This window comes from Staurois parvus, unplaced genomic scaffold (genome assembly GCF_062004578.1).
Source record: "Staurois parvus isolate SC_StPar_1 unplaced genomic scaffold, SC_StPar_1.0 ptg000262l, whole genome shotgun sequence".
In the NCBI taxonomy this organism is placed as follows: domain Eukaryota; kingdom Metazoa; phylum Chordata; class Amphibia; order Anura; family Ranidae; genus Staurois; species Staurois parvus.
This window is the reverse complement of record NW_028318058.1, coordinates 768,614-840,702: the sequence shown is the minus strand read 5'-3', so window position 1 is coordinate 840,702 and position 72,089 is coordinate 768,614.

Sequence of the window (72,089 nt, the reverse complement as noted above, 5' to 3'; positions counted from 1 at the left end):
AGAGAAAGAAACTCATCATCATGAATAAGTTTACGAATCTGTGGCCCAACAAAGACTCCTTCATTTATTTTTGCAGCACTAAGTGCTGGAAATTTGCTAATCAGGTACTTGAAACCTGCTTTATTCTTGTCCATTGCCTTAACAAAGTTTTTCATTAATCCCAACTTGATGTGTAATGGAGGTAATAAGATATTATTGCTGTCTACAAGTGCTGGATAGTTAACATTTTTTTCTCCAGGCTGCAATGACTGGCGTAATGGCCAGTCTCTTTTGGCATAGTGCATTTCTCTCGCACGACTGTCCCACTCACAGAGGAAGCAGCAGTACTTAGTATATCCACCTTGAAGTCCAAGTAGGATAGCAATCACCTTCAGGTCACCACAAATCGACCATTGATGTTCATCATAGTTGATGCACCTTAAAAGCTCTTTCAAGTTTTCATACGTTTCTTTCATTGAAACTGCGTAAGCAACTGGAACTGACGGCAACTGATTGCCATTATGGAGCAAAACAGCTTTAAGACTCGCCTTTGAAGCATCAATGAACAGCCTCCACTCATCGGGATCATAGCATACGCCGATGGCTGAGATTAAACCATGAACATTGTTACATACAGCAATATCACCTTCCTGGACGAAGAATGGGATCAGATCTTTCTGACGATGACGGTAGAAAGACGTACGAACATCACTTGCTAGGAGATTCCACTGTTGTAGTCTTGACCCCAAAAGCTCTGCCTTGTTCTTCGGAAGATCCAGGTCTCTGATAAGATCGCTCAATTCCACTTGTGTAATGAGGTGTGGTTCAGTGGGTGTGGATGGAAGAAAGTCTGGGTCATGTGAGGTTGACGGTTGATGACTACACGCTTCAGGTTCTTCCTCACTTGACTCAACCACGAAGGATTCTGGTGCTTTAGGAATTGGTAGCCCCTCTCCATGAGGAACTGGACGTATTGCCGATGGAATATTTGGATAGTGCACAGATAACTTTTTCTTCTTATTTAGCCCTTTTGTTGGAGGCACCATACAAAAGTAACAATTACTAACATGATCTGTTGGCTCTCTCCAAATCATTGGCACATTTTCCATTCAACCATTGCTCCAGTGCCGTCCCACAAGAATTGCAGCATATATGTGGTGCCCAGCTCTTGTCCTGGTCTCCTATCTTGCAGCCAAAATACAAGTTGTAGGCTTTCTTAATCATTCCTGTTATCCTCCTTTTTTGTGAGATAAAAGTTATTTCACCGCAGATATAGCAGAAATTATCTGCTTTATTCACACAAGTTCCAGGCATTACTGAGTAGCCTATATAAGCAGAAAACGAAATGTAAAGACGAACTCCAATCAGCTACAGATACTGCAGCTTTTATGCAGTGAAGTGATGCAATTAAAGGCTAATATTGCATCATCTCAGTATACATGCAATTTTCTATTGGTCACCAGTATCAATTGCGCAATATGCAGCTGAAGTTGCATCATAATTTTGAATGGCTTACGTCATTAGATGGGTGAATATATCATGGAAACTAGAGCCAATCAACATTTTTTAGGGTCATTTTCGTTTTCAGCACCCCAAAATTATGTAAGATTAGCTAATTTTATGCCCAAAACTTTTTACCTGTTGAACAGTGTAATCGGTGCCCAGCAGTGCCGCCTGTCAGTGCCCATCATTGCTGCATATCAGTGCGGCATCATCAGTGCCTCCTCATTGATGCCTCCTCATCAGTGCAGCCTCAGTGTCGCCTATCAGTGCATCCTCATCAACGCACATCAGTGAAGGAGAAAACTTACCTGTTTGGAAAAATTTTTTGTAGAAACATAGAAAAAAATGTTTTTTTTTCAAATTTTTTGCTCTTTTTTTTTTTTTATGGTGCAAAAATAAAACACCCAGTGGTGATTAACCACTTGCCTACCGTGCATTTTCACCCCCTTCCTGCCCAGGTCAATTTTCAGCTTTCATCGCTGTTGCACTTTGAATGACAATTGCGCGGTCATGCAACACTGTACTCATATGAAATTTATGTATATTTTTTTTAGACAGAGCTTTCTTTTGGTGGTATTTAATCACCACGGGGGGGGGGGGGGTTTGCTTAACACACTAAAAAAGACTGAAAATCTTGAAAAATATTTTTTTTCTTAGTTCTGTTAGAAAATTTTGTAAATAAGTAATTTTTTCTCCTTCACTGTTGTGCGCTAATGAGGCTGCACTGATAAGCGTCACTGACGGGCACTGATGAGGAGGTACTTGTAGGTATCAGTGATGGGCATTGACAGGCATATATGATGAGCACTGAAAAGCAGCACTGATATATGGCACTGAAAGGCAGCTCAGATGGGCACTGATATGTGGCATTGTTTTGCATTGATAGGCACTGACAAGTGGCATTGATGGGGCTACACTGATCATCAGTGCCCTGATGATCAGTGTACATGTTCCCTCTGAGGAATGCCCCTTACCGGCTCTCCTCACGCGCTGTCAGTGTGAGGAGAGGAATGCCGATAACCGGCGTTTCCTTGTTTACATGTGATCAGTTGTGATTGGACACAGCTGATCACATGACAGAGTTGATGTCATCCGCTGTTTCCCGGGGACACAGCGCACCACTGATCGCTGCACGTCCCTGGGGGCACACATGCGCAGTTAGAGTGGGAGGACATCATATGACGTCCTCCTGTCATTTCCTTCTATATTTCCTTCCTTTTAAATACCACCAAAACAAAGCTCTGTGTGTTTAAAAAAATGATAACAATGTCATATGGGTACAGTGCTGCATGACTGCGCAATTGCCATTCAAAGTGTGAGAGCGTCGAAAGCTGAAAATTGTCCTGGGCACGAAGGGGGTAAAAGTGTCTGGTAGGCAAGTGGTTAAATAAATGTGACAGGTAGAGTTTTATGACAGAAGAGACCCAATCGCTTTCTGCTGTCATAGATGCTTCCCCCGCCTGTCAGCTGTCATGTACACGGAGTCTCCCAGCTCAGAGTACATTTTTCAAGAAAACAAGCTCTACTGCAAGTGTAGCAGTTAGATTGTTGAAACCATTTTCCACTGACAGGTGATTACAATGGTTTGCTTTTATTTTTGAACGTAATACCTTTATTCCCCCCACCAAAAAAAAAACCTTTTTGCTGTAACTGCTTGTGTAGCGGCAGTGTGAGCTGAAGTTTGGCTTCAATTTTTTAGTGTATCAGAATCTGCTAGTACACGTAACACTCCCCTCCCCCCAGACTGACAGTGCTGCTGTCCTTGTGTGTACCTGTGCTCCTTCATCCAGAGTAGGGCACTCTAATACAGGAGGTGTGTTACTGGCAGGATCACCAAATCCAATGCATGCATCACATCCAAGGATCGGTACACGGCAATATATGACATTTTTGTTTTTGGGCTTAGTACGGCTTTAAGTCAGTGTGTTGTGCGGTTTTATTGTGCAGCTGTCTGTGCAGCACTGAACCATTTGTAGGTATTGCTTTAGGCCGCATTACAATGAAACTGGACAGAACATTAGCAGAACCAGAACTACAACATGGTCCCGTCCAGTCTGGAGTGGGAACGCTGTGTTAAGGTGCTCTCATCCTCACACTATGGCAAAGCATTGCCGAGCTTATAGGTAAGTTTTAGAAGCCAAGACATGAAACTTTATTTACATTACAAAATGCTTCTTAGTTTGTACCTTTTAGGATCTCTTGTGAGATAATTGGTATGTGTATGGCCCAATTAGCAAGATCTGTCTCCATTACTGCAAGAGAACCGACCGTCCCAATGGTGCAAGTCCTTTGCAGACTAGTTGCCATTCATTAGTTTTAGCACCGGTGTTTTCCAAAGTTGGCATGTCTCAAACAAAGCAGTTTAGTAGAAATTGCAGCTTGCAACGTTTGTCCCGGGGAAAGGGTCCAATAAAAAAATATCCTGAAATATTTAGCTGTAGTGTTTAACCGCTTTCCCACCGGCCTATAGCAGAAATACTTCTACAGGGTGGCAGGGGTGCGCAAAATCACATGTGTATATTTATATACGTGATTTTGCATTTCTGGGTAGGGGGCGTGCATGGCCTTGGCTGAAAATCACCCGGTCCCGGCCAATGATTTCCCGCCGGCACACGGCGATCACCGTGTATCACGGTCCGGGTAGAGACCTATTTGTAAACAAACAGATCCCTCCTCTGTCAGCTCCTGCACACTGCTTTGTATGGCTCTGCATTGCAAAGCCATACAAAGCAGTGTGCTTACAGTGTAAAGCACACACACAGCGAAACAGCACACAGTTAACCCTTTGATCGCCCCAGAAGTTAACCCCTTCCTGCCCAGTGTCATTAGTACAGTGTCCGTGCTTTATATTAGTACTGATTGCTATTTTGGTGTCACTGGTGATCTCAGTGACAGTTAGTCAGTGTCCCATTCCACATCGCTCAGTGTTAGAATGCCCCCCTGCAGTCCCACTATAAGTTGCTGATTTTAAAATATAGCGCCACGGAACACAGTGTAAAAATAGCGGCAAAACCTAACCTATAAAAATAGGGTGCGTAAATCAAAAAAATAAACAAAATGAATAAACTAATCAAAAAAATATTGCAGTCAAAAATTAAAATGCAATCAAACAAATGATATATAAATCAATAATATTGTGAAGTCCAAAAAAAGTCCCAAGTAATACGTCATGAAATAATAGTTGATCCAAATATCACCAAAAGTGCATCCAGCACCGAATGAACTGAATAAACTCACCAGAGGACGTCATGTGAAGACGTCGATGGCGAAACGCATGGGGCGGAGCCTTTGGATGTGACGTCAGGACGTTCCCGAGTCGTTGATACGGCGCATGCGCAGCCAGGCTGGGTCCGTGTCTGTGATATTCAACGCGCTGTTCATGCTGGCGTCGGCTAAGACACTGCTTTTTGTAAGTGCAATGTGTTTTGAGTAAATTGGAAGTTTTATGAAGTACTGCACCATGAGTCTTTATTCCCTTGTATTTTGAGTGGAGGTCTGATCATCCTAAAGAGTCGGTGACTGAGGGGTGAAGTGGATCTGGATGATATATATTCCCTGCAGAGTATTGCTCCCTGGATACCAGTTACTAAATTCCCAGTGTTGCAGCCCCAAGTTATTGATCATTGCTCCCAGAGCAGAAAGCGTTCTATGCTGATTTATAACATGATCAGCATCTCGCTCTGGTGAGTTTATTCAATTCATTCGGTGGTGGATGCACTTTTGGTGATATTTGGATCAACTATTATTTCATCACGTATTACTTTGGACTTTTTTTGGACTTCACAATATTATTAAAAGAGATGAGATATCGTGCGCTGGGTATAGAATATGTAGTAGCCGCTAGCATTAAAAGGTACCTCGAGAACCCATACACAGTATACAATATAAAATAAAAAATGCAGCGCTAAGTAAATAAATGATACTGGTCATAATAAACTGGAAAGTGTTAAAAACCAGAGATATAAAAACAATGCGTAATAAAATCAATATGTAGGTAATAAAACTCTATCGGATAACAACAATAAAGTGCATTAAAGTGCTGAGATAATGGTGGTGATGCGTGCACATAATCTCAAAATATCAAAGTCTTGTGGCTTCCGTGGTGATAAAGACAAACATTGCACTAACCAGATAGCGCAAAGGATTCCCTCTGATGATGTGTATGGACACGATACGCGTCAGGGAAGTGCCATTTCACTGCTTCTTGTACATGTACTACCAAGCCAGCTGTCTCCTGACGGCTGAGCTACTAATGTAAGTTGGTTTTCTATTTGTTATTTGTTTTACCCCTGAATAAAACATTATCACACTATTGGAGGCCTTCTCTGCGGGCTCTTTATTTCCTTGGGAGCCTGTGTTTTGAAGGTACTTTGCTGTGGCTGGGAGCTGTGTGTAACAAAACCCCCCCTGGTGGCTGTGGCTGACATTCCTGGATCCTGGATGCTTTTCTCTCAGATGGAGGACACCTAGTGGCTACTACATAGATGACACCACTTCCTTCCAGTATCATATACCCTGAGTACCAGGAGCTGGTCTTAATTGCTCCATGCGCATTTCCTTTGCGCTATCTGGTTAGTGCAATGTTTGTCTTTCTCACCACGGAAGCCACAAGACTTTGATATTTTGAGATTATGTGCACGCATCACCACCATTATCTCAGCACTTTATTGTTGTTATCTGATAGAGTTTTATTACCTACATATTGATTTTATTACGCATTGTTTTTATATCTCTGGTTTTTAACACTTTCCAGTTTATTATGACCAGTATCATTTATTTACTTAGCGCTGCATTTTTTATTTTATATTGTTCACAATATTATTGATTTATATATCATTTGTTTGATTGCATTTTAATTTTTGACTGCAGTATTTTTTTGATTAGTTTATTCATTTTGTTTAGCGCAACCTATATATTTTTTTGATTATAAGTTGCTGATTGCTACCATTACTAGTATAAAAAACAAATTCCACTATATATACCGCCATTTGTAGACACTATAACTTTTGCATAAAACAATTCATTTACGTGTATTGGGATTTTTTTTTTATCAAAGACATGTCACAGAATACATTTTGGCCTAAATTTGTGACGAAATTTGATTTTTAAATTTTTTTTACTTAATGTGTTTATTAGGAAAAAGTCAACAATACTGTTTTTTTTCTCAAAATTTTCGGTCTTTTTTTTTTTTTTTTTATAGCGCAAAAAATAAAAACCACACAGGCGATCAAATGCCACCGAAAGAAAGCTCTATTCATGGGAAAAAAGGACGTAAATTTCTTTATTATTTAATATTTTTACTTTGTTATTTATTACTTTTCTTTACCCTCTCGCAAGCAGAGGACCTTTGTGTCCATGCTCCCTCCGCTTGACTGCTTTTCTGTTTGAATATTTGTATTGGCAATTAAATGTACAAATTATAGGAACATCGCATCCAAGACTTAGCAGGTAATTTAAAGAGTAACTTCACTTTTGTTGAGAAAAAAACCTTCCCCTCTGGGTGATGTACTTACATTGCAAGGGTTCCTACCTTTTGTTATTCTGAAAGAATAGCTGTTTGTGTCCCATGTTCAGAGTGAATTTTTATAGGAGTGATTTTATAATGATCAATTAGCTGCTGCACCTGCAAGGCTCTGGGGAAGTTGGCAGGGTCTGCATCCCTTTTTAGATGTGATTTCCCTTTGAGAATATCTCACCAAAAATTATATTTTTGTTGCAGAGGATGCCAAAAATATGACTTGCATCTTAGTGCTGACTTCTGGGAAAATCAGTAAGCCAATCACAAAAGCAGGAAATGACATTTCTAGGGGATGTTCTGTACACCATCTGTGTACAGAACACCTTCAGGTAGCCATATTGTATTACATTTACAAAAATTTACGCTGCAGATTGAAAAGGAAAGGTAATCTTTAATAACACTCAATTACAATATTACATTGATCGGCATTGTACACGCTATATTTTTTGGGGGGGATTTGTTTGCTAATTTTCTTCCCATGAAAGTGGAGTTACCCTTTAAGTGCAAAAGGGATTTCATGTACAGCATCATTTTTTGTACTGAGGTCTGGTTTGATATTTCTCATATCAATAGCTGTGCCATACATTTTTTACGCAGGTTGAGTGCTCACCAAAATGATATACTCTAATGAACATGTTTCTTTAATCAGGTGCATATGACAACCCAGGTAAATGCAGAAGGAAGGCCGAATAGAGAAAGAAAAGGAAGAGAAGAGAGAGAAAGCTAGAAGAAGAATATCAGGACATGTGGGTAATCCGAGTTTTGTTCCGTGTCCATCTCCTCTGCCCTTTGTTGGAACTTCGCTGATTGTCTGTCTGCTGAAATATAACTTATCCAAGGGTCCCATGATCTTTCCAATAAATGTAGTTTATCATTCAATGTGGCTGATGGCTTTTTATGCATCATTTACCATGACAGCGTTCACTACTGAAAAGGGGATGGACAAAAGACATCCAGGACCTGGTGACTGCTATTCTGGCTGCTAGGAATGTAAACCAGACCAATTTTTTGGAATGCTTTGGTTCCTCCTCTATTGGTTGGTTAAGTAGGGCCTGTAATGGGGACTTCTTAAAATTGACGAGGGTCAAAGAAAACCCAAAATTGTATACACAAATCCCAAACCTTTGACCTTTGGGCATGTCCTCCAAAATGTGGTGTTCTGCGTCCCTTTACCCACATTAGAGGAGGTGCCTGTGACATAAGCAGCAAGTCTGGTAGGTACCGCGTACAAAGTACATTTGACAGCTTTTATCTCAAACCTAACATGATTGGGGTGTTGTGCAACCAGGAAATGGAGGAGGGGGTTGTTTTTGTCCCCATTGCACAAATGACCTCTTACTTTGTTGTTACTGGGCTCTATAGGCCGGCTTCAAACCTGTGCACCGTGTTAACGCAGGTTACAGTGAGGACCTACTTAGATCTATGCATGTGTGCAGAGCTCCTTTTTTTTTTTTTTAGTTGCGTTGGGTACATTATCATGGGTCAGCCTGTGTTTCCTGCTGTTCCTTGAAATTTCTGGAACTTGGAGTGGATGGGGATGAAAAAAACCCTTTTTACACAGGATTTCCAGAAAGCTCCAATTATCAGTTTTTAGGTGGACCTGATCAAAAGCTCCATGCAGCTCTATGGTCAGGTGACTGTAACTGGACGTGCCCATTTACATCTGCCTACCTCTGAGTCCATTCAGGTTCTGTATAGGACAGAACAGGCGTTGTCCTTTCCAGTTTTTCAGCATCTAATTGTGACTTATCAGAGGTAGTCTGATGTAAACGGACACAAATCCACTTACTTCCAGCTGCCCATAGGGCCATCACGGGTCCAGAGATGTCTGCTGTCAAAATGCGGGCAGAGACTGAATGGGCACGGATGTCACAAAACAGGAGCTGACAGGGAAAGGATCTGTGTTGTTTATGCACAGGTCTCTCCCCCGTCGGAAATACTCAGCGATCACTGGGTGCCGGCGAGAAATCACCAGCCGGGACCCGGTGATTGACAGCCGAGGCCATGAATGGCGGTGCGGGTATGGCACACGTGTGTCCCCTACCTTGAACTTCTAAATCACATGTGTATATATATGTGATTTTGCGCACCCTTGCCGCCTTGTAGCAGTATATCTGCTTAAGAATATATTGACACCTGCAGCAGCTCACAAAGGCGGTGCGTTTTGAGTGAGAACTCGCCCTTCCCCCACCACATCCTGGTTAAACCAGCCCGGAGCGTCATTTTTCAATTTTAGAAGTGCGCCTGATCCATACTTTATTGCTTCACACACACACGGCTGTCACAGGAGGTAAAAACAGGAGGTTGAGCCGCCACATGCGACCCATTCAAGTAAACAGGTCCATGTCACAACTCAATCACTTGGCTTGTGGTGTGATATTTACATAGAAGATTTCCATTTGACTGGTAAAAAAGGGGGGTTTACTTGGTGGCAGTAAATTCAAGTGAATTGGTCCAAGCTGCAACCGTGTGCAATGTACACGGTTGCAGCGTGGTGGTGCAGACTTTTTAGGGGTTAAAGCAGGCCATGTCCTTATCACCTGTAAAATGTCCTCTGAAAAGCGATCCACCACTCTTCAGAGTACTAAAGTCCTTCAGTGCAACAAGCCCTTAAGTAAAGAACTGTTGTAATTTTCTTTTTATCAGCGCTGTCATTAGGAAGGTTTCCCTTCACTTCTTGTCCTGTAGACTCAGCAGGAAGTGAAATGATAGCTTTCTCTACTGACCTCTGAAAAGCAATTCACTGTGCAAGGCTTTTCAAAGGGGCAACAAGAGCTGCTATTCTCCTTCACCTCATTTATGTGTACAGAATAGATATACAATATATATGTCATTTTTCCCAACAAGCATGCATTTTCCAGGCGTACTCACAATATCATTAGGCAGCACAAAATGTAAGGCCTCATTCACACAGGGTGTGCTCTGCCTGTGCGAGGGCCGTGTTTACCCACACAGGGGATGCACACATGTTCGTTCCGTGCATCTCTGTGCAGACGGTCCCACTGATATCAATTGGGATGCAGCAGCTGCATAGACAGCCTCTGCTTCCATTTTGACATCTGTGTGGGTGCGGGTCCTCGAATGCAGACCGTGTGGAGTTCAGGGACCTGCATGCACCCGCATCCACATGACTGTTCTGTGCATCCATAGGTAAACACGGCCCTTGCATGGACATATGCTGTAGTATGCCCCTTATAAATGAGGGCTCGAGCCAATCCGAGTGGCTCTGTGCCTTGTGATCGTTGTAAACCAATCAAAGCTATTCCAGTAGTAAACACCGGCTGGGTTCATTCATTTATTACAAAAATAATTTTCTTTAATTTCCGCAAAAAAAAATGACTGTTAGAAATGAACCAAAAATAGGTTTTTCGTAAATCAGACCCTGGAGTAATACACAATCGCACACTGCAGCCCACAGTAGTATGACTGGTTTTGTGTTGAGAGAATCCCCTTGTGTAACCCTTCATGGTAAATGATCCAGGCAGAGCCAATATGTCTTAGTGCACTCCAGTTCAGATCTGGCCGACTCCCCATTTATATCTTCCACTTTCTCTGTGGTCACTCTGGCTTTGAATTGATCACTGAAGCCTTATGTAACCACCTCAATACCAGCGTGCAAAACATGGGATCCCCATGAGGTGTCTGATTTCACAAAAGGGGTCATTTTTGTTTGATAACAATATCGTAAAGGGAAGTTTAAAAAATAAATGTTCTTGTTTCCTTTTTTGAGTTGAAAATATAAAAGTAGTTATAAATGCCTCAAAATCTCTATCTGTATAAAAAAAAATGATCTAAAAATAATCTGGGTCCTGTGTTGCATGACCTATAATTGTCAGTCACACTATCACAGCACTTAGTGTTACTAAACCCCGGAGCCTGCATTCACTATACCTGGTCTCCCACAGTACACAGAACATGGAAATGCAATCATTTCAGTAAATAGAAACAGCAAAATACTTTTTTTCATCAGCAGTATATAGCAGTCTTGTGACTTCTGTTAGTGTCCAGCCGAGCACTGGCTAAGCTTATAGGAGGTGTTTCCATTCTTCTCTGACTATCCTATGAGGCTGTATGACCCCTGACCCTCTGGACATTGCCTATTAGCCCTGTACCGATCACATGCACCCTCCCCCCAAAAAACTAGGAATACACACCAAACTGAACATGTGCAGAGTGTCTCCTAGGGGCTCTGTACTTTCAGCAGATGGATTGGGGACAGTAAAAGAAAGGGAGGATCAGAGAAGACAGGATCAAACCGCCTTTTTACATAATGTGGAGGTTTAACCCCTTAGGTTCCACAGTGAGTATAACCAGCATGCTTTACTGCAAACACAGACTGATTTTACAGTTGTGGGTTTAGTAACACTTTTTAAAACTGCAAAATAACTTGGTAATGGAGGGGGTGTTACATGCCAGTATTGACTTGGTTAATTGAGTGCAATATATTGATATATATTTTCATCATGTAGCTTCTGATAAAGGAAGAGGGGATAGAAAGCATAAAAAAGGATGGACTTCAAGAGGTGGGGGCTTGGGCCGGAGAGGGGCAGCTGAACAGCTGAGAGGGACTCCCCACACTTCTCACCTACCACTTCCCTCCATTCCCCTTCATGGCCCAACACCATACCCTATGCGTCTTTCCTACCTCACTCTCCTTCTCTCCCCCACTCTTCTCCCCATCTCCTTTTTTCTTATCTCATGCCCCTCTTCCCCTCTCTTTTCCTCTGCTTCCCTTCCCCTACTTCCATTTGATGGGGCTGCCATAGTTCTGAGGTCAACGGCACTTGGTAGAGCCAGTTGCCTGAAGCCAGTGATCTTTCTAGCTGTCTGGGGGGGTTGCATTCTTCTCATTGACCACCAATGTAAGGGGCAATTTTTCACTGGTAGGGGTTCCCCGAGACCGTAAAGTTATTTCAAGGGTTGCCGCTGGGATAAAAGGGTTGAGAAAGGTTGGTCTAGACCAGTTTTTCTCAACCTTTTCAACACAGAGGAAGCCTTGAAATAACTTTCCGGTCTCAGGGAACCTCTGCTAAAAGTGACTATATCTACAACTCATGATACATTAGTGTGATGGTCGGGGGGAAGAATGCTCCTTACACTTAGGGTCATGGGGAAGAATTACCCTCTTCCAGAAAGCTAAAAGGACCAATGGTGTCAGTGGGAAGTTATCTAAGAGGCAGAAATTGTTTAAGGAACCTCTAGAGCAGTGGTTCTCAACCTTTCTAATGCCGCGACCCCTTAAAACAGTTCCTCATGTTGTGGTGACCCCCAACCATAAAATTATTTTCGTTGCTACTTCATAACTGTAATTTTGCAGTGGGAGGACTAGTGCCACATCATTGGTGTCAGTGGAAGGAGTAGTGCCCCATCACTGATGTCAGTGGGATGAATAGTGCCCCATCGTTGGTGTCAGTGGGAGGAATAGTGCCCCATCGTTGGTGTCAGTGGGAGGAATAGTGCCCCATCGTTGGTGTCAGTGGGAGGAATAGTGCCCCATCGTTGGTGTCAGTGGGGGGAATAGTGCCCCATCGTTGATGTCAGTGGGGGGAATAGTGCCCCATCGTTGGTGTCAGTGGGGGGAATAGTGCCCCATCGTTGGCGACAGTGGGGGGAATAGTGCCCCATCGTTGGCGTCAGTGGGGGGAATAGTGCCCCATCGTTGGTGTCAGTGGGGGGAATAGTGCCCCATCGTTGGTGTCAGTGGGAGGAATAGTGCCCCATCGTTGGTGTCAGTGGGGGGAATAGTGCCCCATCGTTGGTGTCAGTGGGGGGAATAGTGCCCCATCGTTGGTGTCAGTGGGAGGAATAGTGCCCCATCATTGGTGTCAGTGGGAGGAATAGTGCCCCATCATTGGTGTCAGTGGGAGGAATAGTGCCCCATCATTGGTGTCAGTGGGAGGAATAGTGCCCCATCATTGGTGTCAGTGGGAGGAATAGTGCCCCATCATTGGTGTCAGTGGGGGGAATAGTGCCCCATCATTGGTGTCAGTGGGGGGAATAGTGCCCCATCATTGGTGTCAGTGGAGGGAATAGTGCCCCATCATTGGTGTCAGTGGGAGGAATAGTGCCCCATCATTGGTGTCAGTGGGGGGAATAGTGCCCCATCATTGGTGTCAGTGGGGGGAATAGTGCCCCATCATTGGTGTCAGTGGGAGGAATAGTGCCCCATCATTGGTGTCAGTGGGAGGAATAGTGCCCCATCATTGGTGTCAGTGGGAGGAATAGTGCCCCATCATTGATTTCAGTGTGGTGGAGGGGGAAATAGTGCCCCATCTTTGGGGTCGGGGGGGAATAGTGCCCCATTCTTGGTGTCAGTGGGGGGAATAGTGCCCCATCATTGGTGTCAGTGGGGGGAATAGTGCCCCATCATTGGTGTCAGTGGGGGGAATAGTGCCCCATCATTGGTGTCAGTGGGGGGAATAGTGCCCCATCATTGGTGTCAGTGGGAGGAATAGTGCCCCATCATTGGTGTCAGTGGGAGGAATAGTGCCCCATCATTGGTGTCAGTGGGAGGAATAGTGCCCCATCATTGATTTCAGTGTGGTGGAGGGGGAAATAGTGCCCCATCTTTGGGGTCAGGGGGGGGAATAGTGCCCCATTCTTGGTGTCAGTGGGGGGAATAGTGCCCCATCATTGGTGTCAGTGGGGGGAATAGTGCCCCATCATTGGTGTCAGTGGGGGGAATAGTGCCCCATCATTGGTGTCAGTGGGAGGAATAGTGCCCCATCATTGATTTTAGTGTGGTGGAGGGGGAAATAGTGCCCCATCTTTGGGGTCAGGGGGGGGAATAGTGCCCCATCATTGGTGTCAGTGGGGGGAATAGTGCCCCATCATTGGTGTCAGTGGGGGGAATAGTGCCCCATCATTGGTGTCAGTGGGGGGAATAGTGCCCCATCATTGGTGTCAGTGGGAGGAATAGTGCCCCATCATTGGTGTCAGTGGGAGGAATAGTGCCCCATCATTGGTGTCAGTGGGAGGAATAGTGCCCCATCATTGATTTCAGTGTGGTGGAGGGGGAAATAGTGCCCCATCTTTGGGGTCAGGGGGGGGGAATAGGGCCCCATCGTTGGTGTCGGTGGGGGGAGGAATAGTGCCCCATTCTTGGTGTCAGTGGGGGGAGGAATAGTGCCCCATCGTTGGTGTCTGTGGGGGGGAGGAATAGTGCCCCATCGTTGGTGTCAGTGGGGGGGAGGAATAGTGCCCCATCGTTGGTGTCAGTGGGAGGGAGGAATAGTGCCCCATCATTGGTGTCAGTGCGGGGGGGGGAGGAAATAGTGCCCCATCATTGGTGTCAGTGGGAGAAATGGTGCCCCATTGTTGGTATTAGTCACACAAATGATGGGGCACTATTCCTCCCACTGACACCAATGATACTTACCTTGCTGACCCCTGCTCCAGCCTGGGCTCGCTCTCTCACTTACCTGTCAGCTGTCTTCCTTCTCTGGCCGCTCTCCTCTTCACTTACTCCGGCAGTTCCCTCGATCTTCTTAGATCTACGCGCGCTGCCGCTCGGCTCCTCCTCTCCAAGCTCCACCTCCTCGCCGGTGATTGGCCGCCTGTGTGCCTCTCCTGAGCTACAGTTCCGGTGGCCAATCAGCGGCGAGGAGGCGGAGTTGTTGAGGGATCCCGGAGGTGTGGCCAGGTGACAGGGCAGCGTGTCATCCCGCCCACACATCGACTGAGTCAGAGGAGCGGTGTCTCGGTTCCTAAGACCATCGGAAATATGTGTTTTCCGATGGTCTTAGGCGACCCCTGGGAAATGGTCGTTCGACCCCCAAAGGGGTCCCGACCCCCAGGTTGAGATCCGCTGCTCTAGAGGAACCCTGGTAGAGAAATCCAGGTCTAGACCCTTCTATCATTAGTCCCCCACTGCATGGGGACTGCGGCTCATTGCACTATACCCTGTATCCTGTAATCGTCCCCTACACACCAGGGCCTTGGTTATGTACTCATAGCTCATTACTGGTATATAGCCTGTCACCTCATGTACGCAACTCCTACGCATTGTTCTGATTAATGACCAGATGTTTGGTTTGGTATTTTTGGATAAATTCTCTTTCCCCGCTCTCTCCTTCACATCTATTGCTGTAATGTTGGCTTTGGCCCCCCCAGGGCCCTTTCTTTCTTTTTTTTAACTGTTATTTCAATAAAATATGGAACTAAAAAAGAATGGACGTTTCTTTAATTTTGATTTTAATTAAAAAGTTAAATAGATACTCCTTGTCTTGTTTATAGCAAAACGGCAATCTCCAACATCCTTGTACAAAGGTGGACACGACAACCACGTTGAAATTCTCTTCACCATAAACAGGTACACTATGAATATTAAGACCTTTCCAAATCTAATCAGACAAACTTGCATTTTACAATGCTGGTAGATTTGCACATAACCTGCTCTGAAACTCCCCCTGACTCTCCACATATTTATCCAAAAACTGGTGAACCCAACATAACACAGGTAAAGTAATGACCTCGTGCATAAATGAACATAGTAAGGAGTCCTTATTCTATTCTTTTGATATGAAAAAATGCAGTTTGTCTGGTCCGCTATCAGTGCCAACGTCACACACAAGAATGTGTATATAGTGCATTTCCTCATATTTTATATATATCATTCTATCTATGATACACACATTTTATATGCCTACACTAATGTGACTCATTCAAGTGAATAGGGCCAGGCCACAACTGCATGCAGTGTACATGATTGCAGCAGGGTGGTGCAGTCTTTTTAGGGTTTAAATAAGGCCATGAGGAGACAACCTAATGTCTCCTCATTGCCTGGCAAATGTCCTCTGAAAAGCAACCCATCACATCTCTTTTCAGAGTGCTAAAAGGGTAGAATGAGCCCTTAAGTAAGGAACTGCTGTAACTTTTGTTATTGCCTGTGTCTCATGAGGGAGATTTCCCTTCACTTCCTGTCCTGTAGACTCAGCAGGATGTGAGAGGATATCTTTCCAATGTGAGGGAAATCCCCTTTTAGACAGTTGTCACCGGAACAAGTGTCTCCATTGGAACATTTTCTCTGAATTCCTGTTCTGGTGACAACGTGAAATGTCATGGCACATGTGGTGCTGTTCCCAGCTTTGTGTGTTATGCCGATATGCGGGGAAAATGCATTTCCCTAGAAGTGATAGCAATGCTCCGGTGTGAATGGCTCCTTCTAGTTGGATCTTCAGAGCTGAATAGCTGGACTGAATGCTGGGGAATTGGTAGAGCTTTGACCTGCTGTGATCTCCTTCCCGGTACATTTCCCTGATGTTCCATAGAAGTACGGAGCCCACACTTCATGCTGCCCCAGCCTGCCTATGGTCAGATAGCGATTCCTCTAAGGCCTTGTTTACACATGTTGTCTTCTGAAAAGCAATCCACAGGAGATCTCTTTATAAAAGCATTTGAGAGGTGGCTCGTAGGAGTTATGTCACCTCCACACCATATGTGTTAACTATTAAAAACCTGGAGCACCATGCCTCAACCCCCTGCAGAAGGACTTGTTCACACTAGTGGTTGAGGGGCAGTAAAACCTCCCGAATGAGCTGCATTTTTCTTGGCCCCCAACCCCTCCCCCTGTAGCTGCAGAGGCAGTGTCCAAGGGTGTAGTCATGGCGTGGCGGCAATGTTTGGCTTAGTGGCTGCAGCAGGAATCTCCCACCTGTTGCTTTGGATGGGCCTAGTGCCTGCTGAATGTGACCCATTCAAGTCCACCACCAGCATTCGGCCACCTTGTCCAGGTACAAGGCAGTGTGCTCCATGTCCGAAGGCTTCACTTCCCACCAATGTCCTGCGTTGGGGGGGGGGGGGGGGGGCGCACACAGAGAATGCCCCATGACATTGGAGACGTCCTCCCCCATATCCCTGTACTCCTCTCCTCCCCTCCTCCTCTCATATAGGACTCGTCACACGTTTGTGCAGAAACTCTCACATACATTCACCAACGTTTATCTGCGTTTTATTCCTCTCCTATTGCATTTTGGTGCGTTTTTTCCTGTGGTTATTCCTTGTGTCATCATTTCCTTTGTGGGGGATGGAGAGGAGAGATAGAGGAGCGTTCTATTTCATGGTGGTATTTTGGGATGTTTTCAGCCATGGCCCTTATTAGTGTCCGAGCTCTAGTTAGATATATACAGTGAAGGAAATAAGTATTTGATCCCCTGCTGACTTTGAATGAATGTCTAACAAATGATGCACTGATTTGCATGTTCACGAGGGAAATACGTATTTGATCCCCTATCATTCAGCAGGATTTCTGGCTACCAGGTGTCTTTCATACAGGTAACAAGCTGAGATTAGAAGCAGTCTCTTAAAGGGAGTGCTGCTAATCTCATTTTGTTACCTGTATAAAAGACACCTGTCCATGGGAGCAATTAAACAATCAGATTCCAAACTCTCCACCATGGAGAAGACCAAAGAGCTTTCCAAGGATGTCAGGGACGAGATTGTAGACCTACACAAGGCTGGACTGAGCTACAAAACTATCGCCAAGCAGCTTGGTGAGAAGGCGACAACAGTTGGTGCAATCGTTCGCAAATATAAGAAACGCAAAACAACTGTCAGTCTCCCTAGATCTGGTGCACCGTGCAAGATCTCACCTCGTGGAGTGTCAATGATGATGAGAACAGTGAGGAATTATCCCAGAACTACACGTGAGGATCTTGTCAATGATCTCCAGGCAGCTGGGACCACAGTCACCAAGAAAACAATTGGTAGCACACTACGCAACAAGGATTGAAATCCTGCAGTGCCCGCAAGGTCCCTCTGTTCAAGAAAGCACATGTCCAGGACCGTCTGAAGTTTACCACTGATCACCTGAATAATGCAGAGGAGGACTGGTTGAAAGTGCTGTGGTCAGATGAGACCAAAATCAAGCTCTTTGGCATCAATTCAACTCGCCGTGTTTGTAGGAGGATGAATGCTGCCTATGACCCCAAGAACACCATCCCAACTGTCAAACATGGTGGTGAAAACGTGATTGCCAACAAGGGATTGGCCACCAAGTACTGTTTTGTGAAGGAGATCAAATACTTATTTCCCTCATGAACATGCAAATCAGTGCATCATTTTTTAGACATGCATTTCTTTTGAAATTGTTGTTGCTATTCTGTCTCTGTGTTACAATACACCTACCATTTGATTTTTAGACTGATCATTTCTTTGTGAGTGGGCAAACATTCAAAACCAGCATGGGATCAAATACTTATTTCCTTCACTGTAGGTCCCCCAAAAGTCATACAAGGCCCTTAAGGTCTGATGTGACTGGAACCCCTCAAAATGGTGTGGGGTCCCTCCCTGCCAAAAGTCATACCAGGCCCTTCAGGTCTGGTCTTGCTGCAACCCTCCCCCCGCTTCATCAAAACAACCCAAACCAGACATTTTAGGTCTGAAGTGAGTGGCCCCCCAAAGTTATGCATGTGTACCCCTCCCACCAAAAGCCATACTGGACTCTTTGGGCCTGGCCTGACTGGAACCCCCAAAAATGAATGGGGTCAAAAGCCATACCACGCCCTTTAGGTCTTCTCTGGCTGAAATTCCAAAAATATGCATGCGGTCCCCCAAAAGCCATGCCAGGCCCTTTAGGTCTGCTCTGACTAGAATTCCCAAAATGTGTGCGGTCCCCACTAAAAGCCACACCAGGCCCTATAAATGTGACAAATGTGTGTATAGTCCCCCCAAAAAAGCCATAGCAGGCTCTTTAAGACTAGTCTGACTGGAATTTCAAAAACATCCATGGGGTCCCCCATATCAGACCCCATAAAACAAAATGCGGAGGTGCCCCCATATGTCATACCAGGCCCTTCAGATTTGGTAAGGCTTTTAAGGGGAACACCAGTGAAAAATTTAGCGTAGGGTTCCCCCCAGAAGCCCTACCAGACCCTTCATCCGAGCACAATGCCTGGCAGGCCAGGAAAGGGGGGGTGGGCATGCAGCCCCCCCCTCCTGAATCTTACCGGGCCACATGCCCTCAACATGGGGGGTCCCTGGCAGGGGTGACCCCAGGCACAGTAGCCGGCCCCCATGTTGATGAGGACAAGGGCCTCTTCATCACAACTCTGGCCCGGTGGTTGTGAGGTTCGGTGGGTGACTTATCAGAATGTGGAAGTCCCCTGAAAAGTAAGAGGGCCCCAGATCCCGCCCCCTCCGTGGAACAGTATGGGGTACATAGTACACCTTGTTGCTCCTTCACAACCATCCAATCCAGCAATAGAGACGAGAGACACCACACTTAGAAAAAGTCCTTTATTAGGAGGAAAACCCAGACACAGGAAGAATCCAGTCATTTCATGGGGGACCGATCCCGGCTCGGTGTTTCCGACCACGCTGCCACATCACAACCCACCGACCGATCGCTGTGTGTCCATTTGATTGGAGGAGATCGAACGTCCGTGCAACTAGGCGGGGCTGCAGTGTGGCCACTCCCCTTTGTAGGCGTTTCCAGTGGGGCAGGGAATGCGCGACCCTACAGTCAGTGGGGGCTTCCTACCCTGCGATATGATTCCATCGACTACTAGCACCTCCCTTCTCCCCGCCCTGAGCGCCATTAGCGAATCAGGAAGAGGCATGACGGAATCTCCGCCCATAATCTATCCTTGAGTGCGACGCTCCACTTCTAGAGCTTGTGGGCGGAGCTTGTCAACTACCGAGAAAGCGGGAGAGGCGAGAGGAGGCGCTAGAGGTACCAACATGACTGGACAAACACGGCTCATGCCCGGCGCAATGTTCTCGCCTAACCTCTGCCCGCCTTGCGCCCTGCTAGCGCCCGCCCGGCTCCTATTAGCATCCGAACTGTGCCTCCGGCACCCCGGTCAGCTCCATCTGTAGCTGACAAATCGCGCCCACCACCTAAAGAAGTGGAGCACCGCCTCAAGATGGGTGGGGATTCTGCCTTCCTGATTCTTGATTCGGTTTAGGTTGGGCATTAATAGGGCGCACTTCCTTCTGGGAGTTGTAGTCCTCCGTGCCTGGATCTTCCACTATCTAAAGGCAGACCGCACAGCTCTGAATTACACTTCCAAGAATGAATCGGAAAATAGTTCTTCAAACACAAAAACTTTCCGGAAGTCTGTGGTTGGGTTGTATAGTAGAGGGGCGGAGTGTCAAAGGTGAGTCATTTGTCAGGGCGGAGCCATTACATGCCGTAGAGTGTCGGGGGGGGGTGGTACAGAGCGGTGTACGTGGGCGGGGCATAGAAAGACCCGGAAGAACGAGGAGGACAGAGGACTGCTGACTGCATGGAATGTGCTGGAAGCATGGAGGGGTGTATGGGGGAAGGGGGGGGGCGCATGGAGTGTGTTGTGGGGAATGCATGGAGTGTGCAGAGAATATGGAGGGGTGCGTTGGAGACGCATGGAGTGTGTTTTGGAGATTGTATGGAGGATGGATGGAGTTTGTTATGGAGAGTGTATGGGGAACGTATGGGGTATAGGATAGTTGAGAATGCATGGAGTGTGCAGGGAATATGGAGGGGTGTGTTGGGGACGCATGGAGTGTGTTTTGGAGATTGTATGGAGGATGCATGCAGTTTGTTATTGAGAGTGTATGGGGAACGTATGGAGTGCACTATGGGGTATAAGAGAGTGTGGAGTGTGTTAGGTATAGGAGATTGTATGGAGGACACATGGAGTATGTTATGCAGAGTGTATGGTGGATGCATGGAGTGTGTTATGGAGATTGTATGGAGGATGGATGGAGTTTGTTATGGAGAGTGTATGGGGAACGTATGGGGTATAGGATAGTTGAGAATGCATGGAGTGTGCAGGGAATATGGAGGGGTGTGTTGGGGACGCATGGAGTGTGTTTTGGAGATTGTATGGAGGATGCATGCAGTTTGTTATTGAGAGTGTATGGGGAACGTATGGAGTGCACTATGGGGTATAAGAGAGTGTGTTAGGTATAGGAGATTGTATGGAGGACACATGGAGTATGTTATGCAGAGTGTATGGTGGACGCATGGAGTGTGTTATGGAGAGTGTATGCGGGATGCATGGAGTAAGTTATGGAGAGTGTATGGGGACGCATGGAATGTGTGGAGTATAAGAGAGTGAATGAGGGATGCATGGCGTGTATTAAGGGAGAGAGTAGAATGTATAGGAGAGTGTATGGGGGAACTCATGGAGTGAGTTATGTAGAGTGTATGCGGGACGCATGGAGTGTGCTATGTAGCGTGTATGGGGACACATGGAATGTGTGGAGTATAAGAAAGTGTGTGTGTAGTGCATGGAGTGTATTAAGGGAGAGAGGAGAATGTATAGGGGATGCATGGAGTGTTATGGGGTATAGGAGAGTGTATGGGGGAACTCATGGAGTGAGTTATGTAGAGTGTATGCGGGACGCATGGAGTGTGCTATGTAGAGTGTATGGGGACACATGGAATGTGTGGAGTATAAGAAAGTGTGTGTGTAGTGCATGGAGTGTATTAAGGGAGAGAGGAGAATGTATAGGGGATGCATGGAGTGTTATGGGGTATAGGAGAGTGTATGGGGGACGCATGGAGTGCATTACAGGGTATAGGAATGTGTATGGGGGACACATGGAGTGTGTTATGGGGTAAAGGAGAATGTATGGAGGACCCATGGAGTGTGTTATGGGATATATGAGAGTGTATAGGGTATGCATGGAGTGTTTTATGGAGAGTGTATGGGGGATGCATGGAGTGTGTTATGGGGTTATAGGTGAGTGTATGGAGGACGCATGGGAGTGCATTATGGGGTATAGGACAGTGTATGGGGGATGCATGGAGTGTGTTATGGGGTATATGATGGTGTATGATAGATGCGTGGAGTGTGTTATGGATGGTGAACAGGGGACGCATGGAGTGTGTTATGGGGTATACGAGAGTGAATGGGGGACACATTGAGTGGGTTACGGGATATAGGAGAGTGTATGGGGGACGCATGGAGTGCATTACGGGGTATAGGAGAGTGTATGGGGGACGCATGAAGTGTGTATGGGGTATGCATGGAGTGTGTTATGGGGTATAGGACAGTGTATGGTAGATGCGTGAAGTGTGTTATGGATGGTGAATAAGGGAAGCATGGAGTGTGTATGAAGAACGCATGGGAGTGCGTTATGGGGTATAGGACAGTGTCTGGGGGGTGCTTGGAGTGTGTTATGGGGTATAGGCGAGTATATGGGAGATGTATGGGGTATAGGACAGTGTATGGGGGGTGCTTGGAGTGTGTTATGGGGTATAGGAGAGTATATGGGAGATGTATGGAGTGTGTTATGGGGTATAGGACAGTGTATGGGGGGTGCTTGGAGTGTGTTATGGGGTATAGGCGAGTATATGGGAGATGTATGGAGTGTGTTATGGGGTATAGGACAGTGTATGGGGGGTGCTTGGAGTGTGTTATGGGGTATAGGCGAGTATATGGGAGATGTATGGAGTGTGTTATGGGGTATAGGACAGTGTATGGGGGGTGCTTGGAGTGTGTTATGGGGTATAGGCGAGTATATGGGAGATGTATGGAGTGTGTTATGGGGTATAGGACAGTGTATGGGGGGTGCTTGGAGTGTGTTATGGGGTATAGGCGAGTATATGGGAGATGTATGGAGTGTGTTATGGGGTATAGGATAGTGTATGGTAGATGCGTGGAATGGGTTATGGATGGTGAATAGGGGATGCATGGAGTGTGTTATTGGGTATACGAGAGTGTATGAGGGAGACATGGAATGCATTACGGGGTATAGGAGAATGTATGGGGACGCATGGAGTGTGTTATGGAGAAGGCATGGAGTGCGCTTTGGGGTATAGGAGAGTGTATGGGGGACGCATGGAGTGCTTTCCGAGTTTAGGAGAGTTTATGGGCAACACAGAGTGTGTTATGGAGAGTGTATGTGGGATGCATGGAGTATGTTGTGGGGTGTAGGACAGTGTATAAAGGACACAAGGAGTGTGTTAGGGGGTATAGGAGAGTATGGGGACACATGGAGGGTGTTATGGGGTATCGGACAAAGTGTGGTGGACGCATGTTGTTATGGGGTATAGGAGAGCGTATGGAGGAGGCATGAAGTGTGTTACGGGGTATAGGAAAGTGTATGGGGACGCATGGAGTGTGTATGGGGGATACATGGGAGTGCGTTATGGGGTATAGACAAGTATATGGGAGATGTATGGAGTGTGTTATGGGGGACACATGGAGTGCATTACGGGGTATAGGAGAATGTGTGTGGACGCATGGAGTGTATCATGGAGACTGTATGGTGGACGTATGGACTGGGTTATGGAGAAGGCGTTGAGTGCGCTTTGGGGTATAGGAGAGTGTATGGGGGACATATGGAGTGTGTATGGGGGATGCATGGGAGTGCGTTATGGGGTATAGGACAGTGTATGGGGGATGCATGGAGTGTGTTATGGGGTTTAGGATAGTGTATGGTAGATGTGTGCGATGTGTTATAGTGGTGAATAGGGGACGCATGGAGTGTGTTATGGGGTATAGGAGAGTGTATGGGGGACACCTGGAGTGCGCTGTGATGTAGAAGAGTGTGTAGGAAACATATGGGGTGTGCCATAGTGTAGATGTGGATGGGGGGGGGTCATTGTGGTGAGTGGTGTGATGGGGGAGGGGAGGGGTGCACAGCACTCCCCATAGGATGGATGAATAGATCCCGGGATTGGTATGGAGTACGATGTATATGGTGAGAGGTAAGGTGTGTATAGATGGGGGGGTACTGGCTCCTCCTCCCCCTAGTCCCCTGTGGGGGGTGTAGACTTGTCTTTGTAGCGGGACGCTCTGAGTGATGACAGTGACCCCCATACATTGCCATGTCTTCTCTCCTCCAATCATAGAGATCCAGCTGTTTGGATTGGAAGGAAATATGGAATCTGGTGACACACCTCATTCTTTTACAGTGGAACTGATCTCAGGAAGGAAAGGTTTTCCATCTTCTACAGCCGTGGTCTCCAAACTGCGGCCCTTTGTCCAGCCCTTGGGGCACTATTCCATCCACTGATAGCAACAAAGGGACATAATTCCCCCTACTGCCACCAATGAAGGGGCGCATTTCCTCCCAATGACACCAGTAATTATGCCCAATGACACCAACGATGGGTCACAATTCCTCCCAATGACACCAACGAAGCATCACAGTCCCTCTTAATGACACCAACAATGGGTCACAATTCCTTCCAATGACACCAACGAAGCTTCACAGTCCCTCCCAATGACGCCAACGATGGGTCACAATTCCTCCCAATGACGCCAACGATGGGTCACAATTCCTCCCAATGACGCCAACGATGGGTCACAATTCCTCCCAATGACGCCAACGATGGGTCGCAATTCCTCCCAGTGACACCAACGATGGGTCACAATTCCTCCCAATGACACCAACGAAGCGTCACAGTTCCTCTCATTGTCACCAACGATGGGTCACAATTCCTCCCAATGACGCCAACGATGGGTCGCAATTCCTGCCAATGACAACAGTAATGGGGCCCATTGACACCAACGATGGGTCATAATTCCTCCCAATGACACCAAAACCGGTCATAATTCCTTCCAATGACAGCAGTAATAGGGCCCAATGACACTCATGATGGGTCACAATTCCTCCCAATGACACTCATGATGGGTCACAATTCCTCCCAATGACACTCATGATGGGTCATAATTCCTCCCAATGACACCAAAAATGGTCATAATTCCTTCCAATGACAGCAGTAATAGGGCCCAATGACACTAATGATGGGTCACAATTCCTACCAATGACACTCATGATGGGTCACAATTCCTCCCAATGACACTCATGGTGGGTCACAATTCCTCCCAATGACACTCATGGTGGGTCACAATTCCTCCCAATGACACTCATGGTGGGTCACAATTCCTCCCACTGTCACCAATGATGGGGTGCTATTTCTTTCTCTGACAACACCCTGGTGCATTGTCTATTCCCACGCACATCAGGACCTTTTCTACTCCCAATAGCCAAAGTCCGTGCCCCCAATTCCTCCTAAAACAAACAAACGGGGCACTTTCGGTGGTACCTCCAGCCTCTTAGCTGTATATTAGGGCTGATCTATATGTCGAACATTGGTTGTTCATGTGATCGCTAAACACACGATTATCTGGGCCGTTTGCCCGCGCGCCCCACAATGTAATACGCTCTGGCGGCACATTGTAATTGGCCAAAGCATTGCATCTGACAACAGGTCAGGTGCAATACTTTGACCAATCACAGCTGAGTTAACAGTAAGAGCCATGATCTGCCAAAGTCTCAGCTAGCGGTGATTTCATCAATAGCTTCGCCCAATAGTGGATGACAGTTCTGACAGTTTCCAGTCAGACGTACACCATTGGCCGGAGCTAGCGGTGAAGCCTTTACAAGCTACCATTTTAGATTTACAGAGGAGGTCTAGAGCTATAATTACTGCCCTTGATCTGACGTTCATGGCGATACCTCACATGCATGGTGCAATCGCTGTTTCCATACTGGCACAGGGTCAACGCTTACAACCGCAGGGGTGCGCGGATGGGCGAGGGTACTTTTTTTTTTTTTTTCTTTTTCTGATTTATTTAATTATTTTTACACTGTCCCTTTAATTTTTTTTTTTTTATCACTTTTAATGCTATCTCAGGGAGGAGGAGGGGGGCGGCATTTTCCCCCGCTGCTTGTAAAAGCAATCCTGCAGCTAATTAGCCACTAGAAATGCTTTTACATGAAAGCCCATTGCCGGCTGAAAAAAGATACCAGGATGATGCCTGCAGCTGCAGGCATCACCCTGGTATAACCATTCAAAGTCCAGTGATGTACCAGTACGTCGCTGGTCCTTGTTGGGTGTATATGCTATGTTTTGTTTTTCTTTATGCAGCCTGTTGGCTGAATGAAAAAAAAGAGAAGAAATCTCTGCCAGAAAAAGTGCGTGGTATGCCCACCATTAGAAAACCTCCCTGCATCCACCCACTTCTAATGGTGGGCACACATGAAGTGTGCCAACAAATATAAAATATATATGCCGAAACATAGGGGCCATCCACCCACTGGCCACCCCAGGCCCCCATGCTTTGGCATATATTCTCTTTTTTTTAACTGTGGATGAAAAATCTCATCCAACAGCACTGCACACACCTACTTATGTCTATTCTGAAAGCAAGACCCTGTTGCTGTCAGAATAAACAGGTCAGTGCTGCAGTTTGACATTCCTGCACAGAAATCAACAATGGTTAACAATAAAACAAACTCAATAAAACAACTTTATAAGGAAAAGTGTGTGGTGGTATGCCCACCATTAGAAAACCTCCCTGCATCCACCCACTTCTAATGGTGGGCACACATGAAATGTGCCAACAAATATAAAATATATATGCCGAAGCATAGGGGCCATCCACCCACTGGCCACCCCAGGCCCCCATGCTTTGGCATATATTCTTTTTTTTTAACTGTGGATGAAAAATCTCATCCGACAGCACTGCACACACCTACTTATGTCTATTCTGAAAGCAAGACCCTATTGCTGTCAGAATAAACAGGTCAGTGCTGCAGTTTGACATTCCTGCACGGAAATCAACAATGGTTAACAATAAAACAAACTCAATAAAACAACTTTATAAGGAAAAGTGTTTGGTGGTATGCCCACCATTAGAAAACCTCCCTGCATCCACCCACTTCTAATGGTGGGCACACATGAAGTGTGCCAACAAATATAAAATATATATGCCGAAGCATAGGGGCCATCCACCCACTGGCCACCCCAGGCCCCCATGCTTTGGCATATATTCTCTTTTTTTTAACTGTGGATGATAAATCTCATCCAACAGCCCTGCCCACATTGATTTATGTCTATTCTGAGAGCAAGTTCCTGTTGCTGTCAGAATAAACAGGTCAGTGTTGCAGCTGAAAGCATTCCTACAAACAGAAATGATTAACAATAAAACAGTAACAATAAAACAGTAAAAGTAGAACAATCACAAAAAATGACAACAAAAAAAACTATAACTATTTTTGGTTTTTAAATTTTTTTATTTTTTTGGGGGGATTTGTATTTTTAATTTTTAGTGAGTCTTCACCTTCGCTCTCACCTGACATGCTCCGAATCCTGTAGGCCTCTTCACTAGAGTACCTTTGGTTGGACATTTTGGCCACTAAATTTATAGGTACCTAGTGCGACTCACGGGAAAAAGAGCGCCTGGCTGTCAGGGACTGCTTGAACCGCTACAGGAAATTTACCGACACGTGCTAACGGAGATCAGGTCCGATTCTGTGAACACTGCGGTTTTGTGTGTAAAGTATCAAGTGACAGTTATCTACTGACACTGCACTTGCTGGGGAAGAAGGGGGGGTCGTAGGGGCTAAACGCAGGTGTCGGGGCTGATCCCGCTAACGCTGCATTTTTGGGGACACTATACTAATGTGAACGCTGGTATATCGCTGATCTGATCAAAGATATTGATCCAATCAGACACTATACTAGCAATGGAGGTTTAGTGTGCAAGTGAGCGTGTTCCTGGCAATCAAGGGGTTAAATATGATTACTGGTGTACTAGCGGGCAATCTGATGCTTTCTGGGATGGGCGCTAACTGATGCTAACACTATCAGAAGTCGCCAGTGACACTAATACAGTAATCAGTAAAAATCTATGCACTGTAAACAATGACACTGGTAACAGGGCAGTGAAGGGGTTAACCGGGGGGGGGGGGCGATCAATGGGTTAAATGTGACCTAGGTGTGTTCTAACTGTTAGTGTAGTGCTTTGTACTCACATTTTCTGTGTCTTCTTCTCTCTCTGGGATGGAATGTGCCCAGGCAGAGAAGATTTACATCATATCCTGTCCTGTGTAACTGTCAACACAGGATAGGATAGGACAAAGACCAATCATTCAACTTCAGCCGGACATCACTGGCTGAAATTGAATGATTGATCCCTCAGGGATCGAATCGTGACACCCGCGGGTCGGCGGAGGCGCGTGCGCGCCCCCCCCTGCCCGCGAAAACATCGGGAGTGTGAATGATGTTTATAAATGTGATTTTGTGCAGCGGTGCCGCCCTGCCGCAGTATATGTACTGTGGCTGTTCAGCAACCGGTTTATAATAATAATAATAATACAAACAATACCAGTGTCATTTTTTGTAAAGAATCAACTACTATAACTACTTCAATAATAAAAAAGCTAAAAATATATAATAATAATAAAAATAATAATATAAACAATACCAGTATAATTGTATAATTTTTTTTTCCAAAGAATCAGCTACTACAGTATAACTACTACAATCCTAAAAAAGCTAAAAATATATAATCATATTAATAACAGTATAAACAATACTAGTGTAATCATTTTTTTTTTCAACAGGGCCGGATCTAGCCTGTCTGATGTGGTGGTGCAGTAAAAAACATCATGGGGGCAGAGGATGCGAGGTCAGCAGGGCAGTGTATAGAAGTCATTAGGGCAGTGTACAGGGGGGCCAGCAGGGCAGAGAGATAGGGACAGCAGTTTGTAGGGCAGAGTACAGAGGCCATTACTTTGTTGGGAAGTTTACAGCGGGTTATCAAGGCAGTGTACAAGGGTTAGCGGGGCAGTGTACAGGGGGTCAGCAGGACAGAGGATGAGAGGTCAGCAGGGGAGTGTACAAGACTCAGGAGGGCAGTGTACAGGCGGTCAGCAGGGCAGAGGATGGGAGCAGTGGCGTCCCGAGGCAAGTGCGGCCCGCACCGGGTGACCCCGAAAGCATGGGGTGACACCGGACCCGCTCCACAAAAAGGTAAGTTGCAAAGCAAGCCGACAATCCCCGCGGGATGGATCCGATCCATCCTGCGGGGATCGCCAGCATGCAACCTATACGGGGTGACACCGGACCCGCTCCAAGAAAAGGTAAGTTGTAAAGAAAGCCGACGGGCAGTGTACACGGGTCAGCAGGATGGAGGACAGAGGTCAGCATGGCAGGGTACAGAGGGTCAGCAGGGTAGAGGACAGGGGTCAGCAGGGTAGAGGACAGGGGTCAGAAGAGGAGAGGACAGGGGTCAGAAGAGGAGAGGACAGGGTCAGAACTGCAACATAGCAGCCAGCTATACATGCAGATCGAGGCTGTGTCTGTAAGGGAATCCGATTTCAGCAATGTGATGAGTGGGGAGGAGGAGATCTATTGACTGCCCTGTGTGTAGTGCCAGGACAAGGTCGACTAGCTCCCAGGGTGAAGATGACAAACTAAGCCCCCCCTCATGTGTGAGCATCATGTCTCAGCATAAATCCCCCCCCCCAAAAAGAAAAGAGAATGAATCAGCATGCTCCCCCCAAGCATAACTTGTGTCTGCAAACCAAAATTCTCCCCACACAACAATGCAAAAATTCCCCCTCCTCCCAGTATAGACCCCTTTCCCAGCACAAATCTTTGCCCCCCAATTCCGCTTCCAGTGCCCCCAATTCCCTCATCCTAGCACAAATCTCCCTCGCCCAAAAAATAATCCCTCCATGCACACATCCACCTTCGTTTCAAATTTCCCATCCAAGCACAAATCTCCAAATCCCCCCCCCCCCAGTCCCCCCTCTTAACCCAAATTCCATCACCTCTTACTAGCACAAATCCCCCCAATCTTACCTCCTAGCACAATTCCCTCCAATCCCCTCTCCTAGCGCAATCAACCTCATCCGCCCTTCTAGCACAAATCTCCCCGCTAATCCTCTCTGCTAGCACATATCCCTCCAATCCCCTCTCCTAGCACAATCGCCCCTATCCCCCCTTATAGCACAAATCTCCCCGCTAATCCCCCCTCCTAGCACATATCCCCCATCCTCCTTCTAGAACAAATCCCCCCTCCCCCAAATCCCCATCTTCCAATACCCTCCCTATGTCAAATTCCTCTAAATTCCTACTCCTAGTACAACCCCTTCCAAAGTACCCTTCCCAGCACAGATCCTCTCCTTTTCCAAATCCTCTGCCCCCACTTAGCCCAAATCCCCCGCCTCCTCTTAGCACAAATAGGCACAAACATTTCCCCCATGCCCCCTCCTGGCTTAAATCCCCCCAAATCCTTCTAACAGAATCCCCCCCGCAACTGCCATTACCCTTTCCAGCACAGATAGCCCCTTCTCATCCCAAGCAGAAATGACTGTTTCCCCCACACCTCTCCCCTCATTATGTACAATTTGCCTGTAAGCCCCCCCTCCCCCCAAATTACAGTCTAGAGGAGCGGTGCTGTGCTCTGCCCCCTCCTCCTGTCAGAACAGAACTGCTCTATATAGCTGATGACACAGGATCGCTCTGACCATGGGGCTGTACACAGTCTCATTACCCGCCCCGATCTACATTTACTGCTGTGGGAGATAAGCGGTCCTTGGAAGAGATAGGGGCAGGTATTGAAACTGTGTACAGTCCGATGGACGGAGCGATCCTGTGTCATCAGCTATATGGAGCAGCACTGTTCTGACAGGAGGAGGGGGCAGAGCACAGAACCGCTACTCCTTGCTCTCTTGTCACTTTCAGGACTTAACTCCAGGCTTCCTTTCCTTTGTCCCGGCTCTGAGTGTGGGGATGGGGGGGAAGGAGCTCAGTAGTCTGGGGGGGCACCACTGAAATCTATGGGGGTGCAGTCCACCCCAGCACCCCCCTAGATCCGGCCATGTTTTTCAAAGCATTAAATATTATAACATCTACAATCATAAAACGGCTAATAATAATACATTTTTTATTTTTTTATTTTTTTTTTTTCAAAGTATTAAATACTATAACTCCTACAATCATAAAACGGATAATAATAATAATACTAATTTTTTTTTTACTTTTTTTGTTTTTTTTTCAAAGCATTAAATACTATATTACAATCATAAAATGGCTAAGAGTAAATAATAAGAAGAAGAAATTTTTTTTTGTTTTTTTGTTGTTTTTTTTTTTATTTTTTTGTTGTTTTTTTTTCAAAGCATTAACCTATAACTACTACAAGTATGGTTTAAACAGGTAAACATGTATAATAATAATACTAATAGTATAATATATATTGAAAAAAAAAAATATTACATACACAACACCAGTTGTCATATACATTTCCAACACAGCTGATGTCATCCAGGCTTTTAAAGCAAGATGGTCAAATTACCGACTGCAATAAACTGAACGTAAATAGCACCATCATCACCAATTACATACCCAATCCACATGTCTCCATTGACGACTTCGTGTACGTAGTTCCGAAGGAGAAATAGCTGGTTGGAAAAATCAGCCCGGCAGAGTGGACAGGTGGGGTTCTCTCCAAACCATCGGCAGATGCAGCTGGTGTGGAACTCGTGATCGCAGGCCAGGATGGTCGTGTTCTCTCCATCTTCACAACCTGCCAAACAAATGGGACACACACTTACCTCCTCCTCGGCGCGCTGCTCCATGGCCGGTGGTGGGTGGTTCTCAGGGGCCCTGTCGTGCTGCTCCATGGCCAGTGGAGGATGGTTCTCAGGGGCCCTGGCATGCTGCTGCATGGCCGGAGGTGGGTAGTGCTCAGGGGCCCCGGCTCGTTCTCTTGGTGAACGGCTTCGGTGGGTGGAGGCCTCCTCCCGTCTCCGATGACGCTGGACTCTGGACCTAGTCCGATGGGCGATCGGAGACTCTCCGTCCTCCTGATGTGAAGGCCTCCCACGAGATGGGCGTCGTGAAGGCCGAGGCATCCTGGTGGTGCTGGATGACCTGTAAATGGCTAAAAATATGAAATATTACCACTAATAATATAAAGAATTATATAGTAGTGATAATAGGAATCGAAATCCGTATAAATGGCGATAATCTCTGTCAGTCGCAGGAGACAAGCTCTGATGCTGCTTATGGCTCGGATACCAGGGCAGCATTGAGGTGAGCTGCAGCCTGGGGGCGGAGCTAAGCGGACTTCCTGCCAATCAGCCAATCACACTCTGCCACCTCACACCAGCTGTCATTTTTCAGGCCTACCTATTTTGATTGACGCTTGTACCCAAATAAATTTGATATCATTTTATTGATTTGACAGAAATTTGACAGTCTTTTGGTGAGTTTAAGGGTTATTCATAAAAGCGGCCACAAGAGGTCACTAGGTGTGATTGTGCCGTAGCGGTAATACCGCCTCCCGCCATAGATGTCTCCCTTCCCAGTCAGCTCCAATACACATCATAGAGTTCGGCTTTCTTCCCCAACGGAGGCCATTTTATTCTATCTAATGTACGGGGGAGAGGAGAGAAGAAGCTGAGAGTGAGGGAGGGCTAGAGAAACCGTCTCTGAGGTGATGGCGACCGGGAGAGACCAGCTGAGGAGGTGAGGGGGGGCCGCATGGAGGTGGTATGAGGGAAGGTGGAGGGGGTTGGGGGGTATATTCTGTATGGAGAGGCTGATAGGTGATGGGGGGTGAGGGACAGACAGCTGCAGCTCCACCATCAATTGCCCCCCCCCCCCCACCTGTCCATAGTAACACGGCACTGTGCAGAAAGACCCCCAATCACCCCCCCCAGCAGCTGTGCCAGGGTTCTAACCCCCCCAAAGATGTGGCCTATACTTCTACATGAAAGCAGAATTGCGCTCACAAATGTTTGCCCCCCCCCCCCACTGCATGGATCAGCTGCTTGTTTTTTCTCGGGGGGGGAGCACAAAGCTCATACTCAGCTGACCCGCACAGCCCCACTGAACAGGGAAAAGTCATTTGTACCCAGAATTCTGCTTTACAATGATGTCCAAATTGTGTCCAAGTGCTGCACAAGCATCCAGTGAGCCCCGGTTCACACTGGTGCGGCACTGAAATCACACTACTTCAGCGCCATTCCAGAGCCGCATATCAGTGCGATTTGCACCGCCGATTTCATTGCGGCTTGCAGCCTCATATAACAGAAGTCTATGCAAGTCGCAATGAAATCAGCAAAAATCGTTCAGGAACCTTTTTCATAATCGCTGCAATATGAGTCTCTGCAATATGAACGGCTCCATTGCTGGCAATGGGGTGCAATTTGTCATGCAATTTGGAGCTTTTAAATCACATGACAAGCCGCACCAATGTCAGAGTGCCTCAACTTGTATCAGAGTGCTGCAATGTTCACACTTGTTCCTGGAGTGTTTCTATCCATAAACAAAAAGCTCCACAACACTCTTCCCTTGTCCTGTACCTCACACTGTCACAGCGTGAGGAAAGGACTGCCGATAATCAGCAAATGACACAGAACAGATCGGCACTGATAATCGGTGCCCAGCAGTGCCGCCTATCAGTGCCCATCATTGCTGCATATCAGTGCGGCATCATCAGTGCCTCCTCATTGATGCCTCCTCATCAGTGCAGCCTCAGTGTCGCCTATCAGTGCATCCTCATCAACGCACATCAGTGAAGGAGAAAAATTACCTGTTTGGAAAATTTTTTTGTAGAAACATAGAAAAAAATGTTTTTTTTTCAAATTTTTTGCTCTTTTTTTTTTTTATGGTGCAAAAATAAAACACCCAGTGGTGATTAACCACTTGCCTACCGTGCATTTTCACCCCCTTCCTGCCCAGGTCAATTTTCAGCTTTCATCGCTGTTGCACTTTGAATGACAATTGCGCGGTCATGCAACACTGTACTCATATGAAATTTATGTATATTTTTTTTAGACAGCTTTCTTTTGGTGGTATTTAATCACCACGGGGTTTTTTTGCTTAACACACTAAAAAAGACTGAAAATCTTGAAAAATATTTTTTTTCTTAGTTCTGTTAGAAAATTTTGTAAATAAGTAATTTTTTCTCCTTCACTGATGTGCGCTAATGAGGCTGCACTGATAAGCGTCACTGACGGGCACTGATGAGGAGGTACTTGTAGGTATCAGTGATGGGCATTGACAGGCATATATGATGAGCACTGAAAAGCAGCACTGATATATGGCACTGAAAGGCAGCTCAGATGGGCACTGATATGTGGCATATGTGGCATTGTTTTGCATTGGTAGGCACTGACAAGTGGCATTGATGGGCACTGATGGGGCTACACTGATCATCAGTGCCCTGATGATCAGTGTACATGTCCCCTCTGAGGAATGCCCCTTACCGGCTCTCCTCACGCGCTGTCAGTGTGAGGAGAGGAATGCCGATAACCGGCGTTTCCTTGTTTACATGTGATCAGTTGTGATTGGACACAGCTGATCACATGACAGAGTTGATGTCATCCGCTGTTTCCCGGGGACACAGCGCACCACTGATCGCTGCACGTCCCTGGGGGCACACATGCGCAGTTAGAGTGGGAGGACATCATATGACGTCCTCCTGTCATTTCCTTCTATATTTCCTTCCTTTTAAATACCACCAAAACAAAGCTCTGTGTGTTTAAAAAAATGATAACAATGTCATATGGGTACAGTGCTGCATGACTGCGCAATTGCCATTCAAAGTGTGAGAGCGTCGAAAGCTGAAAATTGTCCTGGGCACGAAGGGGGTAAAAGTGTCCGGTAGGCAAGTGGTTAAATAAATGTGACAGGTAGAGTTTTATGACAGAAGAGACCCAATCGCTTTCTGCTGTCATAGATGCTTCCCCCGCCTGTCAGCTGTCATGTACACGGAGTCTCCCAGCTCAGAGTACATTTTTCAAGAAAACAAGCTCTACTGCAAGTGTAGCAGTTAGATTGTTGAAACCATTTTCCACTGACAGGTGATTACAATGGTTTGCTTTTATTTTTGAACGTAATACCTTTATTCCCCCCACCAAAAAAAAAACCTTTTTGCTGTAACTGCTTGTGTAGCGGCAGTGTGAGCTGAAGTTTGGCTTCAATTTTTTAGTGTATCAGAATCTGCTAGTACACGTAACACTCCCCTCCCCCCAGACTGACAGTGCTGCTGTCCTTGTGTGTACCTGTGCTCCTTCATCCAGAGTAGGGCACTCTAATACAGGAGGTGTGTTACTGGCAGGATCACCAAATCCAATGCATGCATCACATCCAAGGATCGGTACACGGCAATATATGACATTTTTGTTTTTGGGCTTAGTACGGCTTTAAGTCAGTGTGTTGTGCGGTTTTATTGTGCAGCTGTCTGTGCAGCACTGAACCATTTGTAGGTATTGCTTTAGGCCGCATTACAATGAAACTGGACAGAACATTAGCAGAACCAGAACTACAACATGGTCCCGTCCAGTCTGGAGTGGGAACGCTGTGTTAAGGTGCTCTCATCCTCACACTATGGCAAAGCCTTGTTTGGTTTGTGGAATGGGGAAATAATATTGGAGGGGATCCATTTCACTTTCCAGGTAAATATCCTTCTCCAGAGTTTTCACATCAGGCAGGTGGGGGATGGGGGGGTCCTCTCCCCTGTGTAAGCTCTGAGCAGAGTCATTGTAGCTGATGACTGAACACACACAGTGGGCAATAAAGATTGCCTGCTACTTGGGAAGGCACACCCATTGCTTTCCTCTTCATAGGGAAAAGTGCGGCTTTACTTGTAGCTTTGAGCAAGAGTATGCCGGTCAGCTGTGGTTGTTGTGACGCTTTTATGTTTCTGTGGCAGGGCAGATGAATGGGTTTCAGCTGCAGTGGACTTAGTTCCTCCCAGAGCAGATTGTGATGGATGTGAGCTGGAATCCACCTGGATACCCTGACAAGGACGGATCATAGAACCTACTGCTGTTTGAGACCATCAGCAAGTCCTACAGCCAGAACCGGGCTCCTTTGGTTACCGATCCATTCTTTGATATGCATACAGGCATTGCCGAGCTTATAGGTAAGTTTTAGAAGCCAAGACATGAAACTTTATTTACATTACAAAATGCTTCTTAGTTTGTACCTTTTAGGATCTCTTGTGAGATAATTGGTATGTGTATGGCCCAATTAGCAAGATCTGTCTCCATTACTGCAAGAGAACCGACCGTCCCAATGGTGCAAGTCCTTTGCAGACTAGTTGCCATTCATTAGTTTTAGCACCGGTGTTTTCCAAAGTTGGCATGTCTCAAACAAAGCAGTTTAGTAGAAATTGCAGCTTGCAACGTTTGTCCCGGGGAAAGGGTCCAATAAAAAAATATCCTGAAATATTTAGCTGTAGTGTTTAACCGCTTTCCCACCGGCCTATAGCAGAAATACTTCTACAGGGTGGCAGGGGTGCGCAAAATCACATGTGTATATTTATATACGTGATTTTGCATTTCTGGGTAGGGGGCGTGCACGGCCTTGGCTGAAAATCACCCGGTCCCGGCCAATGATTTCCCGCCGGCACACGGCGATCACCGTGTATCACGGTCCGGGTAGAGACCTATTTGTAAACAAACAGATCCCTCCTCTGTCAGCTCCTGCACACTGCTTTGTATGGCTCTGCATTGCAAAGCCATACAAAGCAGTGTGCTTACAGTGTAAAGCACACACACAGCGAAACAGCACACAGTTAACCCTTTGATCGCCCCAGAAGTTAACCCCTTCCTGCCCAGTGTCATTAGTACAGTGTCCGTGCTTTATATTAGTACTGATTGCTATTTTGGTGTCACTGGTGATCTCAGTGACAGTTAGTCAGTGTCCCATTCCACATCGCTCAGTGTTAGAATGCCCCCCTGCAGTCCCACTATAAGTTGCTGATTTTAAAATATAGCGCCACGGAACACAGTGTAAAAATAGCGGCAAAACCTAACCTATAAAAATAGGGTGCGTAAATCAAAAAAATAAACAAAATGAATAAACTAATCAAAAAAATATTGCAGTCAAAAATTAAAATGCAATCAAACAAATGATATATAAATCAATAATATTGTGAAGTCCAAAAAAAGTCCCAAGTAATACGTCATGAAATAATAGTTGATCCAAATATCACCAAAAGTGCATCCAGCACCGAATGAACTGAACAAACTCACCAGAGGACGTCATGTGAAGACGTCGATGGCGAAACGCATGGGGCGGAGCCTTTGGATGTGACGTCAGGACGTTCCCGAGTCGTTGATACGGCGCATGCGCAGCCAGGCTGGGTCCGTGTCTGTGATATTCAACGCGCTGTTCATGCTGGCGTCGGCTAAGACACTGCTTTTTGTAAGTGCAATGTGTTTTGAGTAAATTGGAAGTTTTATGAAGTACTGCACCATGAGTCTTTATTCCCTTGTATTTTGAGTGGAGGTCTGATCATCCTAAAGAGTCGGTGACTGAGGGGTGAAGTGGATCTGGATGATATATATTCCCTGCAGAGTATTGCTCCCTGGATACCAGTTACTAAATTCCCAGTGTTGCAGCCCCAAGTTATTGATCATTGCTCCCAGAGCAGAAAGCGTTCTATGCTGATTTATAACATGATCAGCATCTCGCTCTGGTGAGTTTATTCAATTCATTCGGTGGTGGATGCACTTTTGGTGATATTTGGATCAACTATTATTTCATCACGTATTACTTTGGACTTTTTTTGGACTTCACAATATTATTAAAAGAGATGAGATATCGTGCGCTGGGTATAGAATATGTAGTAGCCGCTAGCATTAAAAGGTACCTCGAGAACCCATACACAGTATACAATATAAAATAAAAAATGCAGCGCTAAGTAAATAAATGATACTGGTCATAATAAACTGGAAAGTGTTAAAAACCAGAGATATAAAAACAATGCGTAATAAAATCAATATGTAGGTAATAAAACTCTATCGGATAACAACAATAAAGTGCATTAAAGTGCTGAGATAATGGTGGTGATGCGTGCACATAATCTCAAAATATCAAAGTCTTGTGGCTTCCGTGGTGATAAAGACAAACATTGCACTAACCAGATAGCGCAAAGGATTCCCTCTGATGATGTGTATGGACACGATACGCGTCAGGGAAGTGCCATTTCACTGCTTCTTGTACATGTACTACCAAGCCAGCTGTCTCCTGACGGCTGAGCTACTAATGTAAGTTGGTTTTCTATTTGTTATTTGTTTTACCCCTGAATAAAACATTATCACACTATTGGAGGCCTTCTCTGCGGGCTCTTTATTTCCTTGGGAGCCTGTGTTTTGAAGGTACTTTGCTGTGGCTGGGAGCTGTGTGTAACAAAACCCCCCCTGGTGGCTGTGGCTGACATTCCTGGATCCTGGATGCTTTTCTCTCAGATGGAGGACACCTAGTGGCTACTACATAGATGACACCACTTCCTTCCAGTATCATATACCCTGAGTACCAGGAGCTGGTCTTAATTGCTCCATGCGCATTTCCTTTGCGCTATCTGGTTAGTGCAATGTTTGTCTTTCTCACCACGGAAGCCACAAGACTTTGATATTTTGAGATTATGTGCACGCATCACCACCATTATCTCAGCACTTTATTGTTGTTATCTGATAGAGTTTTATTACCTACATATTGATTTTATTACGCATTGTTTTTATATCTCTGGTTTTTAACACTTTCCAGTTTATTATGACCAGTATCATTTATTTACTTAGCGCTGCATTTTTTATTTTATATTGTTCACAATATTATTGATTTATATATCATTTGTTTGATTGCATTTTAATTTTTGACTGCAGTATTTTTTTGATTAGTTTATTCATTTTGTTTAGCGCAACCTATATATTTTTTTGATTATAAGTTGCTGATTGCTACCATTACTAGTATAAAAAACAAATTCCACTATATATACCGCCATTTGTAGACACTATAACTTTTGCATAAAACAATTCATTTACGTGTATTGGGATTTTTTTTTTATCAAAGACATGTCACAGAATACATTTTGGCCTAAATTTGTGACGAAATTTGATTTTTAAATTTTTTTTACTTAATGTGTTTATTAGGAAAAAGTCAACAATACTGTTTTTTTTCTCAAAATTTTCGGTCTTTTTTTTTTTTTTTTTATAGCGCAAAAAATAAAAACCACACAGGCGATCAAATGCCACCGAAAGAAAGCTCTAATCATGGGAAAAAAGGACGTAAATTTCTTTATTATTTAATATTTTTACTTTGTTATTTATTACTTTTCTTTACCCTCTCGCAAGCAGAGGACCTTTGTGTCCATGCTCCCTCCGCTTGACTGCTTTTCTGTTTGAATATTTGTATTGGCAATTAAATGTACAAATTATAGGAACATCGCATCCAAGACTTAGCAGGTAATTTAAAGAGTAACTTCACTTTTGTTGAGAAAAAAACCTTCCCCTCTGGGTGATGTACTTACATTGCAAGGGTTCCTACCTTTTGTTATTCTGAAAGAATAGCTGTTTGTGTCCCATGTTCAGAGTGAATTTTTATAGGAGTGGTTTTATAATGATCAATTAGCTGCTGCACCTGCAAGGCTCTGGGGAAGTTGGCAGGGTCTGCATCCCTTTTTAGATGTGATTTCCCTTTGAGAATATCTCACCAAAAATTATATTTTTGTTGCAGAGGATGCCAAAAATATGACTTGCATCTTAGTGCTGACTTCTGGGAAAATCAGTAAGCCAATCACAAAAGCAGGAAATGACATTTCTAGGGGATGTTCTGTACACCATCTGTGTACAGAACACCTTCAGGTAGCCATATTGTATTACATTTACAAAAATTTACGCTGCAGATTGAAAAGGAAAGGTAATCTTTAATAACACTCAATTACAATATTACATTGATCGGCATTGTACACGCTATATTTTTTGGGGGGGATTTGTTTGCTAATTTTCTTCCCATGAAAGTGGAGTTACCCTTTAAGTGCAAAAGGGATTTCATGTACAGCATCATTTTTTGTACTGAGGTCTGGTTTGATATTTCTCATATCAATAGCTGTGCCATACATTTTTTACGCAGGTTGAGTGCTCACCAAAATGATATACTCTAATGAACATGTTTCTTTAATCAGGTGCATATGACAACCCAGGTAAATGCAGAAGGAAGGCCGAATAGAGAAAGAAAAGGAAGAGAAGAGAGAGAAAGCTAGAAGAAGAATATCAGGACATGTGGGTAATCCGAGTTTTGTTCCGTGTCCATCTCCTCTGCCCTTTGTTGGAACTTCGCTGATTGTCTGTCTGCTGAAATATAACTTATCCAAGGGTCCCATGATCTTTCCAATAAATGTAGTTTATCATTCAATGTGGCTGATGGCTTTTTATGCATCATTTACCATGACAGCGTTCACTACTGAAAAGGGGATGGACAAAAGACATCCAGGACCTGGTGACTGCTATTCTGGCTGCTAGGAATGTAAACCAGACCAATTTTTTGGAATGCTTTGGTTCCTCCTCTATTGGTTGGTTAAGTAGGGCCTGTAATGGGGACTTCTTAAAATTGACGAGGGTCAAAGAAAACCCAAAATTGTATACACAAATCCCAAACCTTTGACCTTTGGGCATGTCCTCCAAAATGTGGTGTTCTGCGTCCCTTTACCCACATTAGAGGAGGTGCCTGTGACATAAGCAGCAAGTCTGGTAGGTACCGCGTACAAAGTACATTTGACAGCTTTTATCTCAAACCTAACATGATTGGGGTGTTGTGCAACCAGGAAATGGAGGAGGGGGTTGTTTTTGTCCCCATTGCACAAATGACCTCTTACTTTGTTGTTACTGGGCTCTATAGGCCGGCTTCAAACCTGTGCACCGTGTTAACGCAGGTTACAGTGAGGACCTACTTAGATCTATGCATGTGTGCAGAGCTCCTTTTTTTTTTTTTTAGTTGCGTTGGGTACATTATCATGGGTCAGCCTGTGTTTCCTGCTGTTCCTTGAAATTTCTGGAACTTGGAGTGGATGGGGATGAAAAAAACCCTTTTTACACAGGATTTCCAGAAAGCTCCAATTATCAGTTTTTAGGTGGACCTGATCAAAAGCTCCATGCAGCTCTATGGTCAGGTGACTGTAACTGGACGTGCCCATTTACATCTGCCTACCTCTGAGTCCATTCAGGTTCTGTATAGGACAGAACAGGCGTTGTCCTTTCCAGTTTTTCAGCATCTAATTGTGACTTATCAGAGGTAGTCTGATGTAAACGGACACAAATCCACTTACTTCCAGCTGCCCATAGGGCCATCACGGGTCCAGAGATGTCTGCTGTCAAAATACGGGCAGAGACTGAATGGGCACGGATGTCACAAAACAGGAGCTGACAGGGAAAGGATCTGTGTTGTTTATGCACAGGTCTCTCCCCCGTCGGAAATACTCAGCGATCACTGGGTGCCGGCGAGAAATCACCAGCCGGGACCCGGTGATTGACAGCCGAGGCCATGAATGGCGGTGCGGGTATGGCACACGTGTGTCCCCTACCTTGAACTTCTAAATCACATGTGTATATATATGTGATTTTGCGCACCCTTGCCGCCTTGTAGCAGTATATCTGCTTAAGAATATATTGACACCTGCAGCAGCTCACAAAGGCGGTGCGTTTTGAGTGAGAACTCGCCCTTCCCCCACCACATCCTGGTTAAACCAGCCCGGAGCGTCATTTTTCAATTTTAGAAGTGCGCCTGATCCATACTTTATTGCTTCACACACACACGGCTGTCACAGGAGGTAAAAACAGGAGGTTGAGCCGTCACATGCGACCCATTCAAGTAAACGGGTCCATGTCACAACTCAATCACTTGGCTTGTGGTGTGATATTTACATACAAGATTTCCATTTGACTGGTAAAAAAGGGGGGTTTACTTGGTGGCAGTAAATTCAAGTGAATTGGTCCGTGTGCAATGTACACGGTTGCAGCGTGGTGGTGCAGACTTTTTAGGGGTTAAAGCAGGCCATGTCCTTATCACCTGTAAAATGTCCTCTGAAAAGCGATCCACCACTCTTCAGAGTACTAAAGTCCTTCAGTGCAACAAGCCCTTAAGTAAAGAACTGTTGTAATTTTCTTTTTATCAGCGCTGTCATTAGGAAGGTTTCCCTTCACTTCTTGTCCTGTAGACTCAGCAGGAAGTGAAATGATAGCTTTCTCTACTGACCCCTGAAAAGCAATTCACTGTGCAAGGCTTTTCAAAGGGGCAACAAGAGCTGCTATTCTCCTTCACCTCATTTATGTGTACAGAATAGATATACAATATATATGTCATTTTTCCCAACAAGCATGCATTTTCCAGGCGTACTCACAATATCATTAGGCAGCACAAAATGTAAGGCCTCATTCACACAGGGTGTGCTCTGCCTGTGCGAGGGCCGTGTTTACCCACACAGGGGATGCACACATGTTCGTTCCGTGCATCTCTGTGCAGACGGTCCCACTGATATCAATTGGGATGCAGCAGCTGCATAGACAGCCTCTGCTTCCATTTTGACATCTGTGTGGGTGCGGGTCCTCGAATGCAGACCGTGTGGAGTTCAGGGACCTGCATGCACCCGCATCCACATGACTGTTCTGTGCATCCATAGGAAAACACGGCCCTTGCATGGACATATGCTGTAGTATGCCCCTTATAAATGAGGGCTCGAGCCAATCCGAGTGGCTCTGTGCCTTGTGATCGTTGTAAACCAATCAAAGCTATTCCAGTAGTAAACACCGGCTGGGTTCATTCATTTATTACAAAAATAATTTTCTTTAATTTCCGCAAAAAAAAATGACTGTTAGAAATGAACCAAAAATAGGTTTTTCGTAAATCAGACCCTGGAGTAATACACAATCGCACACTGCAGCCCACAGTAGTATGACTGGTTTTGTGTTGAGAGAATCCCCTTGTGTAACCCTTCATGGTAAATGATCCAGGCAGAGCCAATATGTCTTAGTGCACTCCAGTTCAGATCTGGCCGACTCCCCATTTATATCTTCCACTTTCTCTGTGGTCACTCTGGCTTTGAATTGATCACTGAAGCCTTATGTAACCACCTCAATACCAGCGTGCAAAACATGGGATCCCCATGAGGTGTCTGATTTCACAAAAGGGGTCATTTTTGTTTGATAACAATATCGTAAAGGGAAGTTTAAAAAATAAATGTTCTTGTTTCCTTTTTTGAGTTGAAAATATAAAAGTAGTTATAAATGCCTCAAAATCTCTATCTGTATAAAAAAAAATGATCTAAAAATAATCTGGGTCCTGTGTTGCATGACCTATAATTGTCAGTCACACTATCACAGCACTTAGTGTTACTAAACCCCGGAGCCTGCATTCACTATACCTGGTCTCCCACAGTACACAGAACATGGAAATGCAATCATTTCAGTAAATAGAAACAGCAAAATACTTTTTTTCATCAGCAGTATATAGCAGTCTTGTGACTTCTGTTAGTGTCCAGCCGAGCACTGGCTAAGCTTATAGGAGGTGTTTCCATTCTTCTCTGACTATCCTATGAGGCTGTATGACCCCTGACCCTCTGGACATTGCCTATTAGCCCTGTACCGATCACATGCACCCTCCCCCCAAAAAACTAGGAATACACACCAAACTGAACATGTGCAGAGTGTCTCCTAGGGGCTCTGTACTTTCAGCAGATGGATTGGGGACAGTAAAAGAAAGGGAGGATCAGAGAAGACAGGATCAAACCGCCTTTTTACATAATGTGGAGGTTTAACCCCTTAGGTTCCACAGTGAGTATAACCAGCATGCTTTACTGCAAACACAGACTGATTTTACAGTTGTGGGTTTAGTAACACTTTTTAAAACTGCAAAATAACTTGGTAATGGAGGGGGTGTTACATGCCAGTATTGACTTGGTTAATTGAGTGCAATATATTGATATATATTTTCATCATGTAGCTTCTGATAAAGGAAGAGGGGATAGAAAGCATAAAAAAGGATGGACTTCAAGAGGTGGGGGCTTGGGCCGGAGAGGGGCAGCTGAACAGCTGAGAGGGACTCCCCACACTTCTCACCTACCACTTCCCTCCATTCCCCTTCATGGCCCAACACCATACCCTATGCGTCTTTCCTACCTCGCTCTCCTTCTCTCCCCCACTCTTCTCCCCATCTCCTTCTTTTTTCTTATCTCATGCCCCTCTTCCCCTCTCTTTACCTCTGCTTCCCTTCCCCTACTTCCATTTGATGGGGCTGCCATAGTTCTGAGGTCAACGGCACTTGGTAGAGCCAGTTGCCTGAAGCCAGTGATCTTTCTAGCTGTCTGGGGGGGTTGCATTCTTCTCATTGACCACCAATGTAAGGGGCAATTTTTCACTGGTAGGGGTTCCCCGAGACCGTAAAGTTATTTCAAGGGTTGCCGCTGGGATAAAAGGGTTGAGAAAGGTTGGTCTAGACCAGTTTTTCTCAACCTTTTCAACACAGAGGAAGCCTTGAAATAACTTTCCGGTCTCAGGGAACCTCTGCTAAAAGTGACTATATCTACAACTCATGATACATTAGTGTGATGGTCGGGGGGAAGAATGCTCCTTACACTTAGGGTCATGGGGAAGAATTACCCTCTTCCAGAAAGCTAAAAGGACCAATGGTGTCAGTGGGAAGTTATCTAAGAGGCAGAAATTGTTTAAGGAACCTCTAGAGCAGTGGTTCTCAACCTTTCTAATGCCGCGACCCCTTAATACAGTTCCTCATGTTGTGGTGACCCCCAACCATAAAATTATTTTCGTTGCTACTTCATAACTGTAATTTTGCAGTGGGAGGAGTAGTGCCATGTCACTGGTGTCAGTGGGAGGAATAGTGCCACGTCATTGGTGTCAGTGGGAGGAATAGTGCCTCATCATTGGTGTCAGTGGGAGGAATAGTGCCCCATCACTGATGTCAATGGGAGGAATAGTGCCCCATCATTGGTATCAGTGGTAGGAATAGTGCCCCATCATTGGTGTCAGTGGTAGGAATAGTGCCCCATCATTGGTGTCAGTGGTAGGAATAGTGCCCCATCATTGGTGTCAGTGGTAGGAATAGTGCCCCATCATTGGTGTCAGTGGGGGGAATAGTGCCCCGTCATAGGTGTCAGTGGGGGGAATAGTGCCCCGTCATTGGTGTCAGTGGGAGGAATAGTGCCACGTCATTGGTGTCAGTGGGAGGAATAGTACCACGTCATTGGTGTCAGTGGGAGGAATAGTGTCCCATCACTGATGTCAATGGGAGGAATAGTGCCCCATCATTGGTATCAGTGGTAGGAATAGTGCCCCCATCATTGGTGTCAGTGGTGGGAATAGTGCCCCATCATTGGTGTCAGTGGGGGGAATAATGCCCCATCATAGGTGTCAGTGGGGGGAATAGTGCCCCATCATAGGTGTCAGTGGGGGGAATAGTGCCCCATCATAGGTGTCAGTGGGGGGAATAGTGCCCCATCATTGGTGTCAGTGGGGGGAATAGTGCCCCATCATTGGTGTCAGTGGGAGGAATAGTGCCCCATCATTGGTGTCAGTGGGAGGAATAGTGCCCCATCATTGGTGTCAGTGGGAGGAATAGTGCCCCATCATTGGTGTCAGTGGGAGGAATAGTGCCCCATCATTGGTGTCAGTGGGAGGAATAGTGCCCCATCATTGGTGTCAGTGGGAGGAATAGTGCCCCATCATTGGTGTCAGTGGGAGGAATAGTGCCCCATCATTGGTGTCAGTGGGAGGAATAGTGCCCCATCATTGGTGTCAGTGGGGGGAGGAATAGTGCCCCATCATAGGTGTCAGTGGGGGGAGGAATAGTGCCCCATCGTTGGTGTCAGTGGGGGGAGGAATAGTGCCCCATCGTTGGTGTCAGTGGGGGGAGGAATAGTGCCCCATCGTTGGTGTCAGTGGGGGGAGGAATAGTGCCCCATCGTTGGTGTCAGTGGGGGGAGGAATAGTGCTCCATCGTTGGTATCAGTGGGAGGAATAGTGCCCCATCGTTGGTGTCAGTGGGGGGAGGAATAGTGCCCCATCATTGGTAATAGTGACACCAATGATTGGGCACTATTCCTCCCACTGACACCAATGATACTTACCTTGCTGACCCCTGCTCCAGCCTGGGCTCGCTCGCTCCCTCCCTCTCCCATGGTACAAACACTTACCGGTCAGATGGCTTCCTTCTCCGGCCGCTCTCCTCCTCTTCACTCGCTCGAGCTTAGCGGTGCCGCTCGGCTCCTCCTTTCCAAGCTCCACCTCCTCGCCGGTGATTGGCCGCCTGTGTGCCTCTCTTGAGCTACAGTTCCGGCGGCCAATCACCGACGAGGAAGGATTGATCCCGGGGGTGTGTCCAGATGACAGGGACGGCATGTCATCCCGCCCACACCTGGAGACGGATCAAGGAGCGGTGTCTCGGTTCCTAAGGCCATCGGAAATATGTGTTTTCCGATGGTCTTAGGCGACCCCTGGGAAAGTGTCGTTCGACCCCCAAAGGGGTCGCGACCCCCAGGTTGAGAACCGCTGCTCTAGAGGAACCCTGGTAGAGAAATCCAGGTCTAGACCCTTCTATCATTAGTCCCCCACTGCATGGGGACTGTGGCTCATTGCACTATACCCTGTATCCTGTAATCGTCCCCTACACACCAGGGCCTTGGTTATGTACTCATAGCTCATTACTGGTATATAGCCTGTCACCTCATGTACGCAACTCCTACGCATTGTTCTGATTAATGACCAGATGTTTGGTTTGGTATTTTTGGATAAATTCTCTTTCCCCGCTCTCTCCTTCACATCTATTGCTGTAATGTTGGCATTGGCCCCCCCAGGGCCCTTTCTTTCTTTTTTTTAACTGTTATTTCAATAAAATCTGGAACTAAAAAAGAATGGACGTTTCTTTAATTTTGATTTTAATTAAAAAGTTAAATAGATACTCCTTGTCTTGTTTATAGCAAAACGGCAATCTCCAACATCCTTGTACAAAGGTGGACACGACAACCACGTTGAAATTCTCTTCACCATAAACAGGTACACTATGAATATTAAGACCTTTCCAAATCTAATCAGACAAACTTGCATTTTACAATGCTGGTAGATTTGCACATAACCTGCTCTGAAACTCCCCCTGACTCTCCACATATTTATCCAAAAACTGGTGAACCCAACATAACAAAGGTAAAGTAATGACCTCGTGCATAAATGAACATAGTAAGGAGTCCTTATTCTATTCTTTTGATATGAAAAAATGCAGTTTGTCTGGTCCGCTATCTGTGCCAACGTCACACACAAGAATGTGTATGTAGTGCATTTCCTCATATTTTATATATATCATTCTATCTATGATACACACATTTTATATGCCTACACTAATGTGACTCATTCAAGTGAATAGGGCCAGGCCACAACTGCATGCAGTGTACATGATTGCAGCAGGGTGGTGCAGTCTTTTTAGGGTTTAAATAAGGCCATGAGGAGACAACCTAATGTCTCCTCATTGCCTGGCAAATGTCCTCTGAAAAGCAACCCATCACATCTCTTTTCAGAGTGCTAAAAGGGTAGAATGAGCCCTGAACTGCTGTAACTTTTGTTATTGCCTGTGTCTCATGAGGGAGATTTCCCTTCACTTCCTGTCCTGTAGACTCAGCAGGATGTGAGAGGATATCTTTCCAATGTGAGGGAAATCCCCTTTTAGACAGTTGTCACCGGAACAAGTGTCTCCATTGGAACATTTTCTCTGAATTCCTGTTCTGGTGACAACGTGAAATGTCATGGCACATGTGGTGCTGTTCCCAGCTTTGTGTGTTATGCCGATATGCGGGGAAAATGCATTTCCCTAGAAGTGATAGCAATGCTCCGGTGTGAATGGCTCCTTCTAGTTGGATCTTCAGAGCTGAATAGCTGGACTGAATGCTGGGGAATTGGTAGAGCTTTGACCTGCTGTGATCTCCTTCCCGGTACATTTCCCTGATGTTCCATAGAAGTACGGAGCCCACACTTCATGCTGCCCCAGCCTACCTATGGTCAGATAGCGATTCCTCTAAGGCCTTGTTTACACATGTTGTCTTCTGAAAAGCAATCCATAGGAGATCTCTTTATAAAAGCATTTGAGAGGTGGCTCGTAGGAGTTATGTCACCTCCACACCATATGTGTTAACTATTAAAAACCTGGAGCACCATGCCTCAACCCCCTGCAGAAGGACTTGTTCACACTAGTGGTTGAGGGGCAGTAAAACCTCCCGAATGAGCTGCATTTTTCTTGGCCCCCAACCCCTCCCCCTGTAGCTGCAGAGGCAGTGTCCAAGGGTGTAGTCATGGCGTGGCGGCAATGTTTGGCTTAGTGGCTGCAGCAGGAATCTCCCACCTGTTGCTTTGGATGGGCCTAGTGCCTGCTGAATGTGACCCATTCAAGTCCACCACCAGCATTCGGCCACCTTGTCCAGGTACAAGGCAGTGTGCTCCATGTCCGAAGGCTTCACTTCCCACCAATGTCCTGCGTGGGGGGGGGGGGGGCGCACACAGAGAATGCCCCATGACATTGGAGACGTCCTCCCCCATATCCCTGTACTCCTCTCCTCCCCTCCTCCTCTCATATAGGACTCGTCACACGTGTGTGCAGAAACTCTCACATACATTCACCAACGTTTATCTGCGTTTTATTCCTCTCCTATTGCATTTTGGTGCGTTTTTTCCTGTGGTTATTCCTTGTGTCATCATTTCCTTTGTGGGGGATGGAGAGGAGAGATAGAGGAGCGTTCTATTTCATGGTGGTATTTTGGGATGTTTTCAGCCATGGCCCTTATTAGTGTCCGAGCTCTAGTTAGATATATACAGTGAAGGAAATAAGTATTTGATCCCCTGCTGACTTTGAATGAATGTCTAACAAATGATGCACTGATTTGCATGTTCACGAGGGAAATACGTATTTGATCCCCTATCATTCAGCAGGATTTCTGGCTACCAGGTGTCTTTCATACAGGTAACAAGCTGAGATTAGAAGCAGTCTCTTAAAGGGAGTGCTGCTAATCTCATTTTGTTACCTGTATAAAAGACACCTGTCCATGGGAGCAATTAAACAATCAGATTCCAAACTCTCCACCATGGAGAAGACCAAAGAGCTTTCCAAGGATGTCAGGGACGAGATTGTAGACCTACACAAGGCTGGACTGAGCTACAAAACTATCGCCAAGCAGCTTGGTGAGAAGGCGACAACAGTTGGTGCAATCGTTCGCAAATATAAGAAACGCAAAACAACTGTCAGTCTCCCTAGATCTGGTGCACCGTGCAAGATCTCACCTCGTGGAGTGTCAATGATGATGAGAACAGTGAGGAATTATCCCAGAACTACACGTGAGGATCTTGTCAATGATCTCCAGGCAGCTGGGACCACAGTCACCAAGAAAACAATTGGTAGCACACTACGCAACAAGGATTGAAATCCTGCAGTGCCCGCAAGGTCCCTCTGTTCAAGAAAGCACATGTCCAGGACCGTCTGAAGTTTACCACTGATCACCTGAATAATGCAGAGGAGGACTGGTTGAAAGTGCTGTGGTCAGATGAGACCAAAATCAAGCTCTTTGGCATCAATTCAACTCGCCGTGTTTGTAGGAGGATGAATGCTGCCTATGACCCCAAGAACACCATCCCAACTGTCAAACATGGTGGTGAAAACGTGATTGCCAACAAGGGATTGGCCACCAAGTACTGTTTTGTGAAGGAGATCAAATACTTATTTCCCTCATGAACATGCAAATCAGTGCATCATTTTTTAGACATGCATTTCTTTTGAAATTGTTGTTGCTATTCTGTCTCTGTGTTACAATACACCTACCATTTGATTTTTAGACTGATCATTTCTTTGTGAGTGGGCAAACATTCAAAACCAGCATGGGATCAAATACTTATTTCCTTCACTGTAGGTCCCCCAAAAGTCATACAAGGCCCTTAAGGTCTGATGTGACTGGAACCCCTCAAAATGGTGTGGGGTCCCTCCCTGCCAAAAGTCATACCAGGCCCTTCAGGTCTGGTCTTGCTGCAACCCTCCCCCCGCTTCATCAAAACAACCCAAACCAGACATTTTAGGTCTGAAGTGAGTGGCCCCCCAAAGTTATGCATGTGTACCCCTCCCACCAAAAGCCATACTGGACTCTTTAGGCCTGGCCTGACTGGAACCCCCAAAAATGAATGGGGTCAAAAGCCATACCACGCCCTTTAGGTCTTCTCTGGCTGAAAATCCAAAAATATGCATGCGGTCCCCCAAAAGCCATGCCAGGCCCTTTAGGTCTGCTCTGACTAGAATTCCCAAAATGTGTGCGGTCCCCACTAAAAGCCACACCAGGCCCTATAAATGTGACAAATGTGTGTATAGTCCCCCCAAAAAAGCCATAGCAGGCTCTTTAAGACTAGTCTGACTGGAATTTCAAAAACATCCATGGGGTCCCCCATATCAGACCCCATAAAACAAAATGCGGAGGTGCCCCCATATGTCATACCAGGCCCTTCAGATTTGGTAAGGCTTTTAAGGGGAACACCAGTGAAAAATTTAGCGTAGGGTTCCCCCCATAAGCCCTACCAGACCCTTCATCCGAGCACAATGCCTGGCAGGCCAGGAAAGGGGGGGTGGGCATGCAGCCCCCCCCTCCTGAATCTTACCGGGCCACATGCCCTCAACATGGGGGGTCCCTGGCAGGGGTGACCCCAGGCACAGTAGCCGGCCCCCATGTTGATGAGGACAAGGGCCTCTTCCTCACAACTCTGGCCCGGTGGTTGTGAGGTTCGGTGGGTGACTTATCAGAATGTGGAAGTCCCCTGAAAAGTAAGAGGGCCCCAGATCCCGCCCCCTCCGTGGAACAGTATGGGGTACATAGTACACCTTGTTGCTCCTTCACAACCATCCAATCCAGCAATAGAGACGAGAGACACCACACTTAGAAAAAGTCCTCTATTAGGAGGAAAACCCAGACACAGGAAGAATCCAGTCATTTCATGGGGGACCGATCCCGGCTCGGTGTTTCCGACCACGCTGCCACATCACAACCCACCGACCGATCGCTGTGTGTCCATTTGATTGGAGGAGATCGAACGTCCGTGCAACTAGGCGGGGCTGCAGTGTGGCCACTCCCCTTTGTAGGCGCTTCCAGTGGGGCAGGGAATGCGCGACCCTACAGTCAGTGGGGGCTTCCTACCCTGCGATATGATTCCATCGACTACTAGCACCTCCCTTCTCCCCGCCCTGAGCGCCATTAGCGAATCAGGAAGAGGCATGACGGAATCTCCGCCCATAATCTATCCTTGAGTGCGACGCTCCACTTCTAGAGCTTGTGGGCGGAGCTTGTCAACTACCGAGAAAGCGGGAGAGGCGAGAGGAGGCGCTAGAGGTACCAACATGACTGGACAAACACGGCTCATGCCCGGCGCAATGTTATCGCCTAACCTCTGCCCGCCTTGCGCCCTGCTAGCGCCCGCCCGGCTCCTATTAGCATCCGAACTGTGCCTCCGGCACCCCGGTCAGCTCCATCTGTAGCTGACAAATCGCGCCCACCACCTAAAGAAGTGGAGCACCGCCCCAAGATGGGTGGGGATTCTGCCTTCCTGATTCTTGATTCGGTTTAGGTTGGGCATTAATAGGGCGCACTTCCTTCTGGGAGTTGTAGTCCTCCGTGCCTGGATCTTCCACTATCTAAAGGCAGACGGCACAGCTCTGAATTACACTTCCAAGAATGAATCGGAAAATAGTTCTTCAAACACAAAAACTTTCCGGAAGTCTGTGGTTGGGTTGTATAGTAGAGGGGCGGAGTGTCAAAGGTGAGTCATTTGTCAGGGCGGAGCCATTACATGCCGTAGAGTGCCGGGGGGGGCGGTACAGAGCGGTGTACGTGGGCGGGGCATAGAAAGACCCGGAAGAACGAGGAGGACAGAGGACTGCTGACTGCATGGAATGTGCTGGAAGCATGGAGGGGTGTATGGGGGAAGGGGGGGGGGGGCGCATGGAGTGTGTTGTGGGGAATGCATGGAGTGTGCAGGGAATATGGAGGGGTGCGTTGGAGACGCATGGAGTGTGTTTTGGAGATTGTATGGAGGATGGATGGAGTTTGTTATGGAGAGTGTATGGGGAACGTATGGGGTATAGGATAGTTGAGAATGCATGGAGTGTGCAGGGAATATGGAGGGGTGTGTTGGGGACGCATGGAGTGTGTTTTGGAGATTGTATGGAGGATGCATGCAGTTTGTTATTGAGAGTGTATGGGGAACGTATGGAGTGCACTATGGGGTATAAGAGAGTGTGGAGTGTGTTAGGTATAGGAGATTGTATGGAGGACACATGGAGTATGTTATGCAGAGTGTATGGTGGATGCATGGAGTGTGTTATGGAGAGTGTATGCGGGATGCATGGAGTAAGTTATGGAGAGTGTATGGGGACGCATGGAATGTGTGGAGTATAAGAGAGTGAATGAGGGATGCATGGCGTGTATTAAGGGCGAGAGGAGAATGTATAGGGGATGCATGGCGTGTTATGGGGTATAGGAGAGTGTATGGGGGAACTCATGGAGTGAGTTATGTAGAGTGTATGCGGGACGCATGGAGTGTGCTATGTAGAGTGTATGGGGACACATGGAATGTGTGGCGTATAAGAAAGTGTGTGTGTAGTGCATGGAGTGTATTAAGGGAGAGAGGAGAATGTATAGGGGATGCATGGAGTGTTATGGGGTATAGGAGAGTGTATGGGGGAACTCATGGAGTGAGGTATGTAGAGTGTATGCGGGACGCATGGAGTGTGCTATGTAGAGTGTATGGGGACACATGGAATGTGTGGAGTATAAGAAAGTGTGTGTGTAGTGCATGGAGTGTATTAAGGGAGAGAGGAGAATGTATAGGGGATGCATGGAGTGTTATGGGGTATAGGAGAGTGTTTGGGGGACGCATGGAGTGCATTACAGGGTATAGGAATGTGTATGGGGGACACATGGAGTGTGTTATGGGGTAAAGGAGAATGTATGGAGGACCCATGGAGTGTGTTATGGGATATATGAGAGTGTATAGGGTATGCATGGAGTGTTTTATGGAGAGTGTATGGGGGATGCATGGAGTGTGTTATGGGGTTATAGGTGAGTGTATGGAGGACGCATGGGAGTGCATTATGGGGTATAGGACAGTGTATGGGGGATGCATAGAGTGTGTTATGGGTATATGATGGTGTATGATAGATGCGTGGAGTGTGTTATGCATGGTGAACAGGGGACGCATGGAGTGTGTTATGGGGTATAAGAGAGTGAATGGGGGACACATTGAGTGGGTTACGGGATATAGGAGAGTGTATGGGGGACGCATGGAGTGCATTACGGGGTATAGGAGAGTGTATGGGGGACGCATGAAGTGTGTATGGGGTATGCATGGAGTGTGTTATGGGGTATAGGACAGTGTATGGTAGATGCGTGAAGTGTGTTATGGATGGTGAATAAGGGAAGCATGGAGTGTGTATGAAGAACGCATGGGAGTGCGTTATGGGGTATAGGACAGTGTCTGGGGGGTGCTTGGAGTGTGTTATGGGGTATAGGCGAGTATATGGGAGATGTATGGAGTGTGTTATGGGGTATAGGACAGTGTATGGGGGGTGCTTGGAGTGTGTTATGGGGTATAGGCGAGTATATGGGAGATGTATGGAGTGTGTTATGGGGTATAGGATAGTGTATGGGGGACGCATGAAATGTGTATGGGGTATGCATGGAGTGTGTTATGGGGTATAGGACAGTGTATGGTAGATGCGTGAAGTGTGTTATGGATGGTGAATAAGGGAAGCATGGAGTGTGTATGAAGAACGCATGGGAGTGCATTATGGGGTATAGGACAGTGTATGGGGGGTGCTTGGAGTGTGTTATGGGGTATAGGCGAGTATATGGGAGATGTATGGAGTGTGTTATGGGGTATAGGACAGTGTATGGGGGGTGCTTGGAGTGTGTTATGGGGTATAGGCGAGTATATGGGAGATGTATGGAGTGTGTTATGGGGTATAGGACAGTGTATGGGGGGTGCTTGGAGTGTGTTATGGGGTATAGGCGAGTATATGGGAGATGTATGGAGTGTGTTATGGGGTATAGGATAGTGTATGGTAGATGCGTGGAATGGGTTATGGATGGTGAATAGGGGATGCATGGAGTGTGTTATTGGGTATACGAGAGTGTATGAGGGAGACATGGAATGCATTACGGGGTATAGGAGAATGTATGGGGACGCATGGAGTGTGTTATGGAGAAGGCATGGAGTGCGCTTTGGGGTATAGGAGAGTGTATGGGGGACGCATGGAGTGCTTTCCGAGTTTAGGAGAGTTTATGGGCAACACAGAGTGTGTTATGGAGAGTGTATGTGGGATGCATGGAGTATGTTGTGGGGTGTAGGACAGTGTATAAAGGACACAAGGAGTGTGTTAGGGGGTATAGGAGAGTATGGGGACACATGGAGGGTGTTATGGGGTATCGGACAAAGTGTGGTGGACGCATGTTGTTATGGGGTATAGGAGAGCGTATGGAGGAGGCATGAAGTGTGTTACGGGGTATAGGAAAGTGTATGGGGACGCATGGAGTGTGTATGGGGGATACATGGGAGTGCGTTATGGGGTATAGACAAGTATATGGGAGATGTATGGAGTGTGTTATGGGGGACACATGGAGTGCATTACGGGGTATAGGAGAATGTGTGTGGACGCATGGAGTGTATCATGGAGACTGTATGGTGGACGTATGGACTGGGTTATGGAGAAGGCGTTGAGTGCGCTTTGGGGTATAGGAGAGTGTATGGGGGACATATGGAGTGTGTATGGGGGATGCATGGGAGTGCGTTATGGGGTATAGGACAGTGTATGGGGGATGCATGGAGTGTGTTATGGGGTTTAGGATAGTGTATGGTAGATGTGTGCGATGTGTTATAGTGGTGAATAGGGGACGCATGGAGTGTGTTATGGGGTATAGGAGAGTGTATGGGGGACACCTGGAGTGCGCTGTGATGTAGAAGAGTGTGTAGGAAACATATGGGGTGTGCCATAGTGTAGATGTGGATGGGGGGGGGTCATTGTGGTGAGTGGTGTGATGGGGGAGGGGAGGGGTGCACAGCACTCCCCATAGGATGGATGAATAGATCCCGGGATTGGTATGGAGTACGATGTATATGGTGAGAGGTAAGGTGTGTATAGATGGGGGGGTACTGGCTCCTCCTCCCCCTAGTCCCCTGTGGGGGGTGTAGACTTGTCTTTGTAGCGGGACGCTCTGAGTGATGACAGTGACCCCCATACATTGCCATGTCTTCTCTCCTCCAATCATAGAGATCCAGCTGTTTGGATTGGAAGGAAATATGGAATCTGGTGACACACCTCATTCTTTTACAGTGGAACTGATCTCAGGAAGGAAAGGTTTTCCATCTTCTACAGCCGTGGTCTCCAAACTGCGGCCCTTTGTCCAGCCCTTGGGGCACTATTCCATCCACTGATAGCAACAAAGGGACATAATTCCCCCTACTGCCACCAATGAAGGGGCGCATTTCCTCCCAATGACACCAGTAATTATGCCCAATGACACCAACGATGGGTCACAATTCCTCCCAATGACACCAACGAAGCATCACAGTCCCTCTTAATGACACCAACAATGGGTCACAATTCCTTCCAATGACACCAACGAAGCTTCACAGTCCCTCTCAATGACACCAACGATGGGTCACAATTCCTCCCAATGACGCCAACGATGGGTCACAATTCCTCCCAATGACGCCAACGATGGGTCACAATTCCTCCCAATGACGCCAACGATGGGTCGCAATTCCTCCCAGTGACACCAACGATGGGTCACAATTCCTCCCAATGACACCAACGAAGCGTCACAGTTCCTCTCATTGTCACCAACGATGGGTCACAATTCCTCCCAATGACGCCAACGATGGGTCGCAATTCCTGCCAATGACAACAGTAATGGGGCCCATTGACACCAACGATGGGTCATAATTCCTCCCAATGACACCAAAACCGGTCATAATTCCTTCCAATGACAGCAGTAATAGGGCCCAATGACACTCATGATGGGTCACAATTCCTCCCAATGACACTCATGATGGGTCACAATTCCTCCCAATGACACTCATGATGGGTCATAATTCCTCCCAATGACACCAAAAATGGTCATAATTCCTTCCAATGACAGCAGTAATAGGGCCCAATGACACTAATGATGGGTCACAATTCCTACCAATGACACTCATGATGGGTCACAATTCCTCCCAATGACACTCATGGTGGGTCACAATTCCTCCCAATGACACTCATGGTGGGTCACAATTCCTCCCAATGACACTCATGGTGGGTCACAATTCCTCCCACTGTCACCAATGATGGGGTGCTATTTCTTTCTCTGACAACACCCTGGTGCATTGTCTATTCCCACGCACATCAGGACCTTTTCTACTCCCAATAGCCAAAGTCCGTGCCCCCAATTCCTCCTAAAACAAACAAACGGGGCACTTTCGGTGGTACCTCCAGCCTCTTAGCTGTATATTAGGGCTGATCTATATGTCGAACATTGGTTGTTCATGTGATCGCTAAACACACGATTATCTGGGCCGTTTGCCCGCGCGCCCCACAATGTAATACGCTCTGGCGGCACATTGTAATTGGCCAAAGCATTGCATCTGACAACAGGTCAGGTGCAATACTTTGACCAATCACAGCTGAGTTAACAGTAAGAGCCATGATCTGCCAAAGTCTCAGCTAGCGGTGATTTCATCAATAGCTTCGCCCAATAGTGGATGACAGTTCTGACAGTTTCCAGTCAGACGTACACCATTGGCCGGAGCTAGCGGTGAAGCCTTTACAAGCTACCATTTTAGATTTACAGAGGAGGTCTAGAGCTATAATTACTGCCCTTGATCTGACGTTCATGGCGATACCTCACATGCATGGTGCAATCGCTGTTTCCATACTGGCACAGGGTCAACGCTTACAACCGCAGGGGTGCGCGGATGGGCGAGGGTACTTTTTTTTTTTTTTTCTTTTTCTGATTTATTTAATTATTTTTACACTGTCCCTTTAATTTTTTTTTTTTTATCACTTTTAATGCTATCTCAGGGAGGAGGAGGGGGGCGGCATTTTCCCCCGCTGCTTGTAAAAGCAATCCTGCAGCTAATTAGCCACTAGAAATGCTTTTACATGAAAGCCCATTGCCGGCTGAAAAAAGATACCAGGATGATGCCTGCAGCTGCAGGCATCACCCTGGTATAACCATTCAAAGTCCAGTGATGTACCAGTACGTCGCTGGTCCTTGTTGGGTGTATATGCTATGTTTTGTTTTTCTTTATGCAGCCTGTTGGCTGAATGAAAAAAAAGAGAAGAAATCTCTGCCAGAAAAAGTGCGTGGTATGCCCACCATTAGAAAACCTCCCTGCATCCACCCACTTCTAATGGTGGGCACACATGAAGTGTGCCAACAAATATAAAATATATATGCCGAAACATAGGGGCCATCCACCCACTGGCCACCCCAGGCCCCCATGCTTTGGCATATATTCTCTTTTTTTTAACTGTGGATGAAAAATCTCATCCAACAGCACTGCACACACCTACTTATGTCTATTCTGAAAGCAAGACCCTGTTGCTGTCAGAATAAACAGGTCAGTGCTGCAGTTTGACATTCCTGCACAGAAATCAACAATGGTTAACAATAAAACAAACTCAATAAAACAACTTTATAAAGGAAAAGTGTGTGGTGGTATGCCCACCATTAGAAAACCTCCCTGCATCCACCCACTTCTAATGGTGGGCACACATGAAATGTGCCAACAAATATAAAATATATATGCCGAAGCATAGGGGCCATCCACCCACTGGCCACCCCAGGCCCCCATGCTTTGGCATATATTCTTTTTTTTTAACTGTGGATGAAAAATCTCATCCGACAGCACTGCACACACCTACTTATGTCTATTCTGAAAGCAAGACCCTATTGCTGTCAGAATAAACAGGTCAGTGCTGCAGTTTGACATTCCTGCACGGAAATCAACAATGGTTAACAATAAAACAAACTCAATAAAACAACTTTATAAGGAAAAGTGTTTGGTGGTATGCCCACCATTAGAAAACCTCCCTGCATCCACCCACTTCTAATGGTGGGCACACATGAAGTGTGCCAACAAATATAAAATATATATGCCGAAGCATAGGGGCCATCCACCCACTGGCCACCCCAGGCCCCCATGCTTTGGCATATATTCTCTTTTTTTTAACTGTGGATGATAAATCTCATCCAACAGCCCTGCCCACATTGATTTATGTCTATTCTGAGAGCAAGTTCCTGTTGCTGTCAGAATAAACAGGTCAGTGTTGCAGCTGAAAGCATTCCTACAAACAGAAATGATTAACAATAAAACAGTAACAATAAAACAGTAAAAGTAGAACAATCACAAAAAATGACAACAAAAAAAACTATAACTATTTTTGGTTTTTAAATTTTTTTATTTTTTTGGGGGGATTTGTATTTTTAATTTTTAGTGAGTCTTCACCTTCGCTCTCACCTGACATGCTCCGAATCCTGTAGGCCTCTTCACTAGAGTACCTTTGGTTGGACATTTTGGCCACTAAATTTATAGGTACCTAGTGCGACTCACGGGAAAAAGAGCGCCTGGCTGTCAGGGACTGCTTGAACCGCTACAGGAAATTTACCGACACGTGCTAACAGAGATCAGGTCCGATTCTGTGAACACTGCGGTTTTGTGTGTAAAGTATCAAGTGACAGTTATCTACTGACACTGCACTTGCTGGGGAAGAAGGGGGGGTCGTAGGGGCTAAACGCAGGTGTCGGGGCTGATCCCGCTAACGCTGCATTTTTGGGGACACTATACTAATGTGAACGCTGGTATATCGCTGATCTGATCAAAGATATTGATCCAATCAGACACTATACTAGCAATGGAGGTTTAGTGTGCAAGTGAGCGTGTTCCTGGCAATCAAGGGGTTAAATATGATTACTGGTGTACTAGCGGGCAATCTGATGCTTTCTGGGATGGGCGCTAACTGATGCTAACACTATCAGAAGTCGCCAGTGACACTAATACAGTAATCAGTAAAAATCTATGCACTGTAAACAATGACACTGGTAACAGGGCAGTGAAGGGGTTAACCGGGGGGGGGGGGGGGGCGATCAATGGGTTAAATGTGACCTAGGTGTGTTCTAACTGTTAGTGTAGTGCTTTGTACTCACATTTTCTGTGTCTTCTTCTCTCTCTGGGATGGAATGTGCCCAGGCAGAGAAGATTTACATCATATCCTGTCCTGTGTAACTGTCAACACAGGATAGGATAGGACAAAGACCAATCATTCAACTTCAGCCGGACATCACTGGCTGAAATTGAATGATTGATCCCTCAGGGATCGAATCGTGACACCCGCGGGTCGGCGGAGGCGCGTGCGCGCCCCCCCCTGCCCGCGAAAACATCGGGAGTGTGAATGATGTTTATAAATGTGATTTTGTGCAGCGGTGCCGCCCTGCCGCAGTATATGTACTGTGGCTGTTCAGCAACCGGTTTATAATAATAATAATAATACAAACAATACCAGTGTCATTTTTTGTAAAGAATCAACTACTATAACTACTTCAATAATAAAAAAGCTAAAAATATATAATAATAATAAAAATAATAATATAAACAATACCAGTATAATTGTATAATTTTTTTTTCCAAAGAATCAGCTACTACAGTATAACTACTACAATCCTAAAAAAGCTAAAAATATATAATCATATTAATAACAGTATAAACAATACTAGTGTAATCATTTTTTTTTTCAACAGGGCCGGATCTAGCCTGTCTGATGTGGTGGTGCAGTAAAAAACATCATGGGGGCAGAGGATGCGAGGTCAGCAGGGCAGTGTATAGAAGTCATTAGGGCAGTGTACAGGGGGGCCAGCAGGGCAGAGAGATAGGGACAGCAGTTTGTAGGGCAGAGTACAGAGGCCATTACTTTGTTGGGAAGTTTACAGCGGGTTATCAAGGCAGTGTACAAGGGTTAGCGGGGCAGTGTACAGGGGGTCAGCAGGACAGAGGATGAGAGGTCAGCAGGGGAGTGTACAAGACTCAGGAGGGCAGTGTACAGGCGGTCAGCAGGGCAGAGGATGGGAGCAGTGGCGTCCCGAGGCAAGTGCGGCCCGCACCGGGTGACCCCGAAAGCATGGGGTGACACCGGACCCGCTCCACAAAAAGGTAAGTTGCAAAGCAAGCCGACAATCCCCGCGGGATGGATCCGATCCATCCTGCGGGGATCGCCAGCATGCAACCTATACGGGGTGACACCGGACCCGCTCCAAGAAAAGGTAAGTTGTAAAGAAAGCCGACGGGCAGTGTACACGGGTCAGCAGGATGGAGGACAGAGGTCAGCATGGCAGGGTACAGAGGGTCAGCAGGGTAGAGGACAGGGGTCAGCAGGGTAGAGGACAGGGGTCAGAAGAGGAGAGGACAGGGGTCAGAAGAGGAGAGGACAGGGTCAGAACTGCAACATAGCAGCCAGCTATACATGCAGATCGAGGCTGTGTCTGTAAGGGAATCCGATTTCAGCAATGTGATGAGTGGGGAGGAGGAGATCTATTGACTGCCCTGTGTGTAGTGCCAGGACAAGGTCGACTAGCTCCCAGGGTGAAGATGACAAACTAAGCCCCCCCTCATGTGTGAGCATCATGTCTCAGCATAAATCCCCCCCCCCAAAAAGAAAAGAGAATGAATCAGCATGCTCCCCCCAAGCATAACTTGTGTCTGCAAACCAAAATTCTCCCCACACAACAATGCAAAAATTCCCCCTCCTCCCAGTATAGACCCCTTTCCCAGCACAAATCTTTGCCCCCCAATTCCGCTTCCAGTGCCCCCAATTCCCTCATCCTAGCACAAATCTCCCTCGCCCAAAAAATAATCCCTCCATGCACACATCCACCTTCGTTTCAAATTTCCCATCCAAGCACAAATCTCCAAATCCCCCCCCCCCCCAGTCCCCCCTCTTAACCCAAATTCCATCACCTCTTACTAGCACAAATCCCCCCAATCTTACCTCCTAGCACAATTCCCTCCAATCCCCTCTCCTAGCGCAATCAACCTCATCCGCCCTTCTAGCACAAATCTCCCCGCTAATCCTCTCTGCTAGCACATATCCCTCCAATCCCCTCTCCTAGCACAATCGCCCCTATCCCCCCTTATAGCACAAATCTCCCCGCTAATCCCCCCTCCTAGCACATATCCCCCATCCTCCTTCTAGAACAAATCCCCCCTCCCCCAAATCCCCATCTTCCAATACCCTCCCTATGTCAAATTCCTCTAAATTCCTACTCCTAGTACAACCCCTTCCAAAGTACCCTTCCCAGCACAGATCCTCTCCTTTTCCAAATCCTCTGCCCCCACTTAGCCCAAATCCCCCGCCTCCTCTTAGCACAAATAGGCACAAACATTTCCCCCATGCCCCCTCCTGGCTTAAATCCCCCCAAATCCTTCTAACAGAATCCCCCCCGCAACTGCCATTACCCTTTCCAGCACAGATAGCCCCTTCTCATCCCAAGCAGAAATGACTGTTTCCCCCACACCTCTCCCCTCATTATGTACAATTTGCCTGTAAGCCCCCCCTCCCCCCAAATTACAGTCTAGAGGAGCGGTGCTGTGCTCTGCCCCCTCCTCCTGTCAGAACAGAACTGCTCTATATAGCTGATGACACAGGATCGCTCTGACCATGGGGCTGTACACAGTCTCATTACCCGCCCCGATCTACATTTACTGCTGTGGGAGATAAGCGGTCCTTGGAAGAGATAGGGGCAGGTATTGAAACTGTGTACAGTCCGATGGACGGAGCGATCCTGTGTCATCAGCTATATGGAGCAGCACTGTTCTGACAGGAGGAGGGGGCAGAGCACAGAACCGCTACTCCTTGCTCTCTTGTCACTTTCAGGACTTAACTCCAGGCTTCCTTTCCTTTGTCCCGGCTCTGAGTGTGGGGATGGGGGGGAAGGAGCTCAGTAGTCTGGGGGGGCACCACTGAAATCTATGGGGGTGCAGTCCACCCCAGCACCCCCCTAGATCCGGCCATGTTTTTCAAAGCATTAAATATTATAACATCTACAATCATAAAACGGCTAATAATAATACATTTTTTATTTTTTTATTTTTTTTTTTTCAAAGTATTAAATACTATAACTCCTACAATCATAAAACGGATAATAATAATAATACTAATTTTTTTTTTACTTTTTTTGTTTTTTTTTCAAAGCATTAAATACTATATTACAATCATAAAATGGCTAAGAGTAAATAATAAGAAGAAGAAATTTTTTTTTGTTTTTTTGTTGTTTTTTTTTTTATTTTTTTGTTGTTTTTTTTTCAAAGCATTAACCTATAACTACTACAAGTATGGTTTAAACAGGTAAACATGTATAATAATAATACTAATAGTATAATATATATTGAAAAAAAAAAATATTACATACACAACACCAGTTGTCATATACATTTCCAACACAGCTGATGTCATCCAGGCTTTTAAAGCAAGATGGTCAAATTACCGACTGCAATAAACTGAACGTAAATAGCACCATCATCACCAATTACATACCCAATCCACATGTCTCCATTGACGACTTCGTGTACGTAGTTCCGAAGGAGAAATAGCTGGTTGGAAAAATCAGCCCGGCAGAGTGGACAGGTGGGGTTCTCTCCAAACCATCGGCAGATGCAGCTGGTGTGGAACTCGTGATCGCAGGCCAGGATGGTCGTGTTCTCTCCATCTTCACAACCTGCCAAACAAATGGGACACACACTTACCTCCTCCTCGGCGCGCTGCTCCATGGCCGGTGGTGGGTGGTTCTCAGGGGCCCTGTCGTGCTGCTCCATGGCCAGTGGAGGATGGTTCTCAGGGGCCCTGGCATGCTGCTGCATGGCCGGAGGTGGGTAGTGCTCAGGGGCCCCGGCTCGTTCTCTTGGTGAACGGCTTCGGTGGGTGGAGGCCTCCTCCCGTCTCCGATGACGCTGGACTCTGGACCTAGTCCGATGGGCGATCGGAGACTCTCCGTCCTCCTGATGTGAAGGCCTCCCACGAGATGGGCGTCGTGAAGGCCGAGGCATCCTGGTGGTGCTGGATGACCTGTAAATGGCTAAAAATATGAAATATTACCACTAATAATATAAAGAATTATATAGTAGTGATAATAGGAATCGAAATCCGTATAAATGGCGATAATCTCTGTCAGTCGCAGGAGACAAGCTCTGATGCTGCTTATGGCTCGGATACCAGGGCAGCATTGAGGTGAGCTGCAGCCTGGGGGCGGAGCTAAGCGGACTTCCTGCCAATCAGCCAATCACACTCTGCCACCTCACACCAGCTGTCATTTTTCAGGCCTACCTATTTTGATTGACGCTTGTACCCAAATAAATTTGATATCATTTTATTGATTTGACAGAAATTTGACAGTCTTTTGGTGAGTTTAAGGGTTATTCATAAAAGCGGCCACAAGAGGTCACTAGGTGTGATTGTGCCGTAGCGGTAATACCGCCTCCCGCCATAGATGTCTCCCTTCCCAGTCAGCTCCAATACACATCATAGAGTTCGGCTTTCTTCCCCAACGGAGGCCATTTTATTCTATCTAATGTACGGGGGAGAGGAGAGAAGAAGCTGAGAGTGAGGGAGGGCTAGAGAAACCGTCTCTGAGGTGATGGCGACCGGGAGAGACCAGCTGAGGAGGTGAGGGGGGGCCGCATGGAGGTGGTATGAGGGAAGGTGGAGGGGGTTGGGGGGTATATTCTGTATGGAGAGGCTGATAGGTGATGGGGGGTGAGGGACAGACAGCTGCAGCTCCACCATCAATTGCCCCCCCCACCTGTCCATAGTAACACGGCACTGTGCAGAAAGACCCCCAATAACCCCCCCCAGCAGCTGTGCCAGGGTTCTAACCCCCCCAAAGATGTGGCCTATACTTCTACATGAAAGCAGAATTGCGCTCACAAATGTTTGCCCCCCCAATGCATGGATCAGCTGCTTGTTTTTTCTCGGGGGGGGGGGGGAGCACAAAGCTCATACTCAGCTGACCCGCACAGCCCCACTGAACAGGGAAAAGTCATTTGTACCCAGAATTCTGCTTTACAATGATGTCCAAATTGTGTCCAAGTGCTGCACAAGCATCCAGTGAGCCCCGGTTCACACTGGTGCGGCACTGAAATCACACTACTTCAGCGCCATTCCAGAGCCGCATATCAGTGCGATTTGCACCGCCGATTTCATTGCGGCTTGCAGCCTCATATAACAGAAGTCTATGCAAGTCGCAATGAAATCAGCAAAAATCGTTCAGGAACCTTTTTCATAATCGCTGCAATATGAGTCTCTGCAATATGAACGGCTCCATTGCTGGCAATGGGGTGCAATTTGTCATGCAATTTGGAGCTTTTAAATCACATGACAAGCCGCACCAATGTCAGAGTGCCTCAACTTGTATCAGAGTGCTGCAATGTTCACACTTGTTCCTGGAGTGTTTCTATCCATAAACAAAAAGCTCCACAACACTCTTCCCTTGTCCTGTACCTCACACTGTCACAGCGTGAGGAAAGGACTGCCGATAATCAGCAAATGACACAGAACAGATCGGCACTGATAACACTGTTCAACAAATTTTTATTTTTTGCCAGTTTTGGAAACAAAAGGATCCATTTCTTAATGAATTTCACATTCTGAGTTCAAATATAACAATGAAATTTGTCAATTGGCTCTAGTTTTTCTGTAAACGGAAAATTTTCTACTATAGGCGTAATGACTACATAATGCACAATAATTAGATAGATAGATGTCTTTCCACAAATATAAAGCAAGTGATATTGACTACATAACAAAGCCTAAATGGCATAATATATTGCATAGGATTACCAAGAAAAATTATAGCCATAAGCTAAGTTGAATCATTTTAATACTTAGGATTCTCACTAGTTTTGTCTTCAGTTTGTGTCGGTTTTGCTTCTCTTGGCTTTTCTCTTGTATTCGAGGAAAGGGCTATCTCTTACAACTGTCCAGCAATAGTCAGCAAGCATTGATGGGCTCCATTTACCTTGATATCTTCTTTCCATAGCTGCAATGTCTTGATGGAAGCGCTCTCCGTGTTCATCACTCACTGCTCCACAGTTTGGTGGGAAAAAATCCAGATGCGAATGTAGAAAATGAATTTTTAGAGACATGTTGCAACCCAGATTTCTGTAAGTCTGGATGAGTTTTTCTACCACTTTCTTGTAGTCTGGTGTTTTATTGTTTCCAAGAAAATTTGATGTCACTGATACAAATGCTGTCCAGGCAGCCTTTTCCTTTCCACGCAACAGAGAAAGAAACTCATCATCATGAATAAGTTTACGAATCTGTGGCCCAACAAAGACTCCTTCATTTATTTTTGCAGCACTAAGTGCTGGAAATTTGCTAATCAGGTACTTGAAACCTGCTTTATTCTTGTCCATTGCCTTAACAAAGTTTTTCATTAATCCCAACTTGATGTGTAATGGAGGTAATAAGATATTATTGCTGTCTACAAGTGCTGGATAGTTAACATTTTTTTCTCCAGGCTGCAATGACTGGCGTAATGGCCAGTCTCTTTTGGCATAGTGCATTTCTCTCGCACGACTGTCCCACTCACAGAGGAAGCAGCAGTACTTAGTATATCCACCTTGAAGTCCAAGTAGGATAGCAATCACCTTCAGGTCACCACAAATCGACCATTGATGTTCATCATAGTTGATGCACCTTAAAAGCTCTTTCAAGTTTTCATACGTTTCTTTCATTGAAACTGCGTAAGCAACTGGAACTGACGGCAACTGATTGCCATTATGGAGCAAAACAGCTTTAAGACTCGCCTTTGAAGCATCAATGAACAGCCTCCACTCATCGGGATCATAGCATACGCCGATGGCTGAGATTAAACCATGAACATTGTTACATACAGCAATATCACCTTCCTGGACGAAGAATGGGATCAGATCTTTCTGACGATGACGGTAGAAAGACGTACGAACATCACTTGCTAGGAGATTCCACTGTTGTAGTCTTGACCCCAAAAGCTCTGCCTTGTTCTTCGGAAGATCCAGGTCTCTGATAAGATCGCTCAATTCCACTTGTGTAATGAGGTGTGGTTCAGTGGGTGTGGATGGAAGAAAGTCTGGGTCATGTGAGGTTGACGGTTGATGACTACACGCTTCAGGTTCTTCCTCACTTGACTCAACCACGAAGGATTCTGGTGCTTTAGGAATTGGTAGCCCCTCTCCATGAGGAACTGGACGTATTGCCGATGGAATATTTGGATAGTGCACAGATAACTTTTTCTTCTTATTTAGCCCTTTTGTTGGAGGCACCATACAAAAGTAACAATTACTAACATGATCTGTTGGCTCTCTCCAAATCATTGGCACATTTTCCATTCAACCATTGCTCCAGTGCCGTCCCACAAGAATTGCAGCATATATGTGGTGCCCAGCTCTTGTCCTGGTCTCCTATCTTGCAGCCAAAATACAAGTTGTAGGCTTTCTTAATCATTCCTGTTATCCTCCTTTTTTGTGAGATAAAAGTTATTTCACCGCAGATATAGCAGAAATTATCTGCTTTATTCACACAAGTTCCAGGCATTACTGAGTAGCCTATATAAGCAGAAAACGAAATGTAAAGACGAACTCCAATCAGCTACAGATACTGCAGCTTTTATGCAGTGAAGTGATGCAATTAAAGGCTAATATTGCATCATCTCAGTATACATGCAATTTTCTATTGGTCACCAGTATCAATTGCGCAATATGCAGCTGAAGTTGCATCATAATTTTGAATGGCTTACGTCATTAGATGGGTGAATATATCATGGAAACTAGAGCCAATCAACATTTTTTAGGGTCATTTTCGTTTTCAGCACCCCAAAATTATGTAAGATTAGCTAATTTTATGCCCAAAACTTTTTACCTGTTGAACAGTGTAATCGGTGCCCAGCAGTGCCGCCTGTCAGTGCCCATCATTGCTGCATATCAGTGCGGCATCATCAGTGCCTCCTCATTGATGCCTCCTCATCAGTGCAGCCTCAGTGTCGCCTATCAGTGCATCCTCATCAACGCACATCAGTGAAGGAGAAAACTTACCTGTTTGGAAAAATTTTTTGTAGAAACATAGAAAAAAATGTTTTTTTTTCAAATTTTTTGCTCTTTTTTTTTTTTTATGGTGCAAAAATAAAACACCCAGTGGTGATTAACCACTTGCCTACCGTGCATTTTCACCCCCTTCCTGCCCAGGTCAATTTTCAGCTTTCATCGCTGTTGCACTTTGAATGACAATTGCGCGGTCATGCAACACTGTACTCATATGAAATTTATGTATATTTTTTTTAGACAGAGCTTTCTTTTGGTGGTATTTAATCACCACGGGGGGGGGGGGGGGGGGGGGGGGTTTGCTTAACACACTAAAAAAGACTGAAAATCTTGAAAAATATTTTTTTTCTTAGTTCTGTTAGAAAATTTTGTAAATAAGTAATTTTTTCTCCTTCACTGTTGTGCGCTAATGAGGCTGCACTGATAAGCGTCACTGACGGGCACTGATGAGGAGGTACTTGTAGGTATCAGTGATGGGCATTGACAGGCATATATGATGAGCACTGAAAAGCAGCACTGATATATGGCACTGAAAGGCAGCTCAGATGGGCACTGATATGTGGCATTGTTTTGCATTGATAGGCACTGACAAGTGGCATTGATGGGCACTGATGGGGCTACACTGATCATCAGTGCCCTGATGATCAGTGTACATGTCCCCTCTGAGGAATGCCCCTTACCGGCTCTCCTCACGCGCTGTCAGTGTGAGGAGAGGAATGCCGATAACCGGCGTTTCCTTGTTTACATGTGATCAGTTGTGATTGGACACAGCTGATCACATGACAGAGTTGATGTCATCCGCTGTTTCCCGGGGACACAGCGCACCACTGATCGCTGCACGTCCCTGGGGGCACACATGCGCAGTTAGAGTGGGAGGACATCATATGACGTCCTCCTGTCATTTCCTTCTATATTTCCTTCCTTTTAAATACCACCAAAACAAAGCTCTGTGTGTTTAAAAAAATGATAACAATGTCATATGGGTACAGTGCTGCATGACTGCGCAATTGCCATTCAAAGTGTGAGAGCGTCGAAAGCTGAAAATTGTCCTGGGCACGAAGGGGGTAAAAGTGTCCGGTAGGCAAGTGGTTAAATAAATGTGACAGGTAGAGTTTTATGACAGAAGAGACCCAATCGCTTTCTGCTGTCATAGATGCTTCCCCCGCCTGTCAGCTGTCATGTACACGGAGTCTCCCAGCTCAGAGTACATTTTTCAAGAAAACAAGCTCTACTGCAAGTGTAGCAGTTAGATTGTTGAAACCATTTTCCACTGACAGGTGATTACAATGGTTTGCTTTTATTTTTGAACGTAATACCTTTATTCCCCCCACCAAAAAAAAAACCTTTTTGCTGTAACTGCTTGTGTAGCGGCAGTGTGAGCTGAAGTTTGGCTTCAATTTTTTAGTGTATCAGAATCTGCTAGTACACGTAACACTCCCCTCCCCCCAGACTGACAGTGCTGCTGTCCTTGTGTGTACCTGTGCTCCTTCATCCAGAGTAGGGCACTCTAATACAGGAGGTGTGTTACTGGCAGGATCACCAAATCCAATGCATGCATCACATCCAAGGATCGGTACACGGCAATATATGACATTTTTGTTTTTGGGCTTAGTACGGCTTTAAGTCAGTGTGTTGTGCGGTTTTATTGTGCAGCTGTCTGTGCAGCACTGAACCATTTGTAGGTATTGCTTTAGGCCGCATTACAATGAAACTGGACAGAACATTAGCAGAACCAGAACTACAACATGGTCCCGTCCAGTCTGGAGTGGGAACGCTGTGTTAAGGTGCTCTCATCCTCACACTATGGCAAAGCCTTGTTTGGTTTGTGGAATGGGGAAATAATATTGGAGGGGATCCATTTCACTTTCCAGGTAAATATCCTTCTCCAGAGTTTTCACATCAGGCAGGTGGGGGATGGGGGGGTCCTCTCCCCTGTGTAAGCTCTGAGCAGAGTCATTGTAGCTGATGACTGAACACACACAGTGGGCAATAAAGATTGCCTGCTACTTGGGAAGGCACACCCATTGCTTTCCTCTTCATAGGGAAAAGTGCGGCTTTACTTGTAGCTTTGATCAAGAGTATGCCGGTCAGCTGTGGTTGTTGTGACGCTTTTATGTTTCTGTGGCAGGGCGGATGAATGGGTTTCAGCTGCAGTGGACTTAGTTCCTCCCAGAGCAGATTGTGATGGATGTGAGCTGGAATCCACCTGGATACCCTGACAAGGACGGATCATAGAACCTACTGCTGTTTGAGACCATCAGCAAGTCCTACAGCCAGAACCGGGCTCCTTTGGTTACCGATCCATTCTTTGATATGCATACAGGCATTGCCGAGCTTATAGGTAAGTTTTAGAAGCCAAGACATGAAACTTTATTTACATTACAAAATGCTTCTTAGTTTGTACCTTTTAGGATCTCTTGTGAGATAATTGGTATGTGTATGGCCCAATTAGCAAGATCTGTCTCCATTACTGCAAGAGAACCGACCGTCCCAATGGTGCAAGTCCTTTGCAGACTAGTTGCCATTCATTAGTTTTAGCACCGGTGTTTTCCAAAGTTGGCATGTCTCAAACAAAGCAGTTTAGTAGAAATTGCAGCTTGCAACGTTTGTCCCGGGGAAAGGGTCCAATAAAAAAATATCCTGAAATATTTAGCTGTAGTGTTTAACCGCTTTCCCACCGGCCTATAGCAGAAATACTTCTACAGGGTGGCAGGGGTGCGCAAAATCACATGTGTATATTTATATACGTGATTTTGCATTTCTGGGTAGGGGGCGTGCACGGCCTTGGCTGAAAATCACCCGGTCCCGGCCAATGATTTCCCGCCGGCACACGGCGATCACCGTGTATCACGGTCCGGGTAGAGACCTATTTGTAAACAAACAGATCCCTCCTCTGTCAGCTCCTGCACACTGCTTTGTATGGCTCTGCATTGCAAAGCCATACAAAGCAGTGTGCTTACAGTGTAAAGCACACACACAGCGAAACAGCACACAGTTAACCCTTTGATCGCCCCAGAAGTTAACCCCTTCCTGCCCAGTGTCATTAGTACAGTGTCCGTGCTTTATATTAGTACTGATTGCTATTTTGGTGTCACTGGTGATCTCAGTGACAGTTAGTCAGTGTCCCATTCCACATCGCTCAGTGTTAGAATGCCCCCCTGCAGTCCCACTATAAGTTGCTGATTTTAAAATATAGCGCCACGGAACACAGTGTAAAAATAGCGGCAAAACCTAACCTATAAAAATAGGGTGCGTAAATCAAAAAAATAAACAAAATGAATAAACTAATCAAAAAAATATTGCAGTCAAAAATTAAAATGCAATCAAACAAATGATATATAAATCAATAATATTGTGAAGTCCAAAAAAAGTCCCAAGTAATACGTCATGAAATAATAGTTGATCCAAATATCACCAAAAGTGCATCCAGCACCGAATGAACTGAATAAACTCACCAGAGGACGTCATGTGAAGACGTCGATGGCGAAACGCATGGGGCGGAGCCTTTGGATGTGACATCAGGACGTTCCCGAGTCGTTGATACGGCGCATGCGCAGCCAGGCTGGGTCCGTGTCTGTGATATTCAACGCGCTGTTCATGCTGGCGTCGGCTAAGACACTGCTTTTTGTAAGTGCAATGTGTTTTGAGTAAATTGGAAGTTTTATGAAGTACTGCACCATGAGTCTTTATTCCCTTGTATTTTGAGTGGAGGTCTGATCATCCTAAAGAGTCGGTGACTGAGGGGTGAAGTGGATCTGGATGATATATATTCCCTGCAGAGTATTGCTCCCTGGATACCAGTTACTAAATTCCCAGTGTTGCAGCCCCAAGTTATTGATCATTGCTCCCAGAGCAGAAAGCGTTCTATGCTGATTTATAACATGATCAGCATCTCGCTCTGGTGAGTTTATTCAATTCATTCGGTGGTGGATGCACTTTTGGTGATATTTGGATCAACTATTATTTCATCACGTATTACTTTGGACTTTTTTTGGACTTCACAATATTATTAAAAGAGATGAGATATCGTGCGCTGGGTATAGAATATGTAGTAGCCGCTAGCATTAAAAGGTACCTCGAGAACCCATACACAGTATACAATATAAAATAAAAAATGCAGCGCTAAGTAAATAAATGATACTGGTCATAATAAACTGGAAAGTGTTAAAAACCAGAGATATAAAAACAATGCGTAATAAAATCAATATGTAGGTAATAAAACTCTATCGGATAACAACAATAAAGTGCATTAAAGTGCTGAGATAATGGTGGTGATGCGTGCACATAATCTCAAAATATCAAAGTCTTGTGGCTTCCGTGGTGATAAAGACAAACATTGCACTAACCAGATAGCGCAAAGGATTCCCTCTGATGATGTGTATGGACACGATACGCGTCAGGGAAGTGCCATTTCACTGCTTCTTGTACATGTACTACCAAGCCAGCTGTCTCCTGACGGCTGAGCTACTAATGTAAGTTGGTTTTCTATTTGTTATTTGTTTTACCCCTGAATAAAACATTATCACACTATTGGAGGCCTTCTCTGCGGGCTCTTTATTTCCTTGGGAGCCTGTGTTTTGAAGGTACTTTGCTGTGGCTGGGAGCTGTGTGTAACAAAACCCCCCCTGGTGGCTGTGGCTGACATTCCTGGATCCTGGATGCTTTTCTCTCAGATGGAGGACACCTAGTGGCTACTACATAGATGACACCACTTCCTTCCAGTATCATATACCCTGAGTACCAGGAGCTGGTCTTAATTGCTCCATGCGCATTTCCTTTGCGCTATCTGGTTAGTGCAATGTTTGTCTTTCTCACCACGGAAGCCACAAGACTTTGATATTTTGAGATTATGTGCACGCATCACCACCATTATCTCAGCACTTTATTGTTGTTATCTGATAGAGTTTTATTACCTACATATTGATTTTATTACGCATTGTTTTTATATCTCTGGTTTTTAACACTTTCCAGTTTATTATGACCAGTATCATTTATTTACTTAGCGCTGCATTTTTTATTTTATATTGTTCACAATATTATTGATTTATATATCATTTGTTTGATTGCATTTTAATTTTTGACTGCAGTATTTTTTTGATTAGTTTATTCATTTTGTTTAGCGCAACCTATATATTTTTTTGATTATAAGTTGCTGATTGCTACCATTACTAGTATAAAAAACAAATTCCACTATATATACCGCCATTTGTAGACACTATAACTTTTGCATAAAACAATTCATTTACGTGTATTGGGATTTTTTTTTTATCAAAGACATGTCACAGAATACATTTTGGCCTAAATTTGTGACGAAATTTGATTTTTAAATTTTTTTTACTTAATGTGTTTATTAGGAAAAAGTCAACAATACTGTTTTTTTTCTCAAAATTTTCGGTCTTTTTTTTTTTTTTTTTATAGCGCAAAAAATAAAAACCACACAGGCGATCAA